Raw genomic sequence first — 71,422 nt, forward strand, 5'->3', positions numbered from 1 at the left:
CCTGGCAAAGAGACATTAGGAAAACCCTCAGGGGAGACGAGCTCAGGCATCCCGTTAGAACCCACGCGCTGCCGACCGTTGGTGGAACCTCCCCACGCTCAGGATTCCGGAACCATTGTCAGTGCGTGGGGGAGCACGAGAGACAACTCCACGCAGCTCTCTTCAGTCACAGGTGTTAACTGTTCAGGGAATTACGAGAAATACATTCCCTGAACTTGGGGAGGCAGCCTCTGTCACAGGGATTTCCGGCAAACTCCCCGTAGCATTCCATGGCACAGAGACATTACGAAAACCCTCAGGGGAGACGAGCTCAGGCATCCCGTTAGAACCCACGCGCTGCCGACCGTTGGTGGAACCTCCCCACCCTCAGGATTCCGGAACCTTTGTCAGTGCGTGGGGGAGCTCGAGAGACAACTCCACGCAGCTCTCTTCAGTCACAGGTGTTCCCTGTTCTGGGAAGTCCGAGAAATACCTTCCCTGAACTTGGGGAGGCAGCCTCTGTCACTGGGATTTCCTGCAAACCCCCCCTAGCATTCCCTGGCACAGAGACATTAGGAAAACCCTCAGGGGAGACGAGCTCAGGCATCCCGTTCGAACCCACTCGCTGCCGAACGTTGGTGGAACCTCCCCACGCTCAGGATTCCGGAACCATTGTCAGTGCGTGGGGGAGCTCGAGAGACAACTCCACGCAGCTCTCTTCAGTCACAGGTGTTCCCTGTTCGGGGAAGTCCGAGAAATACCTTCCCTGACCTTGGGGAGGCAGCCTCTGTCACTGGGATTTCCTGCAAACCCCCCCTAGCATTCCCTGGCACAGAGACATTAGGAAAACCCTCAGGGGAGACCAGCTCAGGCATCCCGTTAGAACCCACGCGCTGCCGACCGTTGGTGAAACCTCCCCACGCTCAAGATTCCGGAACCATTGTCAGTGCGAGGGGGAGCTCGAGAGACAACTCCACGCAGCTCTCTTCAGTCACAGGTGTTCCCTGTTCGGGGAAGTCCGAGAAATACTTTCCCTGACCTTGGGGAGGCAGCCTCTGACACTGGGATTTACTGAAAACCACCCCTAGCATTCCCTGGCACAGAGACATTAGGAAAACCCTCAGGGGAGTCGAGCTCAGACATCCCGTTAGAACCCACGCGCTGCCGACCGTTGGTGGAACCTCCCAACGCTCAGGATTCCGGAACAATTTTCAGTGCGTGGGGGAGCTCGAGAGAAAAGTCCACGCAGCTCTCTTCAATCACAGGTGTTCCCTGTTCGGGGAAGTCCGAGAAATACCTTCCCTGACCTTGGGGAGGCAGCCTCTTTCACTGGGATTTCCTGCAAACCTCCCCTGGCATTCCCTAGCACAGAGACATTAGCAAAACCCTCAGGGGAGACGAGCTCAGGCATCCCGTTAGAACCCACGCGCTGCCGACCGTTGGTGGAACCTCCCCACGCTCAGGATTCCGGAACCATTGTCAGTGCGTGGGGGAGCTCGAGAGAAAACTCCACGTAGCTCTCTTCAGTCACAGGTGTTCCCTGTTCGGGGAAGTCCGAGAAATACCTTCCCTGACCTTGGGGAGGCAGCCTCTGTCACTGGGATTTCCTGCAAAACCCCCCTAGCATTCCCCGGCACAGAGATATTAGGAAAACCCTCAGGGGAGACGAGCTCAGCCATCCCGTTAGAACCCACGCGCTGCCGACCGTTGGTGGAAGCTCCCAACGCTCAGGATTCCATAACCATTGTCAGTGCGAGGGGGAGCTCGAGAGACAAGTCCACGCAGCTCTCTTCAGTCACAGGTGTTCCCTGTTCAGGGAAGTCCGAGAAATACCTTCCCTGACCTTGGGGAGGCAGCCTCTGTCACTGGGAATTCCTGCAAACCCCCCTAGCATTACCTGGCACAGAGACATTAGGAAAACACTCAGGGGAGACGAGCTCAGGCATCCCGTTAGAACCCACGCGCTGCCGACCGTTGGTGGAACCTCCCCACGCTCAGGATTCCGGAACCATTGTCAGTGCGTGGGGGAGCTTGAGAGAAAACTCCACGTAGCTCTCTTCGGTCACAGGTGTTCCCTGTTCGGGGAAGTCCGAGAAATAACTTCCCTGACCTTGGGGCGGCAGCCTCTGTCACTGGGATTTCCTGCAAAACCCCCCTAGCATTCCCTGGCACAGAGACATTAGGAAAACCCTCAGGGGAGACGAGCTCAGGCATCCCGTTAGAACCCACGCGCTGCCGACCGTTGGTGGAACCTCCCCACGCTCAGGATTCCGGAACCATTTTCAGTGCGTGGGGGAGCTCGAGAGACAACTCCACGCAGCTCTCTTCAGTCACAGGGGTTCCCTGTTCGTGGAAATCCGAGAAATACCTTCCCTGACCTTGGGGAGGCAGCCTCTGTCACTGGGAATTCCTGCAAACCCCCCCTAGCATTCCCTGGCACAGAGACATTAGGAAAACCCTCAGGGGAGACGAGCTCAGGCATCCCGTTAGAAACCACGCGCTGCCGACCGTTGGTGGAACCTCCCCACGCTCAGAATTCCGGAACCATTATCAGTGCGTGGGGGAGCTCGAGAGACAACTCCACGCAGCTCTCTTCAGTCACAGGTGTTCCCTGTTCAGGGAAGTCCGAGAAATACTTTCCCTGACCTTGGGGAGGCAGCCTCTGACACTGGGATTTCCTGCAAACCACCCCTAGCATTCCCTGGCACAGAGATATTAGGAAAACCCTCAGGGGAGACGAGCTCAGGCATCCCGTTAGAACCCACGCGCTGCCGACCGTTGGTGGAACCTCCCAACGCTCAGGATTCCATAACCATTGTCAGTGCGTGGGGGAGCTCGAGAGACAAGTCCACGCAGCTCTCTTCAGTCACAGGTGTTCCCTGTTCAGGGAAGTCCGAGAAATACCTTCCCTGACCTTGGGGAGGCAGCCTCTGTCACTGGGAATTCCTGCAAACCCCCCTAGCATTCCCTGGCACAGAGACATTTGGAAAACCCTCAGGGGAGACGAGCTCAGACATCCCGTTAGAACCCACGCCCTGTCGACGGTTGGTGGAACCTCCCAACGCTCAGGATTCCGGAACAATTGTCAGTGCGTGGGGGAGCTCGAGAGACAACTCCACGCAGCTCTCTTCATTCACAGGTGTTCCCTGTTCGGGGAAGTCCGGGAAATACCTTCCCTGACCTTGCGGAGGCAGCCTCTGTCACTGGGATTTCCTGCAAACCCCCCCTGGCATTCCCTGGCACAGAGAAATTAGGAAAACCCTCAGGGGAGACGAGCTCAGGCATCCCGTTAGAACCCACGCGCTGCCGACGGTTGGTGGAACCTCCCCACGCTCAGGATTCCGGAACCATTGTCAGTGAGTGGGGGAGCTCGAGAGACAACTCCACGCAGCTCTCTTCAGTCACAGGGGTTCCCTGTTCGTGGAAGTCCGAGAAATACCTTCCCTGACCTTGGGGAGGCAGCCTCTGTCACTGGGATTTCCTGCAAACCCCCCCTAGCATTCCCTGGCACAGAGACATTAGGAAAACCCTCAGGGGAGACGAGCTCAGGCATCCCGTTAGAAACCACGCGCTGCCGACCGTTGGTGGAACCTCCCCACGCTCAGAATTCCGGAACCATTATCAGTGCGTGGGGGAGCTCGAGAGACAACTCCACGCAGCTCTCTTCAGTCACAGGTGTTCCCTGTTCAGGGAAGTCCGAGAAATACTTTCCCTGACCTTGGGGAGGCAGCCTCTGACACTGGGATTTCCTGCAAACCACCCCTAGCATTCCCTGGCACAGAGATATTAGGAAAACCCTCAGGGGAGACGAGCTCAGGCATCCCGTTAGAACCCACGCGCTGCCGACCGTTGGTGGAACCTCCCAACGCTCAGGATTCCGGAACCATTGTCAGTGCGTGGGGGAGCTCGAGAGACAACTCCACGCAGCTCTCTTCAGTCACAGGGGTTCCCTGTTCGTGGAAGTCCGAGAAATACCTTCCCTGACCTTGGGGAGGCAGCCTCTGTCACTGGGATTTCCTGCAAACCCCCCCTAGCATTCCCTGGCACAGAGACATTAGGAAAACCCTCAGGGGAGACGAGCTCAGGCTTCCCGTTAGAAACCACGCGCTGCCGACCGTTGGTGGATCCTCCCCACGCTCAGAATTCCGGAACCATTATCAGTGCGTGGGGGAGCTCGAAAGACAACTCCACGCAGCTCTCTTCAGTCACAGGTGTTCCCTGTTCAGGGAAGTCCGAGAAATACTTTCCCTGACCTTGGGGAGGCAGCCTCTGACACTGGGATTTCCTGCAAACCACCCCTAGCATTCCCTGGCACAGAGATATTAGGAAAACCCTCAGGGGAGACGAGCTCAGGCATCCCGTTAGAACCCACGCGCTGCCGACCGTTGGTGGAACCTCCCAACGCTCAGGATTCCATAACCTTTGTCAGTGCGTGGGGGAGCTCGAGAGACAAGTCCACGCAGCTCTCTTCAGTCACAGGTGTTCCCTGTTCAGGGAAGTCCGAGAAATACCTTCCCTGACCTTGGGGAGGCAGCCTCTGTCACTGGGAATTCCTGCAAACCCCCCTAGCATTCCCTGGCACAGAGACATTTGGAAAACCCTCAGGGGAGACGAGCTCAGACATCCCGTTAGAACCCACGCGCTGTCGACGGTTGGTGGAACCTCCCAACGCTCAGGATTCCGGAACCATTGTCAGTGCGTGGGGGAGCTCGAGAGACAACTCCACGCAGCTCTCTACATTCACAGGTGTTCCCTGTTCGGGGAAGTCCGGGAAATACCTTCCCTGACCTTGCGGAGGCAGCCTCTGTCACTGGGATTTCCTGCAAACCCCCCCTGGCATACCCTGGCTCAGAGACATTAGGAAAACCCTCAGGGGAGACGAGCTCAGGCATCCCGTTAGAACCCACGCGCTGCCGACCGTTGGTGGAACCTCCCCACGCTCAGGATTCCGGAACCATTGTCAGTGCGTGAGGGAGCTCGAGAGACAACTCCATGCAGCTCTCTTCAGTCACAGGAGTTCCCTGTCCGGGGAAGTCCGAGAAATACCTTCCCTGATCTTGGGGAGGCAGCCTCTGTCACTGGGATTTCCTGCAACCCCCCCCTAGCATTCCCTGGCACAGAGACATTAGGAAAACACTCAGGGGAGACGAGTTCAGGCATCCAGTTAGAACCCACACGCTGCCGACCGTTGGTGGAACCTCCCTACGCTCAGGATTCCGGAACCATTGTGAGAGCGTTGGGGAGCTCGAGAGACAACTCCACGCAGCTCTCTTCAGTCACAGGTGTTCCCTGTACGGGGAAGTCCGAGAAATACCTTCCCTGACCTTGGGGAGGCAGCCTCTGTCACTGGGATTTCCTGCAAACCCCCCCTAGCATTCCCTGGCACAGAGACATTAGGAAAACCCTCAGGGGAGACGAGCTCATTCATCCCGTTAGAACCCACGCGCTGCCGACCGTTGGTGGAACCTCCCCACGCTCAGAATTCCGGAACCATTATCAGTGCGTGGGGGAGCTCGAGAGACAACTCCACGCAGCTCTCTTCAGTCACAGGTGTTCTCTGTTCGGGGAAGTCCGAGAAATACATTCCCTGACCTTGGGGAGGCAGCCTCTGACACTGGGATTACCTGCAAACACCCCCTAGCATTCCCTGGCAGAGAGACATTAGGAAAACCATCAGGGAAGACGAGCTCAGGCATCCCGTTAGAACCCACGCGCTGCCGACCGTTGGTGGAACCTCCCCACGCTCAGGATTCCGGAACCATTGTCAGTGCGTGGGGGAGCTCGAGAGACAACTCCACGCAGCTCTCTTCAGTCACAGGTGTTCCCTGTTCGGGGAAGTCCGAGAAATACCTTCCCTGACCTTGGGGAGGCAGCCTCTGTCACTGGGATTTCCTGCAAACCACCCCTAGCATTCCCTGGCACAGAGAAATTAGGATAACCCTCAGGGGATACGAGCTCAGGTATCCCGTTAGAACCCACGCGCTGCCGACCGTTGGTGGAACCTCCCCACGCTCAGGATTCCGGAACCATTGTCAGTGCGAGGGGGAGCTCGAGAGACAAGTCCACGCAGCTCTCTTCAGTCACAGGTGTTCCCTGTTCAGTGAAGTCCGAGAAATAATTTCCCTGATCATGGGGAGGCAGCCTCTGACACTGGGATTTCCTGCAAACCACCCCTAGCATTCCCTGGCACAGAGACATTAGGAAAACCCTCAGGGGAGACGAGCTCAGCCATCCCGTTAGAACCCACGCGCTGCCGACTGTTGGTGGAACCTCCCAACGCTCAGGATTCCATAACCATTGTCAGTGCGTGGGGGAGCTCGAGAGACAAGTCCACGCAGCTCTCTTCAGTCACAGGTGTTCCCTGTTTGGGGAAGTCCGAGAAATACCTTCCCTGACCTTGGGGAGGCAGCCTCTGTCACTGGGAATTCCTGCAAACCCCCATAGAATTCCCTGGCACAGAGACATTAGGAAAACACTCAGGGGAGACGAGCTCAGGCATCCCGTTAGAACCCACGCGCTGCCGACCGTTGGTGGAACCTCCCCACGCTCAGCATTCCCGAACCATTGTCAGTGCGTGGGGGAGCTCGAGAGACAACTCCACGCAACTCTCTTCATTCACAGGTGTTCCCTGTTCGGGGAAGTCCGAGAAATATATTCGCTGACCTTGGGGAGGCAGCCTCTGTCACTGGGAATTCCTGCAAACCCCCATAGCATTCCCTGGCACAGAAACATTAGGAAAACCCTCAGGGGAGACGAGCTCAGGCATCCCGTTAGAACCCACGCGCGGCCGACCGTTGGTGCAACCTCCCCACGCTCAGGATTCCGGAAACATTGTCAGTGCGTGGGGGAGCCCGAGAGAAATCTCCACGCAGCTCTCTTCATTCACAGGTGTTCCCTCTTCGGGGAAGTCCGAGAAATACATTCCCTGACCTTGGGGAGGCAGCCTCTTTCACTGGGATATCCTGCAAAATGCCCCTAGCATTCCCTGGCACAGAGACATTAGGAAAACCCTCAGGGGAGACGAGCTCAGGCATCCCGTTCGAACCCACGCGCTGCCGACCGTTGGTGGATCCTCCCCACGCTCAGGATTCCGGAACCATTGTCAGTGCGTGGGGGAGCTCGAGAGACAACTCCACGAAGCTCTCTTCAGTCACAGGAGTTCCCTGTCCGGGAAAGTCCGAGAAATACCATCCCTGACCTTGGGGAGGCAGCCTCTGTCCCTGGGATTTCCTGCAAAACCCCCCTAGCATTCCCTGGCACAGAGACATAAGGAAAACCCTCAGGGGAGACGAGCTCAGGCATCCCGTTAGAACCCACGCGCTGCCGACCGTTGGTGGAACCTCCCCACACTCAGGATTCTGGAACCATTGTCAGTGCGTGGCGGGGCTCGAGAGAAAACTCCTCGCAACTCTCTTCAGTCACAGGTGTTCCCTGTTCTGGGAAATCCGAGAAATACCTTCCCTGACCTTGGGGAGGCCGCCTCTGTCACTGGGATTTCCTGCAAACACCCCCTAGCATTCCCTGGCACAGAGACATTAGGAAAACCCTCAGGGGAGACGAGCTCAGGCATCCCGTTAGAACCCACGTGCTGCCGACCGTTGGAGGAACCTCCCCAAGCTCAGGATTCCGGAACCATTGTCAGTGCGTGTGGCAGCTCAAGAGACAACTCTAGGCAGCTTCTTCAGTCACAGGTGTTCCCTGTTCGGGGAAGTCCGAGAAATATCTTCCCTGACCTTGGGAAGGCAGCCTCTGTCACTGGGATTTCCTGCAAAAACCCCTAGCATTCCCTGGCACAGAGACATTAGGAAAACCCTCTGGGGAAACGAGCTCAGGCATCCCGTTCGAACCCACGCGCTGCCGACCGTTGGTGGAACCTCCCCACGCTCAGGATTCCGGAAACTTTGTCAGTGCGTGGGGGAGCTCGAGAGAAAACTCCACGCAGCTCTCTTCAATCACAGGTGTTCCCTGTTCGGGGAAGTCCGAGAAATACCTTCCCTGACCTTGGGGAGGCAGCCTCTGTCACTGGGATTTCCTGCAAACCCCCCCTAGCATTCCCTGGCACAGAGACATTAGGAAAACCCTCAGGGGAGACGAGCTCAGGCTTCCCGTTAGAAACCACGCGCTGCCGACCGTTGGTGGATCCTCCCCACGCTCAGAATTCCGGAACCATTATCAGTGCGTGGGGGACCTCGAAAGACAACTCCACGCAGCTCTCTTCAGTCACAGGTGTTCCCTGTTCAGGGAAGTCCGAGAAATACTTTCCCTGACCTTGGGGAGGCAGCCTCTGACACTGGGATTTCCTGCAAACCACCCCTAGCATTCCCTGGCACAGAGATATTAGGAAAACCCTCAGGGGAGACGAGCTCAGGCATCCCGTTAGAACCCACGCGCTGCCGACCGTTGGTGGAACCTCCCAACGCTCAGGATTCCATAACCTTTGTCAGTGCGTGGGGGAGCTCGAGAGACAAGTCCACGCAGCTCTCTTCAGTCACAGGTGTTCCCTGTTCAGGGAAGTCCGAGAAATACCTTCCCTGACCTTGGGGAGGCAGCCTCTGTCACTGGGAATTCCTGCAAACCCCCCTAGCATTCCCTGGCACAGAGACATTTGGAAAACCCTCAGGGGAGACGAGCTCAGACATCCCGTTAGAACCCACGCGCTGTCGACGGTTGGTGGAACCTCCCAACGCTCAGGATTCCGGAACCATTGTCAGTGCGTGGGGGAGCTCGAGAGACAACTCCACGCAGCTCTCTACATTCACAGGTGTTCCCTGTTCGGGGAAGTCCGGGAAATACCTTCCCTGACCTTGCGGAGGCAGCCTCTGTCACTGGGATTTCCTGCAAACCCCCCCTGGCATACCCTGGCACAGAGACATTAGGAAAACCCTCAGGGGAGACGAGCTCAGGCATCCCGTTAGAACCCACGCGCTGCCGACCGTTGGTGGAACCTCCCCACGCTCAGGATTCCGGAACCATTGTCAGTGCGTGAGGGAGCTCGAGAGACAACTCCACGCAGCTCTCTTCAGTCACAGGAGTTCCCTGTCCGGGGAAGTCCGAGAAATACCTTCCCTGATCTTGGGGAGGCAGCCTCTGTCACTGGGATTTCCTGCAACCCCCCCCTAGCATTCCCTGGCACAGAGACATTAGGAAAACACTCAGGGGAGACGAGTTCAGGCATCCAGTTAGAACCCACACGCTGCCGACCGTTGGTGGAACCTCCCTACGCTCAGGATTCCGGAACCATTGTGAGAGCGTTGGGGAGCTCGAGAGACAACTCCACGCAGCTCTCTTCAGTCACAGGTGTTCCCTGTACGGGGAAGTCCGAGAAATACCTTCCCTGACCTTGGGGAGGCAGCCTCTGTCACTGGGATTTCCTGCAAACCCCCCCTAGCATTCCCTGGCACAGAGACATTAGGAAAACCCTCAGGGGAGACGAGCTCATTCATCCCGTTAGAACCCACGCGCTGCCGACCGTTGGTGGAACCTCCCCACGCTCAGAATTCCGGAACCATTATCAGTGCGTGGGGGAGCTCGAGAGACAACTCCACGCAGCTCTCTTCAGTCACAGGTGTTCTCTGTTCGGGGAAGTCCGAGAAATACATTCCCTGACCTTGGGGAGGCAGCCTCTGACACTGGGATTACCTGCAAACACCCCCTAGCATTCCCTGGCAGAGAGACATTAGGAAAACCATCAGGGAAGACGAGCTCAGGCATCCCGTTAGAACCCACGCGCTGCCGACCGTTGGTGGAACCTCCCCACGCTCAGGATTCCGGAACCATTGTCAGTGCGTGGGGGAGCTCGAGAGACAACTCCACGCAGCTCTCTTCAGTCACAGGTGTTCCCTGTTCGGGGAAGTCCGAGAAACACCTTCCCTGACCTTGGGGAGGCAGCCTCTGTCACTGGGATTTCCTGCAAACCACCCCTAGCATTCCCTGGCACAGAGAAATTAGGATAACCCTCAGGGGATACGAGCTCAGGTATCCCGTTAGAACCCACGCGCTGCCGACCGTTGGTGGAACCTCCCCACGCTCAGGATTCCGGAACCATTGTCAGTGCGAGGGGGAGCTCGAGAGACAAGTCCACGCAGCTCTCTTCAGTCACAGGTGTTCCCTGTTCAGGGAAGTCCGAGAAATAATTTCCCTGATCTTGGGGAGGCAGCCTCTGACACTGGGATTTCCTGCAAACCACCCCTAGCATTCCCTGGCACAGAGACATTAGGAAAACCCTCAGGGGAGACGAGCTCAGCCATCCCGTTAGAACCCACGCGCTGCCGACTGTTGGTGGAACCTCCCAACGCTCAGGATTCCATAACCATTGTCAGTGCGTGGGGGAGCTCGAGAGACAAGTCCACGCAGCTCTCTTCAGTCACAGGTGTTCCCTGTTTGGGGAAGTCCGAGAAATACCTTCCCTGACCTTGGGGAGGCAGCCTCTGTCACTGGGAATTCCTGCAAACCCCATTGAATTCCCTGGCACAGAGACATTAGGAAAACCCTCAGGGGAGACGAGCTCAGGCATCCCGTTAGAACCCACGCGCTGCCGACCGTTGGTGGAACCTCCCCACGCTCAGCATTCCCGAACCATTGTCAGTGCGTGGGGGAGCTCGAGAGACAACTCCACGCAACTCTCTTCATTCACAGGTGTTCCCTGTTCGGGGAAGTCCGAGAAATATATTCGCTGACCTTGGGGAGGCAGCCTCTGTCACTGGGAATTCCTGCAAACCCCCATAGCATTCCCTGGCACAGAAACATTAGGAAAACCCTCAGGGGAGACGAGCTCAGGCATCCCGTTAGAACCCACGCGCGGCCGACCGTTGGTGCAACCTCCCCACGCTCAGGATTCCGGAAACATTGTCAGTGCGTGGGGGAGCCCGAGAGAAATCTCCACGCAGCTCTCTTCATTCACAGGTGTTCCCTCTTCGGGGAAGTCCGAGAAATACTTTCCCTGACCTTGGGGAGGCAGCCTCTGTCCCTGGGATTTCCTGCAAAACCCCCCTAGCATTCCCTGGCACAGAGACATAAGGAAAACCCTCAGGGGAGACGAGCTCAGGCATCCCGTTAGAACCCACGCGCTGCCGACCGTTGGTGGAACCTCCCCACACTCAGGATTCTGGAACCATTGTCAGTGCGTGGCGGGGCTCGAGAGAAAACTCCTCGCAACTCTCTTCAGTCACAGGTGTTCCCTGTTCTGGGAAATCCGAGAAATACCTTCCCTGACCTTGGGGAGGCCGCCTCTGTCACTGGGATTTCCTGCAAACACCCCCTAGCATTCCCTGGCACAGAGACATTAGGAAAACCCTCAGGGGAGACGAGCTCAGGCATCCCGTTAGAACCCACGTGCTGCCGACCGTTGGAGGAACCTCCCCAAGCTCAGGATTCCGGAACCATTGTCAGTGCGTGTGGCAGCTCAAGAGACAACTCTAGGCAGCTTCTTCAGTCACAGGTGTTCCCTGTTCGGGGAAGTCCGAGAAATATCTTCCCTGACCTTGGGAAGGCAGCCTCTGTCACTGGGATTTCCTGCAAAAACCCCTAGCATTCCCTGGCACAGAGACATTAGGAAAACCCTCTGGGGAAACGAGCTCAGGCATCCCGTTCGAACCCACGCGCTGCCGACCGTTGGTGGAACCTCCCCACGCTCAGGATTCCGGAAACTTTGTCAGTGCGTGGGGGAGCTCGAGAGAAAACTCCACGCAGCTCTCTTCAATCACAGGTGTTCCCTGTTCGGGGAAGTCCGAGAAATACCTTCCCTGAACTTGGGGAGGCAGCCTCTGTCACTGGGATTTCCTGCAACCCGCCCCCTAGCATTATCCGGAACAGAGATATTAGGAAAACACTCAGGGGAGACGAGCTCAGGCTTCCCGTTAGAACCCACGCGCTGCCGACCGTTGGTGGAACCTCCCCAAGCTCAGGATTCCGAAACCATTGTCAGTGCGTGGGGGATCTCGAGAGACAACTCCACGCAGCTCTCTTCAGTCACAGGTGTTCCCTGTCCGGGGAAGTCCGAGAAATACCTTCCCTGACCTTGGGGAGGCAGCCTCTGTCACTGGGAATTCCTGCAAACCCCCCTAGCATTCCCTGGCACAGAGACATTTGGAAAACCCTCAGGGGAGACGAGCTCAGACATCCCGTTAGAACCCACGCGCTGTCGACGGTTGGTGGAACCTCCCAACGCTCAGGATTCCGGAACCATTGTCAGTGCGTGGGGGAGCTCGAGAGACAACTCCACGCAGCTCTCTACATTCACAGGTGTTCCCTGTTCGGGGAAGTCCGGGAAATACCTTCCCTGACCTTGCGGAGGCAGCCTCTGTCACTGGGATTTCCTGCAAACCCCCCCTGGCATACCCTGGCACAGAGACATTAGGAAAACCCTCAGGGGAGACGAGCTCAGGCATCCCGTTAGAACCCACGCGCTGCCGACCGTTGGTGGAACCTCCCCACGCTCAGGATTCCGGAACCATTGTCAGTGCGTGAGGGAGCTCGAGAGACAACTCCACGCAGCTCTCTTCAGTCACAGGAGTTCCCTGTCCGGGGAAGTCCGAGAAATACCTTCCCTGATCTTGGGGAGGCAGCCTCTGTCACTGGGATTTCCTGCAACCCCCCCCTAGCATTCCCTGGCACAGAGACATTAGGAAAACACTCAGGGGAGACGAGTTCAGGCATCCAGTTAGAACCCACACGCTGCCGACCGTTGGTGGAACCTCCCTACGCTCAGGATTCCGGAACCATTGTGAGAGCGTTGGGGAGCTCGAGAGACAACTCCACGCAGCTCTCTTCAGTCACAGGTGTTCCCTGTACGGGGAAGTCCGAGAAATACCTTCCCTGACCTTGGGGAGGCAGCCTCTGTCACTGGGATTTCCTGCAAACCCCCCCTAGCATTCCCTGGCACAGAGACATTAGGAAAACCCTCAGGGGAGACGAGCTCATTCATCCCGTTAGAACCCACGCGCTGCCGACCGTTGGTGGAACCTCCCCACGCTCAGAATTCCGGAACCATTATCAGTGCGTGGGGGAGCTCGAGAGACAACTCCACGCAGCTCTCTTCAGTCACAGGTGTTCTCTGTTCGGGGAAGTCCGAGAAATACATTCCCTGACCTTGGGGAGGCAGCCTCTGACACTGGGATTACCTGCAAACACCCCCTAGCATTCCCTGGCAGAGAGACATTAGGAAAACCATCAGGGAAGACGAGCTCAGGCATCCCGTTAGAACCCACGCGCTGCCGACCGTTGGTGGAACCTCCCCACGCTCAGGATTCCGGAACCATTGTCAGTGCGTGGGGGAGCTCGAGAGACAACTCCACGCAGCTCTCTTCAGTCACAGGTGTTCCCTGTTCGGGGAAGTCCGAGAAACACCTTCCCTGACCTTGGGGAGGCAGCCTCTGTCACTGGGATTTCCTGCAAACCACCCCTAGCATTCCCTGGCACAGAGAAATTAGGATAACCCTCAGGGGATACGAGCTCAGGTATCCCGTTAGAACCCACGCGCTGCCGACCGTTGGTGGAACCTCCCCACGCTCAGGATTCCGGAACCATTGTCAGTGCGAGGGGGAGCTCGAGAGACAAGTCCACGCAGCTCTCTTCAGTCACAGGTGTTCCCTGTTCAGGGAAGTCCGAGAAATAATTTCCCTGATCTTGGGGAGGCAGCCTCTGACACTGGGATTTCCTGCAAACCACCCCTAGCATTCCCTGGCACAGAGACATTAGGAAAACCCTCAGGGGAGACGAGCTCAGCCATCCCGTTAGAACCCACGCGCTGCCGACTGTTGGTGGAACCTCCCAACGCTCAGGATTCCATAACCATTGTCAGTGCGTGGGGGAGCTCGAGAGACAAGTCCACGCAGCTCTCTTCAGTCACAGGTGTTCCCTGTTTGGGGAAGTCCGAGAAATACCTTCCCTGACCTTGGGGAGGCAGCCTCTGTCACTGGGAATTCCTGCAAACCCCATTGAATTCCCTGGCACAGAGACATTAGGAAAACCCTCAGGGGAGACGAGCTCAGGCATCCCGTTAGAACCCACGCGCTGCCGACCGTTGGTGGAACCTCCCCACGCTCAGCATTCCCGAACCATTGTCAGTGCGTGGGGGAGCTCGAGAGACAACTCCACGCAACTCTCTTCATTCACAGGTGTTCCCTGTTCGGGGAAGTCCGAGAAATATATTCGCTGACCTTGGGGAGGCAGCCTCTGTCACTGGGAATTCCTGCAAACCCCCATAGCATTCCCTGGCACAGAAACATTAGGAAAACCCTCAGGGGAGACGAGCTCAGGCATCCCGTTAGAACCCACGCGCGGCCGACCGTTGGTGCAACCTCCCCACGCTCAGGATTCCGGAAACATTGTCAGTGCGTGGGGGAGCCCGAGAGAAATCTCCACGCAGCTCTCTTCATTCACAGGTGTTCCCTCTTCGGGGAAGTCCGAGAAATACTTTCCCTGACCTTGGGGAGGCAGCCTCTGTCCCTGGGATTTCCTGCAAAACCCCCCTAGCATTCCCTGGCACAGAGACATAAGGAAAACCCTCAGGGGAGACGAGCTCAGGCATCCCGTTAGAACCCACGCGCTGCCGACCGTTGGTGGAACCTCCCCACACTCAGGATTCTGGAACCATTGTCAGTGCGTGGCGGGGCTCGAGAGAAAACTCCTCGCAACTCTCTTCAGTCACAGGTGTTCCCTGTTCTGGGAAATCCGAGAAATACCTTCCCTGACCTTGGGGAGGCCGCCTCTGTCACTGGGATTTCCTGCAAACACCCCCTAGCATTCCCTGGCACAGAGACATTAGGAAAACCCTCAGGGGAGACGAGCTCAGGCATCCCGTTAGAACCCACGTGCTGCCGACCGTTGGAGGAACCTCCCCAAGCTCAGGATTCCGGAACCATTGTCAGTGCGTGTGGCAGCTCAAGAGACAACTCTAGGCAGCTTCTTCAGTCACAGGTGTTCCCTGTTCGGGGAAGTCCGAGAAATATCTTCCCTGACCTTGGGAAGGCAGCCTCTGTCACTGGGATTTCCTGCAAAAACCCCTAGCATTCCCTGGCACAGAGACATTAGGAAAACCCTCTGGGGAAACGAGCTCAGGCATCCCGTTCGAACCCACGCGCTGCCGACCGTTGGTGGAACCTCCCCACGCTCAGGATTCCGGAAACTTTGTCAGTGCGTGGGGGAGCTCGAGAGAAAACTCCACGCAGCTCTCTTCAATCACAGGTGTTCCCTGTTCGGGGAAGTCCGAGAAATACCTTCCCTGAACTTGGGGAGGCAGCCTCTGTCACTGGGATTTCCTGCAACCCGCCCCCTAGCATTATCCGGAACAGAGATATTAGGAAAACACTCAGGGGAGACGAGCTCAGGCTTCCCGTTAGAACCCACGCGCTGCCGACCGTTGGTGGAACCTCCCCAAGCTCAGGATTCCGAAACCATTGTCAGTGCGTGGGGGATCTCGAGAGACAACTCCACGCAGCTCTCTTCAGTCACAGGTGTTCCCTGTCCGGGGAAGTCCGAGAAATACCTTCCCTGACCTTGGGGAGGCAGCCTCTGTCACTGGGATTTCCTGCAAACACCCCCAAGCATTCCCTGGCACAGAGACATTAGGAAAACCCTCAGGGGAGTCGAGCTCAGGCATCCCGTTAGAACCCACGCGCTGCCGACCGTTGGTGGAACCTCCCCACGCTCAGGATTCCGGAACAATTGTCAGCGCGTGGGGGACATCGAGAGACAACTCCTCGTAGCTCTCTTCAATCACAGGAGTTCCCTGTTCGGGGAATTCCGAGAAATAACTTCCCTGACCTTGGGGAGGCAGCCTCTGTCACTGGGATATCCTGCAAAAGCCCCCTAGCATTCCCTGGCACAGAGACATTAGGAAAACCCTCAGGGGAGACGAGCTCAGGCTTCCCGTTAGAACCCACGGGCTGCCGACCGTTGGTGGAACCTCCCCACGCTCAGGATTCCGGAACCATTGTCACTGCGTAGGGGAGCCCGAGAGACAACTCCACGCAGCTCTCTTCAGTCACAGGTGTTCCCTATTTTGGGAAGTCCGAGAAATACCTTCCCTGACCTTGGGGAGGCAGCCTCTGTCACTGTGATTTCCTGCAAAACCCCCCTAGCCTTCCCTGGCAAAGAGAGATTAGGAAAACCATCAGCGGAGACGAGCTCAGGCATTCCGTTAGAACCCTTGCGCTGACGACCGTTGGTGGAACCTCACAACGCTCAGGATTCCGGAAAAATTGTCAGTGCGTGGGGGAGCTCGAGAGACAAGTCCACGCAGCTCTCTTCACTCACAGGTGTTCCCGGTTCGGGGAAGACCGAGAAATAACTTCCCTGACCTTGGGGAGGCAGCCTCTGTCACTGGGATTTCCTGCAAACGACCCCTAGCATTCCCTGGCAAGAGACATTAGGAAAACCCTCAGAGGAGACGAGCTCAGGCATCCCGTTAGAACCAACGCGCTGCCGACCGTTGGTGGAACCTCCCCACGCTCAGAATTCCGGAAACATTGTCAGTGCGTGGGGGAGCTCGAGAGACAACTCCACGCAGCTCTCTTCGGTCACAGGATTTCCCTGTTCGGGGAAGTCCGAGAAATACCTTCCCTTACCTTGGGGAGGCAGCCTCTGTCACTGGGATTTCCTGCAAACCCCGCCTAGCATTCCCTGGCACAGAGACATTAGGAAAACCCTCAGGGGAGACGAGCTCAGGCATCCCGTTAGAACCCAAGCGCTACCGACCGTTGGTGGAACCTCCCCACGCTCAGGATTCCCGAACCATTGTCAGTGCGTGGGGGAGCTCGAGAGACATCTCTACGCAGCTCTCTTCAGTCACAGGTGTTCCCTGTTCCGGGAAGTCCGAGAAATACCTTCCCTGACCGTGGGGAGACAGCCTCTGTCACTGGGATTTCCTGCAAACCCCCCCTAGCATTCCCTGGCACAGAGACATTAGGAAAACCCTCAGGGGAGACGAGCTCAGGCATCCCGTTAGAACCCACGCGCTGCCGACCGTTGGTGGAACCTCCCCACGCTCAGGATTCCGGAACCATTGTCAGTGCGTGGGGGAGCTCGAGAGACAACTCCACGCAGCTGTCTTCAGTCACAGGTGTTCCCTGTTCGGGGAAGTCCGAGAAATACATTCCCTGACCTTGGGGAGGCAGCCTCTGTCACTGGGATTTCCTGCAAACCCCCCCTAGCATTCCCTGGCACAGAGACATTAGGAAAACCCTCAAGGGAGACGAGCTCAGGCATCCCGTTAGAACCCACGCGCTGCCGACCGTTGGTGGATCCTCACCACGCTCAGGATTCCGGAACCATTGTCAGTGCGTGGGGGAGCTCGAGAGACAACTCCACGCAGCTCTCTTCAGTCACAGCTGTTCCCTGTTCGGGGAAGTCCGAGAAAAACCTTCCCTGACCTTGGGGAGGCAGGCTCTGGACCTGGGATTTCCTGCAAACCCCCCCTAGCATTCCCTGGCATAGAGACATTTGGAAAACCCTCAGGGGAGATTAGCTCAAGCATCCCGTTAGAACCCACGCGCTGCCGACCGTTGGTGGAACTTCCCCACGCTCAGGATTCCGGAACCATTGTCAGTGCGTGGGGGAGCTCGAGAGACAACTCCACGCAGCTCTCTTCAGTCACAGGTGTTCCCTGTTCGGGGAAGTCCGAGAAATACCTTCCCTGACCTTGGGGAGGCAGCCTCTGTCACTGGGATTTCCTGCAAAACCCCCCTAGCATTCCCTGGCACAGAGACATTAGGAAAACCCTCAGGGGAGACGAGCTCAGGCATCCCGTTAGATCCCAAGCGCTGCCGACCGTTGGTGGAACCTCCCAACGCTCAGGATTCCCGAACCATTGTCAGTGCGTGGGGGAGGTCGAGAGACAAGTCCACGCAGCTCTCTTCAGTCACAGGTGTTCCCTGTTCGGGGAAGTCCGAGAAATACCTTCCCTGACCTTGGGGAGGCAGCCTCTGTCACTGGGATTTCCTGCAAACGCCCCCTAGCATTCCCTGGCACAGAGACATTAGGAAAATCCTCAGGGGAGACGAGCTCAGGCATCCCGTTAGAACACACGCGCTGCTGACCGTTGGTGGAACCTCCCTACGCTCAGGATTCCGGAACCATTGTCAGTGCGTGGGGGAGCTCGAGAGACAACTCCATGCAGCTCTATTCAGTCACAGGTGTTCCCTGTTCGGGGAAGTCCGCGAAATACCTTCCCTGACCTAGGGGAGGCAGCCTCTGTCCCTGGGATTTCCTGCAAACCCCCCCTAGCATTCCCTGTCACAGAGACATAAGGAAAACAATCAGGGGAGACGAGCTCAGGCATCCCGTTAGAACCCACGCGCTGCCGACCGTTGGTGGAACCTCCCCACGCTCACGATTCCCGAACCATTGTCAGTGCGTGGGGGAGCTCGAGAGACAACTCCACGCAGCTCTCTTCAGTCACAGGTGTTCCCTGTTCGGGGAAGTCCGAAAAAAACCTTCCCTGACCTTGGGGAGGCAGGCTCTGGACCTGGGATTTCCTGCAAACCCCCCCTAGCATTCCCTGGCATAGAGACATTTGGAAAACCCTCAGGGGAGATTAGCTCAAGCATCCCGTTAGAACCCACGCGCTGCCGACCGTTGGTGGAACTTCCCCACGCTCAGGATTCCGGAACCATTGTCAGTGCGTGGGGGAGCTCGAGAGACAAGTCCACGCAGCTCTCTTCAGTCACAGGTGTTCCCTGTTCGGGGAAGTCCGAGAAAAACCTTCCCTGACCTTGGGGAGGCAGCCTCTGTCACTGGGATTTCCTGCAAAACCCCCCTAGCATTCCCTGGCACAGAGACATTAGGAAAACCCTCAGGGGAGACGAGCTCAGGCATCCCGTTAGATCCCAAGCGCTGCCGACCGTTGGTGGAACCTCCCAACGCTCAGGATTCCCGAAACATTGTCAGTGCGTGGGGGAGGTCGAGAGACAAGTCCACGCAGCTCTCTTCAGTCACAGGTGTTCCCTGTTCGGGAAGTCCGAGAAAAACCTTCCCTGACCTTGGGGAGGCAGCCTCTGTCACTGGGATTTCCTGCAAACACCGCCTAGCATTCCCTGGCACAGAGACATTAGGAAAACCCTCAGGGGAGACGAGCTCAGGCATCCCGTTAGATCCCAAGCGCTGCCGATCGTTGGTGGAACCTCCCCACGCTCAGGATTCCCGAACCATTGTCAGTGCGTGGGGGGGCTCGACAGACAACTCCAGGCAGCTCTCTTCAGTCACAGGTGTTCCCTGTTCGGGGAAGTCCGAGAAATACCTTCCCTGACCTTGGGGAGGCAGCCTCTGTCACTGGGATTTCCTGCAAACACCGCCTAGCATTCCCTGGCATAGAGACATTTGGAAAACACTCAGGGGAGATTAGCTCAGGCATCCCGTTAGAAACAACGCGCTGCCGACCGTTGGTGGAACCTCCCCACGCTCAGGATTCCGGAACCATTGTCAGTGCGTGGGGGAACTCGAGAGACAACTCCACGCAGCTCTCTTCAGTCACAGGTGTTCCCTGTTCGGGGAATTACGAGAAATACATTCCCTGACCTTGGGGAGGCAGCCTCTGTCACTGGGATTTCCTGCAAAAGCCCCTACCATTCCCTGGCACAGAGACATTAGGAAAACCCTCAGTGGAGACGAGCTCAGGCATCCCGTTCGAACCCACGCGCTGCCGACCGTTGGTGGAACCTCCCCACGCTCAGGATTCCGGAACCATTGTCAGTGCGTGGGGGAGCTCGAGAGACAACTCCACGCAGCTCTCTTCAGTCACAGGTGTTCCCTGTTCGGGGAAGTCCGGGAAATACCTTCCCTGACTTTGGGAAGGCAGCCTCTGTCACTGGGAATTCCTGCAAACCCCCCTTAGCGTTCCCTGGCACAGAGACATTAGGAAAACCCTCAGGGGAGACGAGCTCAAGCATCCCTTTAGAACCCACGTGCAGCCGACCGTTGGTGGAACCTCCCCACGCTCAGGATTCCGGAAACATTGTCAGTGCGTGGGGGAGCTCGAGAGACAACTCCACGCAGCTCTCTTAAGTCACAGGTGTTACCTGTTCAGGGAAGTCCGAGAAATACATTCCCTGACCTTGGGGAGGCAGCCTCTGTCACTGGGATTTCCTGCAAACCACCCCTAGCATTCCCTGGCACAGAGACATTAGGAAAACCCTCAGGGGAGACGAGCTCAGGCATCCCGTTAGAACCCACGCGCTGCCGACCGTTGGTGGAACCTCCCGACGCTCAGGATTCCGGAACCATTGTCAGTGCTTGGGGGAGCACGAGAGACAACTCCACGCAGCTCTCTTCAGTCACAGGTGTTAACTGTTCAGGGAATTACGAGAAATACATTCCCTGAACTTGGGGAGGCAGCCTCTGTCACTGGGATTTCCGGCAAACTCCCCGTAGCATTCCATGGCACAGAGACATTACGAAAACCCTCAGGGGAGACGAGCTCAGGCATCCCGTTAGAACCCACGCGCTGCCGACCGTTGGTGGAACCTCCCCACCCTCAGGATTCCGGAACCTTTGTCAGTGCGTGGGGGAGCTCGAGAGACAACTCCACGCAGCTCTCTTCAGTCACAGGTGTTCCCTGTTCTGGGAAGTCCGAGAAATACCTTCCCTGAACTTGGGGAGGCAGCCTCTGTCACTGGGATTTCCTGCAAACCCCCCCTAGCATTCCCTGGCACAGAGACATTAGGAAAACCCTCAGGGGAGACGAGCTCAGGCATCCCGTTCGAACCCACGCGCTGCCGAACGTTGGTGGAACCTCCCCACGCTCAGGATTCCGGAACCATTGTCAGTGCGTGGGGGAGCTCGAGAGACAACTCCACGCAGCTCTCTTCAGTCACAGGTGTTCCCTGTTCGGGGAAGTCCGAGAAATACCTTCCCTGAACTTGGGGAGGCAGCCTCTGACACTGGGATTTCCTGCAAACCCCCCCTAGCATTCCCTGGCACAGAGACATTAGGAAAACCCTCAGGGGAGACCAGCTCAGGCATCCCGTTAGAACCCACGCGCTGCCGACCGTTGGTGGAACCTCCCCACGCTCAAGATTCCGGAACCATTGTCAGTGCGAGGGGGAGCTCGAGAGACAACTCCACGCAGCTCTCTTCAGTCACAGGTGTTCCCTGTTCGGGGAAGTCCGAGAAATACTTTCCCTGACCTTGGGGAGGCAGCCTCTGACACTGGGATTTACTGCAAACCACCCCTAGCATTCCCTGGCACAGAGACATTAGTAAAACCCTCAGGGGAGTCGAGCTCAGACATCCCGTTAGAACCCACGTGCTGCCGACCGTTGGTGGAACCTCCCAACGCTTAGGATTCCGGAACCATTTTCAGTGCGTGGGGGAGCTCGAGAGAAAAGTCCACGCAGCTCTCTTCAGTCACAGGTGTTCCCTGTTCGGGGAAGTCCGAGAAATACCTTCCCTGACCTTGGGGAGGCAGCCTCTGTCACTGGGATTTCCTGCAAACCACCCTTGGCATTCCCTGGCACAGAGACATTAGCAAAACCCTCAGGGGAGACGAGCTCAGGCATCCCGTTAGAACCCACGCGCTGCCGACCGTTGGTGGAACCTCCCCACCCTCAGGATTCCGGAACCATTGTCAGTGCGTGTGGGAGCTCGAGAGACAACTCCACGCAGCTCTCTTCAGTCACAGGAGTTCCCTGTCCGGGGAAGTCCGAGAAATACCTTCCCTGACCTTGGGGAGGCAGCCACTGTCACTGGGATTTCCTGCAAACCCCCCCTAGCATTCCCTGGCACAGAGACATTAGGAAAACCCTCAGGGGAGACGAGTTCAGGCATCCAGTTAAAACCCACACGCTGCCGACCGTTGGTGGAACCTCCCCACGCTCAGGATTCCGGAACCATTGTCAGTGCGTGGGGGAGCTCGAGAGAAAACTCCACGCAGCTCTCTTCATTCACAGGTGTTCCCTGTACGGGGAAGTCCGAGAAATAACTTCCCTGACCTTGGGGAGTCAGCCTCTGTCACTGGGATTTCCTGCAAACCCCCCCTATCATTCCCTGGCACAGAGACATTAGGAAAACCCTCAGGGGAGACGAGCTCAGGCATCCCGTTAGAACCCACGCGCTGCCGACCGTTGGTGGAACCTCCCCACGCTCAGAATTCCGGAACCATTTTCAGTGCGTGGGGTAGCTCGAGAGAAAACTCCACGCAGCTCTCTTCAGTCACAGGTGTTCCCTGTTCGGGGAAGTCCGAGAAATACTTTCCCTGACCTTGGGGAATCAGCCTCTGACACTGGGATTTCCTGCAAACCACACCTAGCATTCCCTGGCACAGAGACATTAGGAAAACCCTCAGGGGACACGAGCTCAGACATCCCGTTAGAACCCACGCGCTGCCGACCGTTGGTGGAACCTCCCCACGCTCAGGATTCCGGAACCATTGTCAGTGCGTGGGGGAGCTCGAGAGACAACTCCACGCAGCTCTCTTCATTCACAGTTGTTCCCTGTTCGGGGAAGTCCGAGAATTACCTTCCCTGACCATGGGGAGTCAGCCTCTGTCACTGGGATTTCCTGCAAAAACCCCTAGCATTCCCTGGCACAGAGACATTAGGAAAACCCTCAGGGGAGACGAGCTCAGGCATCCCGTTTGAACCCACGCGCTGCCGACCGTTGGTGGAACCTCCCCACGCTCAGGATTCCGGAACCATTTTCAGTGCGTGGGGGAGCTCGAGAGACAACTCCATGCAGCTCTATTCAGTCACAGGTGTTCCCTGTTCGGGGAAGTCCGAGAAATACCTTCCCTGACCTTGGGGAGGCAGCCTCTGTCCCTGGGATTTCCTGCAAACCCCCCCTAGCATTCCCTGTCACAGAGACATAAGGAAAACAATCAGGGGAGACGAGCTCAGGCATCCCGTTAGAACCCACGCGCTGCCGACCGTTGGTGGAACCTCCCCACGCTCACGATTCCCGAACCATTGTCAGTGCGTGGGGGAGCTCGAGAGACAACTCCACGCAGCTCTCTTCAGTCACAGGTGTTCCCTGTTCGGGGAAGTCCGAGAAAAACCTTCCCTGACCTTGGGGAGGCAGGCTCTGGCCCTGGGATTTCCTGCAAACCCAACTTGCATTCCCTGGCATAGAGACATTTGGAAAAACCTCAGGGGAGATTAGCTCAGGCATCCCGTTAGAACCCACGCGCTGCCGACCGTCGGTGGAACTTCCCCACGCTCAGGATTCCGGAACCATTGTCAGTGCGTGGGGGAGCTCGAGAGACAACTCCACGCAGCTCTCTTCAGTCACAGGTGTTCCCTGTTCGGGGAAGTCCGAGAAATATCTTCCCTGACTTGGGGAGGCAGCCTCTGTCACTGGGATTTCCTGCAAAACCCCCCTTGCATTCCCTGGCACAGATACATTATGAAAACCCTCAGGGGAGACGAGCTCAGGCATCCCGTAAGAACCCACGCGCTGCCGACAGTTGGTGGAACCTCCCCACGCTCAGGATTCCGGAACCATTGTCAGTGCGTGGGGGAGTTCGAGAGACAACTCCACGCAGCTCTCTTCAGTCACAGGTGTTCCCTGTTCGGGGAAGTCCGAGAAATACATTCCCTGACCTTGGGGAGGCAGCCTCTGTCACTGAGTTTTCCTGCAAACCCCCCCTAGCATTCCCTGGCACAGAGACATTAGGAAAACCCTCAGGGGAGACGAGCTCAGGCATCCCGTTAGAACCCACGCGCTGCCGACCGTTGGTGGAACCTCCTCACGCTCAGGATTCCGGAACCATTGTCAGTGCGTGGGGGAGCTCGAGAGACAAGTCCACGCAGCTCTCTTCAGTCACAGGTGTTCCCTGTTCAGGGAAGTCCGAGAAATACCTTCCCTGACCTTGGGGAGGCAGCCTCTGGCCCTGGGATTTCCTGAAAACCTCCCCTAGCATTCCCTGGCATAGAGACATTTGGAAAACCCTCAGGGGAGATTAGCTCAAGCATCCCATTAGAACCCACGCGCTGCCGACCGTTGGTGGAACTTCCCCAGGCTCAGGATTCCGGAACCATTGTCAGTGCGTGGGGGAGCTCGAGAGACAACTCCACGCAGCTCTCTTCAGTCACAGGTGTTCCCTGTTCGGGGAAGTCCGAGAAATACCTTCCCTGACCTTGGGGAGGCATCCTCTGTCACTGGGATTTCCTGCAAAACCCCCCTAGCATTCCCTGGCACAGAGACATTAGGAAAACCCTCAGGGGAGACGAGCTCAGGCATCCCGTTAGATCCCAAGCGCTGCCGACCGTTGGTGGAACCTCCCCACGCTTAGGATTCCCGAACCATTGTCAGTGCGTGGGGGAGTTCGAGAGACAAGTCCACGCAGCTCTCTTCAGTCACAGGTGTTCCCTGTTCGGGGAAGTCCGAGAAATACCTTCCCTGACCTTGGGGAGGCAGCCTCTGTCACTGGGATTTCCTGCAAACGCCCCCTAGCATTCCCTGGCACAGAGACATTAGGAAAATCCTCAGGGGAGTCGAGCTCAGGCATCCCGTTAGAACCCACGCGCTGCCGACCGTTGGTGGAACCTCCCCACGCTCAGGATTCCGGAACCATTGTCAGTGCGTGGGGGAGCTCGAGAGACAACTCCACGGAGCTCTCTTCAGTCACAGGTGTTCCCTGTTCGAGGAAGTCCGAGAAATACATTCCCTGACCTTGGGGAGGCAGCCTCTGTCACTGGGATTTCCTGCAAACACCGCCTTGCATTCACTGGCACAGAGACTTTAGGAAAACGCTCAGGGGAGACGAGCTCAGGCATCCCGTTAGATCCCAAGCGCTGCCGATCGTTGGTGGAACCTCCCCACGCTCAGGATTCCCGAACCATTGTCAGTGCGTGGGGGAGCTCGAGAGACAACTCCAGGCAGCTCTCTTCAGTCACAGGTGTTCCCTGTTCGGGGAAGTCCGAGAAATACCTTCCCTGACCTTGGGGAGGCAGCCTCTCGCCCTGGGATTTCCTGCAAACCCCCCTAGCATTCCCTGGCACAGAGACATTAGGAAAACCCCCAGCGGAGACAAGCTCAGGCATCCCGTTAGAACCCACGTGCTCCCGACCGTTGGTGGAACCTCCGCACGCTCAGGATTCCGGAACCATTGTCAGTACGTGGGGGAGCTCGAGAGACAACTCCACGCAGCTCTCTTCATTCACAGGACTTCCCTGTTCGGGGAAGTCTGAGAAATAACTTCCCTGACCTTGGGGAGGCAGCCTCTGTCACTGGGAATTCCTGCAAACACCAACTAGTATTCCCTGGCAAAGAGAAATTAGGAAAACCCTCAGGGGAGACGAGGCCAGGCATCCCATTTGAACCCACGCACTGCCACCCGTTGGTGGAACCTCCCCACGCTCAGGATTCCGGAAACATTGTCAGTGCGTTGGGGAGCTCGAGAGACAACTCCACGCAGCTCTCTCAAGTCACAGGTGTTCCCGGTTCGGGGAAGACCGAGAAATACCTTCCCTGACCTTGGGGAGGCAGCCTCTGTCACTGGGATTTCCTGCAAACCACCCCTAGCATTCCCTGGCAAGGGACATTAGGAAAACCCTCAGCGGAGACGAGCTCAGGCATCCCGTTAGAACCAACGCGCTGCCGACCGTTGGTGGAACCTCCCCACGCTCAGGATTCCGGAACCATTGTCAGTGCGTGGGGGAGCTCGAGAGACAAGTCCACGCAGCTCTCTTCAGTCACAGGTGTTCCCTGTTCGGGGAAGTCCGAGAAATACCTTCCCTGACCTTGGGGAGGCAGCCTCTGTCACTGGGATTTCCTGCAAAACCCCCCTAGCATTCCCTGGCACAGAGACATTAGGAAAACCCTCAGGGGAGACGAGCTCAGGCATCCCGTTAGATCCCAAGCGCTGCCGACCGTTGGTGGAACCTCCCAACGCTCAGGATTCCCGAACCATTGTCAGTGCGTGGGGGAGGTCGAGAGACAAGTCCACGCAGCTCTCTTCAGTCACAGGTGTTCCCTGTTCGGGAAGTCCGAGAAAAACCTTCCCTGACCTTGGGGAGGCAGCCTCTGTCACTGGGATTTCCTGCAAACACCGCCTAGCATTCCCTGGCACAGAGACATTAGGAAAACCCTCAGGGGAGACGAGCTCAGGCATCCCGTTAGATCCCAAGCGCTGCCGATCGTTGGTGGAACCTCCCCACGCTCAGGATTCCAGAACCATTGTCAGTGCGTGGGGGGGCTCGACAGACAACTCCAGGCAGCTCTCTTCAGTCACAGGTGTTCCCTGTTCGGGGAAGTCCGAGAAATACCTTCCCTGAACTTGGGGAGGCAGCCTCTGTCACTGGGATTTCCTGCAAACCCCCCTAGCATTCCCTGGCATAGAGACATTTGGAAAACACTCAGGGGAGATTAGCTCAGGCATCCCGTTAGAAACAACGCGCTGCCGACCGTTGGTGGAACCTCCCCACGCTCAGGATTCCGGAACCATTGTCAGTGCGTGGGGGAACTCGAGAGACAACTCCACGCAGCTCTCTTCAGTCACAGGTGTTCCCTGTTCGGGGAATTACGAGAAATACATTCCCTGACCTTGGGGAGGCAGCCTCTGTCACTGGGATTTCCTGCAAAAGCCCCTACCATTCCCTGGCACAGAGACATTAGGAAAACCCTCAGTGGAGACGAGCTCAGGCATCCCGTTCGAACCCACGCGCTGCCGACCGTTGGTGGAACCTCCCCACGCTCAGGATTCCGGAACCATTGTCAGTGCGTGGGGGAGCTCGAGAGACAACTCCACGCAGCTCTCTTCAGTCACAGGTGTTCCCTGTTCGGGGAAGTCCGGGAAATACCTTCCCTGAATTTGGGAAGGCAGCCTCTGTCACTGGGAATTCCTGCAAACCCCCCTTAGCGTTCCCTGGCACAGAGACATTAGGAAAACCCTCAGGGGAGACGAGCTCAAGCATCCCTTTAGAACCCACGTGCAGCCGACCGTTGGTGGAACCTCCCCACGCTCAGGATTCCGGAAACATTTTCAGTGCGTGGGGGAGCTCGAGAGACAACTCCACGCAGCTCTCTTCAGTCACAGGTGTTACCTGTTCAGGGAAGTCCGAGAAATACATTCCCTGACCTTGGGGAGGCAGCCTCTGTCACTGGGATTTCCTGCAAACCACCCCTAGCATTCCCTGGCACAGAGACATTAGGAAAACCCTCAGGGGAGACGAGCTCAGGCATCCCGTTAGAACCCACGCGCTGCCGACCGTTGGTGGAACCTCCCCACGCTCAGGATTCCGGAACCATTGTCAGTGCGTGGGGGAGCACGAGAGACAACTCCACGCAGCTCTCTTCAGTCACAGGTGTTAACTGTTCAGGGAATTACGAGAAATACATTCCCTGAACTTGGGGAGGCAGCCTCTGTCACTGGGATTTCCGGCAAACTCCCCGTAGCATTCCATGGCACAGAGACATTACGAAAACCCTCAGGGGAGACGAGCTCAGGCATCCCGTTAGAACCCACGCGCTGCCGACCGTTGGTGGAACCTCCCCACCCTCAGGATTCCGGAACATTTGTCAGTGCGTGGGGGAGCTCGAGAGACAACTCCACGCAGCTCTCTTCAGTCACAGGTGTTCCCTGTTCTGGGAAGTCCGAGAAATACCTTCCCTGAACTTGGGGAGGCAGCCTCTGTCACTGGGATTTCCTGCAAACCCCCCCTAGCATTCCCTGGCACAGAGACATTAGGAAAACCCTCAGGGGAGACGAGCTCAGGCATCCCGTTCGAACCCACGCGCTGCCGAACGTTGGTGGAACCTCCCCACGCTCAGGATTCCGGAACCATTGTCAGTGCGTGGGGGAGCTCGAGAGACAACTCCACGCAGCTCTCTTCAGTCACAGGTGTTCCCTGTTCGGGGAAGTCCGAGAAATACCTTCCCTGAACTTGGGGAGGCAGCCTCTGTCACTGGGATTTCCTGCAAACCCCCCCTAGCATTCCCTGGCACAGAGACATTAGGAAAACCCTCAGGGGAGACCAGCTCAGGCATCCCGTTAGAACCCACGCGCTGCCGACCGTTGGTGGAACCTCCCCACGCTCAAGATTCCGGAACCATTGTCAGTGCGAGGGGGAGCTCGAGAGACAACTCCACGCAGCTCTCTTCAGTCACAGGTGTTCCCTGTTCGGGGAAGTCCGAGAAATACTTTCCCTGACCTTGGGGAGGCAGCCTCTGACACTGGGATTTACTGCAAACCACCCCTAGCATTCCCTGGCACAGAGACATTAGGAAAACCCTCAGGGGAGTCGAGCTCAGACATCCCGTTAGAACCCACGCGCTGCCGACCGTTGGTGGAACCTCCCAACGCTCAGGATTCCGGAACCATTTTCAGTGCGTGGGGGAGCTCGAGAGAAAAGTCCACGCAGCTCTCTTCAGTCACAGGTGTTCCCTGTTCGGGGAAGTCCGAGAAATACCTTCCCTGACCTTGGGGAGGCAGCCTCTGACACTGGGATTTCCTGCAAACCACCCTTGGCATTCCCTGGCACAGAGACATTAGCAAAACCCTCAGGGGAGACGAGCTCAGGCATCCCGTTAGAACCCACGCGCTGCCGACCGTTGGTGGAACCTCCCCACCCTCAGGATTCCGGAACCATTGTCAGTGCGTGTGGGAGCTCGAGAGACAACTCCACACAGCTCTCTTCAGTCACAGGAGTTCCCTGTTCAGGGAAGTCCGAGAAACACCTTCCCTGACCTTGGGGAGGCAGCCTCTGGCCCTGGGATTTCCTGAAAACCTCCCCTAGCATTCCCTGGCATAGAGACATTTGGAAAACCCTCAGGGGAGATTAGCTCAAGCATCCCATTAGAACCCACGCGCTGCCGACCGTTGGTGGAACTTCCCCAGGCTCAGGATTCCGGAACCATTGTCAGTGCGTGGGGGAGCTCGAGAGACAACTCCACGCAGCTCTCTTCAGTCACAGGTGTTCCCTGTTCGGGGAAGTCCGAGAAATACCTTCCCTGACCTTGGGGAGGCATCCTCTGTCACTGGGATTTCCTGCAAAACCCCCCTAGCATTCCCTGGCACAGAGACATTAGGAAAACACTCAGGGGAGACGAGCTCAGGCATCCCGTTAGATCCCAAGCGCTGCCGACCGTTGGTGGAACCTCCCCACGCTTAGGATTCCCGAACCATTGTCAGTGCGTGGGGGAGTTCGAGAGACAAGTCCACGCAGCTCTCTTCAGTCACAGGTGTTCCCTGTTCGGGGAAGTCCGAGAAATACCTTCCCTGACCTTGGGGAGGCAGCCTCTGTCACTGGGATTTCCTGCAAACGCCCCCTAGCATTCCCTGGCACAGAGACATTAGGAAAATCCTCAGGGGAGTCGAGCTCAGGCATCCCGTTAGAACCCACGCGCTGCCGACCGTTGGTGGAACCTCCCCACGCTCAGGATTCCGGAACCATTGTCAGTGCGTGGGGGAGCTCGAGAGACAACTCCACGGAGCTCTCTTCAGTCACAGGTGTTCCCTGTTCGAGGAAGTCCGAGAAATACCTTCCCTGACCTTGGGGAGGCAGCCTCTGTCACTGGGATTTCCTGCAAACACCGCCTTGCATTCACTGGCACAGAGACTTTAGGAAAACGCTCAGGGGAGACGAGCTCAGGCATCCCGTTAGATCCCAAGCGCTGCCGATCGTTGGTGGAACCTCCCCACGCTCAGGATTCCCGAACCATTGTCAGTGCGTGGGGGAGCTCGAGAGACAACTCCAGGCAGCTCTCTTCAGTCACAGGTGTTCCCTGTTCGGGGAAGTCCGAGAAATACCTTCCCTGACCTTGGGGAGGCAGCCTCTCGCCCTGGGATTTCCTGCAAACCCCCCTAGCATTCCCTGGCACAGAGACATTAGGAAAACCCCCAGCGGAGACAAGCTCAGGCATCCCGTTAGAACCCACGTGCTCCCGACCGTTGGTGGAACCTCCGCACGCTCAGGATTCCGGAACCATTGTCAGTACGTGGGGGAGCTCGAGAGACAACTCCACGCAGCTCTCTTCATTCACAGGACTTCCCTGTTCGGGGAAGTCTGAGAAATACCTTCCATGACCTTGGGGAGGAAGCCTCTGTCACTGGGAATTCCTGCAAACACCAACTAGTATTCCCTGGCAAAGAGAAATTAGGAAAACCCTCAGGGGAGACGAGGCCAGGCTTCCCATTTGAACCCACGCACTGCCACCCGTTGGTGGAACCTCCCCACGCTCAGGATTCCGGAAACATTGTCAGTGCGTGGGGGAGCTCGAGAGACAACTCCACGCAGCTCTCTCAAGTCACAGGTGTTCCCGGTTCGGGGAAGACCGAGAAATACCTTCCCTGACCTTGGGGAGGCAGCCTCTGTCACTGGGATTCCCTGCAAACCACCCCTAGCATTCCCTGGCAAGAGACATTAGGAAAACCCTCAGCGGAGACGAGCTCAGGCATCCCGTTAGAACCAACGCGCTGCCGACCGTTGGTGGAACCTCCCCACGCTCAGGATTCCGGAACCATTGTCAGTGCGTGTGGGAGCTCGAGAGACAACTCCACGCATCTCTCTTCATTCACAGGTGTTCCCTGTTCGGGGAAGTCCGAGAAATACTTCCCTGACCTTGGGGAGGCATCCTCTGTCACTGGGATTTCCGGCAAATCCCCCCTAACAATCCCTGGCACAGAGAAATTAGGAAAACCCTCAGGGGAGACGAGCTCAGGCATCCCGTTAGAACCCACGCGCTGCCGACCGTTGGTGGAACCTCCCCACGCTCAGGATTCCGGAACCATTGTCAGTGCGTGGGGGAGCTCGAGAGACAACTCCACGCAGCTCTCTTCAGTCACAGGTGTTCCCTGTTGGGGAAGTCCGAGAAACACCTTCTCTGACCTCGGGGAGGCAGCCTCTGTCACTGGGATTTCCTGCAAACCCCCCCTAGAATTCCCTGGCACAGAGATATTAGGAAAACCCTCAGCGGAGACGAACTCAGGCATCCCGTTAGAACCCACGCGCTGCCGAACTTTGGTGGAACCTCCCAACGCTCAGGATTCCGGAAACATTGTCAGTGCGTGGGGGAGCTCGAGAGACAACTCCACGCATCTCTCTTCATTCACAGTTGTTCCCTGTTCGGGGAAGTCCGAGAATTATCTTCCCTGACCATGGGGAGTCAGCCTCTGTCACTGGGATTTCCTGCAAAACCCCCTAGCATTCCCTGGCACAGAGACATTAGGAAAACCCTCAGGGGAGACGAGCTCAGGCATCCCGTTAGAACCCACGTGCTGCCGACCGTTGGTGGAACCTCCCCACGCTCAGGATTCCGGAACCATTTTCAGTGCGTGGGGGAGCTCGAGAGACAACTCCATGCAGCTCTATTCAGTCACAGGTGTTCCCTGTTCGGGGAAGTCCGCGAAATACCTTCCCTGACCTTGGGGAGGCAGCCTCTGTCACTGGGATTTCCTGCAAACCCCCCCTAGCATTCCCTGTCACAGAGACATAAGGAAAACAATCAGGGGAGACGAGCTCAGGCATCCCGTTAGAACCCACGCGCTGCCGACCGTTGGTGGAACCTCCCCACGCTCACGATTCCCGAACCATTGTCAGTGCGTCGGGGAGCTCGAGAGACAACTCCACGCAGCTCTCTTCAGTCACAGGTGTTCCCTGTTCGGGGAAGTCCGAGAAAAACCTTCCCTGACCTTGGGGAGGCAGGCTCTGGACCTGGGATTTCCTGCAAACCCCCCCTAGCATTCCCTGGCATAGAGACATTTGGAAAACCCTCAGGGGAGATTAGCTCAAGCATCCCGTTAGAACCCACGCGCTGCCGACCGTTGGTGGAACTTCCCCACGCTCAGGATTCCGGAACCATTGTCAGTGCGTGGGGGAGCTCGAGAGACAACTCCACGCAGCTCTCTTCAGTCACAGGTGTTCCCTGTTCGGGGAAGTCCGAGAAATACCTTCCCTGACCTTGGGGAGGCAGCCTCTGTCACTGGGATTTCCTGCAAAACCCCCCTAGCATTCCCTGGCACAGAGACATTAGGAAAACCTTCAGGGGAGACGAGCTCAGGCATCCCGTTAGATCCGAAGCGCTGCCGACCGTTGGTGGAACCTCCCAACGCTCAGGATTCCCGAACCATTGTCAGTGCGTGGGGGAGCTCGAGAGACAAGTCCACGCAGCTCTCTTCAGTCACAGGTGTTCCCTGTTCGGGGAAGTCCGAGAAATACCTTCCCTGACCTTGGGGAGGCAGCCTCTGTCACTGGGATTTCCTGCAAACGCCCCCTAGCATTCCCTGGCACAGAGACATTAGGAAAATCCTCAGGGGAGACGAGCTCAGGCATCCCGTTAGAACCCACGCGCTGCCGACCGTTGGTGGAACCTCCCCACGCTCAGGATTCCGGAACCATTGTCAGTGCGTGGGGGAGCTCGAGAGACAACTCCACGGAGCTCTCTTCAGTCACAGGTGTTCCCTGTTCGGGGAAGTCCGAGAAATACCTTCCCTGACCTTGGGGAGGCAGCCTCTGTCACTGGGATTTCCTGCAAACCCCCCCTAGCATTCCCTGGCACAGAGACATTAGGAAAACCCTCAGGGGAGACAAGCTCAGGCATCCCGTTAGAACCCACGCGCTGCCGACCGTTGGTGGAACCTCCTCACGCTCAGGATTCCGGAACCATTGTCAGTGCGTGGGGGAGCTCGAGAGACAAGTACACGCAGCTCTCTTCAGTCACAGGTGTTCCCTGTTCGGGAAGTCCGAGAAAAACCTTCCCTGACCTTGGGGAGGCAGCCTCTGTCACTGGGATTTCCTGCAAACACCGCCTAGCATTCCCTGGCACAGAGACATTAGGAAAACCCTCAGGAGAGACGAGCTCAGGCATCCCGTTAGATCCCAAGCGCTGCCGATCGTTGGTGGAACCTCCCCACGCTCAGGATTCCCGAACCATTGTCAGTGCGTGGGGGGGCTCGACAGACAACTCCAGGCAGCTCTCTTCAGTCACAGGTGTTCCCTGTTCGGGGAAGTCCAAGAAATACCTTCCCTGACCTTGGGGATGCAGCCTCTGTCACTGGGATTTCCTGCAAACCCCGCCTAGCATTCCCTGGCATAGAGACATTTGGAAAACACTCAGGGGAGATTAGCTCAGGCATCCCGTTAGAAACAACGCGCTGCCGACCGTTGGTGGAACCTCCCCACGCTCAGGATTCCGGAACCATTGTCAGTGCGTGGGGGAACTCGAGAGACAACTCCACGCAGCTCTCTTCAGTCACAGGTGTTCCCTGTTCGGGGAATTACGAGAAATACATTCCCTGACCTTGGGGAGGCAGCCTCTGTCACTGGGATTTCCTGCAAAACCCCCTAGCATTCCCTGGCAGAGAGACATTAGGAAAACCCTCAGTGGAGACGAGCTCAGGCATCCCGTTCGAACCCACGCGCTGCCGACCGTTGGTGGAACCTCCCCACGCTCAGGATTCCGGAAACATTGTCAGTGCGTGGGGGAGCTCGAGAGACAACTCCACGCAGCTCTCTTCAGTCACAGGTGTTCCCTGTTCGGGGAAGTCCGGGAAATACCTTCCCTGACTTTGGGAAGGCAGCCTCTGTCACTGGGAATTCCTGCAAACCCCCCTTAGCGTTCCCTGGCACAGAGACATTAGGAAAACCCTCAGGGGAGACGAGCTCAAGCATCCCTTTAGAACCCACGTGCAGCCGACCGTTGGTGGAACCTCCCCACGCTCAGGATTCCGGAAACATTGTCAGTGCGTGGGGGAGCTCGAGAGACAACTCCACGCAGCTCTCTTCAGTCACAGGTGTTACCTGTTCAGGGAAGTCCGAGAAATACATTCCCTGACCTTGGGGAGGCATCCTCTGTCACTGGGATTTCCGGCAAATCCCCCCTAACAATCCCTGGCACAGAGAAATTAGGAAAACCCTCAGGGGAGGCGAGCTCAGGCATCCCGCTAGATCCAACGCGCTGCCGACCGTTGGTGGAACCTCCCCACGCTCCGGATTCCGGAACCATTGTCAGTGCGTGGGGGATCTCGAGAGACAACTCCACGCTGCTCTCTTCGGTCACAGGTTTTCCCTGTTCGGGGAAGTCCGAGAAATACCTTCCCTGACCTTGGGGAGGCAGCCTCTGACACTGGGATTTCCTGCAAACCCCGCCTAGCATTCCCTGGCACAGAGACATTAGGAAAACCCACAGGGGAGACGAGCTCAGGCATCCCGTTAGAACCCAAGCGCTGCCGACCGTTGGTGGAACTTCCCCACGCTCAGGATTCCCGAACCATTGTCAGTGCGTGGGGGAGCTCGAGAGACAACTCCACGCAGCTCTCTTCATTCACAGTTGTTCCCTGTTCGGGGAAGTCCGAGAATTATCTTCCCTGACCATGGGGAGTCAGCCTCTGTCACTGGGATTTCCTGCAAAACCCCCTAGCATTCCCTGGCACAGAGACATTAGGAAAACCCTCAGGGGAGACGAGCTCAGGCATCCCGTTAGAACCTACGTGCTGCCGACCGTTGGTGGAACCTCCCCACGCTCAGGATTCCGGAACCATTTTCAGTGCGTGGGGGAGCTCGAGAGACAACTCCATGCAGCTCTATTCAGTCACAGGTGTTCCCTGTTCGGGGAAGTCCGCGAAATACCTTCCCTGACCTTGGGGAGGCAGCCTCTGTCACTGGGATTTCCTGCAAACCCCCCCTAGCATTCCCTGTCACAGAGACATAAGGAAAACAATCAGGGGAGACGAGCTCAGGCATCCCGTTAGAACCCACGCGCTGCCGACCGTTGGTGGAACCTCCCCACGCTCACGATTCCCGAACCATTGTCAGTGCGTCGGGGAGCTCGAGAGACAACTCCACGCAGCTCTCTTCAGTCACAGGTGTTCCCTGTTCGGGGAAGTCCGAGAAAAACCTTCCCTGACCTTGTGGAGGCAGGCTCTGGACCTGGGATTTCCTGCAAACCCCCCCTAGCATTCCCTGGCATAGAGACATTTGGAAAACCCTCAGGGGAGATTAGCTCAAGCATCCCGTTAGAACCCACGCGCTGCCGACCGTTGGTGGAACTTCCCCACGCTCAGGATTCCGGAACCATTGTCAGTGCGTGGGGGAGCTCGAGAGACAACTCCACGCAGCTCTCTTCAGTCACAGGTGTTCCCTGTTCGGGGAAGTCCGAGAAATACCTTCCCTGACCTTGGGGAGGCAGCCTCTGTCACTGGGATTTCCTGCAAAACCCCCCTAGCATTCCCTGGCACAGAGACATTAGGAAAACCTTCAGGGGAGACGAGCTCAGGCATCCCGTTAGATCCGAAGCGCTGCCGACCGTTGGTGGAACCTCCCAACGCTCAGGATTCCCGAACCATTGTCAGTGCGTGGGGGAGCTCGAGAGACAAGTCCACGCAGCTCTCTTCAGTCACAGGTGTTCCCTGTTCGGGGAAGTCCGAGAAATACCTTCCCTGACCTTGGGGAGGCAGCCTCTGTCACTGGGATTTCCTGCAAACGCCCCCTAGCATTCCCTGGCACAGAGACATTAGGAAAATCCTCAGGGGAGACGAGCTCAGGCATCCCGTTAGAACCCACGCGCTGCCGACCGTTGGTGGAACCTCCCCACGCTCAGGATTCCGGAACCATTGTCAGTGCGTGGGGGAGCTCGAGAGACAACTCCACGGAGCTCTCTTCAGTCACAGGTGTTCCCTGTTCGGGGAAGTCCGAGAAATACCTTCCCTGACCTTGGGGAGGCAGCCTCTGTCACTGGGATTTCCTGCAAACCCCCCCTAGCATTCCCTGGCACAGAGACATTAGGAAAACCCTCAGGGGAGACAAGCTCAGGCATCCCGTTAGAACCCACGCGCTGCCGACCGTTGGTGGAACCTCCTCACGCTCAGGATTCCGGAACCATTGTCAGTGCGTGGGGGAGCTCGAGAGACAAGTACACGCAGCTCTCTTCAGTCACAGGTGTTCCCTGTTCGGGAAGTCCGAGAAAAACCTTCCCTGACCTTGGGGAGGCAGCCTCTGTCACTGGGATTTCCTGCAAACACCGCCTAGCATTCCCTGGCACAGAGACATTAGGAAAACCCTCAGGAGAGACGAGCTCAGGCATCCCGTTAGATCCCAAGCGCTGCCGATCGTTGGTGGAACCTCCCCACGCTCAGGATTCCCGAACCATTGTCAGTGCGTGGGGGGGCTCGACAGACAACTCCAGGCAGCTCTCTTCAGTCACAGGTGTTCCCTGTTCGGGGAAGTCCGAGAAATACCTTCCCTGACCTTGGGGATGCAGCCTCTGTCACTGGGATTTCCTGCAAACCCCCCTAGCATTCCCTGGCATAGAGACATTTGGAAAACACTCAGGGGAGATTAGCTCAGGCATCCCGTTAGAAACAACGCGCTGCCGAACGTTGGTGGAACCTCTCCACGCTCAGGATTCCGGAACCATTGTCAGTGCGTGGGGGAACTCGAGAGACAACTCCACGCAGCTCTCTTCAGTCACAGGTGTTCCCTGTTCGGGGAATTACGAGAAATACATTCCCTGACCTTGGGGAGGCAGCCTCTGTCACTGGGATTTCCTGCAAAACCCCCTAGCATTCCCTGGCAGAGAGACATTAGGAAAACCCTCAGTGGAGACGAGCTCAGGCATCCCGTTCGAACCCACGCGCTGCCGACCGTTGGTGGAACATCCCCACGCTCAGGATTCCGGAAACATTGTCAGTGCGTGGGGGAGCTCGAGAGACAACTCCACGCAGCTCTCTTCAGTCACAGGTGTTCCCTGTTCGGGGAAGTCCGGGAAATACCTTCCCTGACTTTGGGAAGGCAGCCTCTGTCACTGGGAATTCCTGCAAACCCCCCTTAGCGTTCCCTGGCACAGAGACATTAGGAAAACCCTCAGGGGAGACGAGCTCAAGCATCCCTTTAGAACCCACGTGCAGCCGACCGTTGGTGGAACCTCCCCATGCTCAGGATTCCGGAAACATTGTCAGTGCGTGGGGGAGCTCGAGAGACAACTCCACGCAGCTCTCTTCAGTCACAGGTGTTACCTGTTCAGGGAAGTCCGAGAAATACATTCCCTGACCTTGGGGAGGCATCCTCTGTCACTGGGATTTCCGGCAAATCCCCCCTAACAATCCCTGGCACAGAGAAATTAGGAAAACCCTCAGGGGAGACGAGCTCAGGCATCCCGTTAGATCCAACGCGCTGCCGACCGTTGGTGGAACCTCCCCACGCTCAGGATTCCGGAACCATTGTCAGTGCGTGGGGGATCTCGAGAGACAACTCCACGCAGCTCTCTTCGGTCACAGGTTTTCCCTGTTCGGGGAAGTCCGAGAAATACCTTCCCTGACCTTGGGGAGGCAGCCTCTGTCACTGGGATTTCCTGCAAACCCCGCCTAGCATTCCCTGGCACAGAGACATTAGGAAAACCCACAGGGGAGACGAGCTCAGGCATCCCGTTAGAACCCAAGCGCTGCCGACCGTTGGTGGAACTTCCCCACGCTCAGGATTCCTGAACCATTGTCAGTGCGTGGGGGAGCTCGAGAGACAACTCCACGCAGCTCTCTTCAGTCACAGGTGTTCCCTGTTCCGGGAAGTCCGAGAAATACCTTCCCTGACCTTGGGGATGCAGCCTCTGTCACTGGGATTTCCTGCAAACCCCCCCTAGCAGTCCCTGGCACAGAGACATTAGGAAAACCCTCAGGGGAGACGAGCTCAGGCATCCCGTAAGAACCCACGCGCGGCCGACCGTTGGTGGAACCTCCCCACGCTCAGCATTCCGGAACCATTGTCAGTGCGTGGGGGAGCTCGAGAGACATCTCCATGCAGCTCTCTTCAGTCACAGCTGTTCCCTGTTCGGGGAAGTCCGAGAAATACCTTCCCTGACATTGGGGAGGCAGCCTCTGTCACTGGGATTTCCTGCAAACCCCCCCTAGCATTCCGTGGCACAGAGAAATTAGGAAAACCCTCAGGGGAGACGAGCTCAGGCATCCCGTTAGAACCCACGCGCTGCCGACCGTTGGTGGAACATCCCCACGCTCATGATTCTGGAACCATTGTCAGTGCGTGGGGGAGCTCGAGAGAAAAGTCCACGGAGCTCTCTTCAGTCACAGGTGTTCCCTGTTCGGGGAAGTCCGAGAAATACCTTCCCTGACCTTGGGGAGGCAGCCTCTGTCACTGGGATTTCCTACAAACCCCCCCTAGCATTCCCTGGCACAGTGACTTTAGGAAAAGCCTCAGGGGAGACGAGCTCAGGCATCCCGTTACAACGCACGCGCTGCCGACCGTTGGTGGAACCTCCCCACGCTCAAAATTCCGGAACCATTGTCAGTGCGTGGGGGAGCTCGAGAGACAACTCCACGCAGCTCTCTTCAGTCACAGGTGTTCCCTGTTGGGGAAGTCCGAGAAACACCTTCTCTGACCTCGGGGAGGCAGCCTCTGTCACTGGGATTTCCTGCAAACCCCCCCTAGAATTCCCTGGCACAGAGATATTAGGAAAACCCTCAGCGGAGACGAGCTCAGGCATCCCGTTAGAACCCACGCGCTGCCGACCTTTGGTGGAACCTCCCAACGCTCAGGATTCCGGAAACATTGTCAGTGCGTGGGGGAGCTCGAGAGACAACTCCACGCATCTCTCTTCATTCACAGTTGTTCCCTGTTCGGGGAAGTCCGAGAATTACCTTCCCTGACCATGGGGAGTCAGCCTCTGTCACTGGGATTTCCTGCAAAATCCCCTAGCATTCCCTGGCACAGAGACATTAGGAAAACCCTCAGGGGAGACGAGCTCAGGCATCCCGTTAGAACCCACGCGCTGCCGACCGTTGGTGGAACCTCCCCACGCTCAGGATTCCGGAACCATTTTCAGTGCGTGGGGGAGCTCGAAAGACAACTCCATGCAGCTCTATTCAGTCACAGGTGTTCCCTGTTCGGGGAAGTCCGCGAAATACCTTCCCTGACCTTGGGGAGGCAGCCTCTGTCACTGGGATTTCCTGCAAACCCCCCCTAGCATTCCCTGTCACAGAGACATAAGGAAAACAATCAGGGGAGACGAGCTCAGGCATCCCGTTAGAACCCACGCGCTGCCGACCGTTGGTGGAACCTCCCCACGCTCACGATTCCCGAACCATTTTCAGTGCGTGGGGGAGCTCGAGAGACAACTCCACGCAGCTCTCTTCAGTCACAGGTGTTCCCTGTTCGGGGAAGTCCGAGAAAAACCTTCCCTGACCTTGGGGAGGCAGGCTCTGGAACTGGGATTTCCTGCAAACCCCCCCTAGCATTCCCTGGCATAGAGACATTTGGAAAACCCTCAGGGGAGATTAGCTCAAGCATCCCGTTAGAACCCACGCGCTGCCGACCGTTGGTGGAACTTCCCCACGCTCAGGATTCCGGAACCATTGTCAGTGCGTGGGGGAGCTCGAGAGACAACTCCACGCAGCTCTCTTCAGTCACAGGTGTTCCCTGTTCGGGGAAGTCCGAGAAATACATTCCCTGACCTTGGGTAGGCAGCCTCTGTCACTGGGATTTCCTGCAAAACCCCCCTAGCATTCCCTGGCACAGAGACATTAGGAAAACCCTCAGGGGAGACGAGCTCAGGCATCCCGTTAGATCCCAAGCGCTGCCGACCGTTGGTGGAACCTCCCAACGCTCAGGATTCCCGAACCATTGTCAGTGCGTGGGGGAGGTCGAGAGACAAGTCCACCCAGCTCTCTTCAGTCACAGGTGTTCCCTGTTCGGGGAAGTCCGAGAAATACCTTCCCTGACCTTGGGGAGGCAGCCTCTGTCACTGGGATTTCCTGCAAACGCCCCCTAGCATTCCCTGGCACAGAGACATTAGGAAAATCCTCAGGGGAGACTAGCTCAGGCATCCCGTTAGAACCCACGCGCTGCCGACCGTTGGTGGAACCTCCCCACGCTCAGGATTCCGGAACCATTGTCAGTGCGTGGGGGAGCTCGAGAGACAACTCCACGGAGCTCTCTTCACTCACAGGTGTTCCCTGTTCGGGGAAGTCCGAGAAATACCTTCCCTGACCTTGGGGATGCAGCCTCTGTCACTGGGATTTCCTGCAAACCCCCCCTAGCATTCCCTGGCACAGAGACATTAGGAAAACCCTCAGGGGAGACAAGCTCAGGCATCCCGTTAGAACCCACGCGCTGACGACCGTTGGTGGAACCTCCTCACGCTCAGGATTCCGGAACAATTGTCAGTGCGTGGGGGAGCTCGAGAGACAAGTACACGCAGCTCTCTTCAGTCACAGGTGTTCCCTGTTCGGGAAGTACGAGAAAAACCTTCCCTGACCTTGGGGAGGCAGCCTCTGTCACTGGGATTTCCTGCAAACACCGCCTAGCATTCCCTGGCACAGAGACATTAGGAAAACACTCAGGGGAGACGAGCTCAGGCATCCCGTTAGATCCCAAGCGCTGCCGATCGTTGGTGGAACCTCCCCACGCTCAGGATTCCCGAACCATTGTCAGTGCGTGGGGGGGCTCGACAGACAACTCCAGGCAGCTCTCTTCAGTCACAGGTGTTCCCTGTTCGGGGAAGTCCGAGAAATACCTTCCCTGACCTTGGGGATGCAGCCTCTGTCACTGGGATTTCCTGCAAACCCCCCTAGCATTCCCTGGCATAGAGACATTTGGAAAACACTCAGGGGAGATTAGCTCAGGCATCCCGTTAGAAACAACGCGCTGCCGACAGTTGGTGGAACATCCCCACGCTCAGGATCCCGGAACCATTGTCAGTGCGTGGGGGAACTCGAGAGACAACTCCACGCAGCTCTCTTCAGTCACAGGTGTTCCCTGTTCGGGGAATTACGAGAAATACATTCCTTAACCTTGGGGAGGCAGCCTCTGTCACTGGGATTTCCTGCAAAACCCCCTAGCATTCCCTGGCACAGAGACATTAGGAAAACCCTCAGTGGAGACGAGCTCAGGCATCCCGTTCGAACCCACGCGCTGCCGACCGTTGGTGGAACCTCCCCACGCTCAGGATTCCGGAACCATTGTCAGTGCGTGGGGGAGCTCGAGAGACAACTCCACGCAGCTCTCTTCAGTCACAGGTGTTCCCTGTTCGGGGAAGTCCGGGAAATACCTTCCCTGACTTTGGGAAGGCAGCCTCTGTCACTGGGAATTCCTGCAAACCCCCCTTAGCGTTCCCTGGCACAGAAACATTAGGAAAACCCTCAGGGGAGACGAGCTCAAGCATCCCTTTAGAACCCACGTGCAGCCGACCGTTGGTGGAACCTCCCCACGCTCAGGATTCCGGAAACATTGTCAGTGCGTGGGGGAGCTCGAGAGACAACTCCACGCAGCTCTCTTCAGTCACAGGTGTTACCTGTTCAGGGAAGTCCGAGAAATACATTCCCTGACCTTGGGGAGGCAGCCTCTGTCACTGGGATTTCCTGCAAACCACCCCTAGCATTCCCTGGCACAGAGACATTAGGAAAACCCTCAGGGGAGACGAGCTCAGGCATCCCGTTAGAACCCACGCGCTGCCGACCGTTGGTGGAACCTCCCCACGCTCAGGATTCCGGAACCATTGTTAGTGCGTGGGGGAGCACGAGAGACAACTCCACGCAGCTCTCTTCAGTCACAGGTGTTAACTGTTCAGGGAATTACGAGAAATACATTCCCTGAACTTGGGGAGGCAGCCTCTGTCACTGTGATTTCCGGCAAACCCCCCCTAGCATTCCCTGGCACAGAGACATTAGGAAAACACTCAGGGGAGACGAGCTCAGGCATCCCGTTAGAACCCACGCGCTGCCGACCGTTGGTGGAACCTCCCCACGCTCAGGATTCCAGAACCATTGTCAGTGCGTGGGGGAGATCGAGAGAAAACTCCACGTAGCTCTCTTCAGTCACAGGTGTTCCCTGTTCGGGGAAGTCCGAGAAATACCTTCCCTGACCTTGGGGAGGCAGCCTCTGTCACTGGGATTTCCTGCAAAACCCCCCTAGCATTCCCTGGCACAGAGATATTAGGAAAACACTCAGGGGAGACGAGTTCAGGCATCCAGTTAGAACCCACGCGCTGCCGACCGTTGGTGGAACCTCCCCACGCTCAGGATTCCGGAACCATTGTCAGTGCGTGGGGGAGCTCGAGAGACAACTCCACGCAGCTCTCTTCAGTCACAGGTGTTCCCTGTTCGGGGAAGTCCGAGAAATACCTTCCCTGAACTTGGGGAGGCAGCCTCTGTCACTGGGATTTCCTGCAAACCCCCCCTTGCATTCCCTGACACAGAGACATTAGGAAAACACTCAGGGGAGACGAGCTCAGGCATCCCGTTACAACCCACGCGCTGCCGACCGTTGGTGGAACCTCCCCACGCTCAGGATTCCGGAACCATTGTCAGTGCGTGGGGGAGCTCGAGAGACAACTCCACGCAGCTCTCTTCAGTCACAGGTGTTCCCTGTTCGGGGAAGTCCGAGAAATACATTCCCTGACCTTGGGGAGGCAGCCTCTGACACTGGGATTACCTGCAAACACCCCCTAGCATTCCCTGGCAGAGAGACATTAGGAAAACCCTCAGGGGAGACGAGCTCAGGCATCCCGTTAGAACCCACGCGCTGCCGACCGTTGGTGGAACCTCCCCACGCTCAGGATTCCGGAACTTTTGTCAGTGCATGTGGGAGCTCGAGAGAAAACTCCACGCAGCTCTCTTCAGTCACAGGTGTTCCCTGTTCGGGGAAGTCCGAGAAATAATTTCCCTGACCTTGGGGATGCAACCTCTTCACTGGGATTTCCTGCAAACCACCCCTAGCATTCCCTGGCACAGAGACATTAGGAAAACCCTCAGGGGAGACGAGCTCAGGCATCCCGTTAGAACCCACGCGCTGCCGACCGTTGGTGAAACCTCCCCACGCTCAGAATTCCGGAACCATTGTCAGTGCGTGGGGGAGCTCGAGAGACAACTCCACGCAGCTCTCTTCAGTAACAGGTGTTCCCTGTTCGGGGAAGTCCGAGAAATACATTCCCTGACCTTGGGGAGGCAGCCTCTGACACTGGGATTACCTGCAAACACCCCCTAGCATTCCCTGGCAGAGAGACATTAGGAAAACCCTCAGGAGAGACGAGCTGAGGCATCCCGTTAGAACCCACGGGCTGCCGACGGTTGGTGGAACCTCCCCACGCTCAGGATTCCGGAACCTTTGTCAGTGCGTGGGGGAGCTCGAGAGACAACTCCACGCAGCTCTCTTCAGTCACAGGTGTTCCCTGTTCGGGGAAGTCCGAGAAATAACTTCCCTGACCTTGGGGAGGCAGCCTCTGTCACTGGGATTACCTGCAAACACCCCCTAGCATTCCCTTTCACAGAGAAATTAGGAAAACCCTCAGTGGATACGAGCTCAGGTATCCCGTTAGAACCCACGCGCTGCCGACCGTTGGTGGAACCTCCCCACTCTCAGGATTCCGGAACAATTGTCATTGCGAGGGGGAGCTCGAGAGACAACTCCACGCAGCTCTCTTCAGTCACAGGTGTTCCCTGTTCAGGGAAGTCCGAGAAATACTTTCCCTGACCTTGGGGAGGCAGCCTCTGACACTGGGATTTCCTGCAAACCACCCCTAGCATTCCCTGGCACAGAGATATTAGGAAAACCCTCAGGGGAGACGAGCTCAGGCATCCCGTTAGAACCCACGCGCTGCCGACCGTTGGTGGAACCTCCCAACGCTCAGGATTCCATAGCCATTGTCAGTGCGTGGGGGAGCTCGAGAGACAAGTCCACGCAGCTCTCTTCAGTCACAGGTGTTCCCTGTTCAGGGAAGTCCGAGAAATACATTCCCTGACCTTGGGGAGGCAGCCTCTGTCACTGGGAATTCCTGCAAACCCCCATAGCATTCCCTGGCACAGAGACATTAGGAAAACCCTCAGGGGAGACGAGCTCAGGCATCCCGTTAGAACCCACGCGCTGCCGACCGTTGGTGGAACCTCCCCACGCTCAGGATTCCGGAACCATTGTCAGTGCGTGGGGGAGCTCGAGAGAAAACACTACGTAGCTCTCTTCAGTCACAGGTGTTCCCTGTTCGGGGAAGTCCGAGAAATAACTTCCCTGACCTTGGGGAGGCAGCCTCTGTCACTGGGATTTCCTGCAAAACCCCCCTAGCATTCCCTGGCAGAGAGACATTAGGAAAACCATCAGGGGAGACGAGCTCAGGCATCCCGTTAGAACCCACGCTCTGCCGACCGTTGGTGGAACCTCCCCACGCTCAGGATTCCGGAACCATTGTCAGTGCGTGGGGGAGCTCGAGAGACAACTCCACGCAGCTCTCTTCAGTCACAGGTGTTCCCTGTTCGGGGAAGTCCGAGAAATACCTTCCCTGACCTTGGGGAGGCAGCCTCTGTCACTGGGATTTCCTGCAAACCACCCCTAGCATTCCCTGGCACAGAGAAATTAGGATAACCCTCAGGGGATACGAGCTCAGGTATCCCGTTAGAACCCACGCGCTGCCGACCGTTGGTGGAACCTCCCCACGCTCAGGATTCCGGAACCATTGTCAGTGCGAGGGGGAGCTCGAGAGACAAGTCCACGCAGCTCTCTTCAGTCACAGGTGTTCCCTGTTCAGGGAAGTCCGAGAAATAATTTCCCTGACCTTGGGGAGGCAGCCTCTGACACTGGGATTTCCTGCAAACCACCCCTAGCATTCCCTGGCACAGAGACATTAGGAAAACCCTCAGGGGAGACGAGCTCAGCCATCCCGTTAGAACCCACGCGCTGCCGACTGTTGGTGGAACCTCCCAACGCTCAGGATTCCATAACCATTGTCAGTGCGTGGGGGAGCTCTAGAGACAAGTCCACGCAGCTCTCTTCAGTCACAGGTGTTCCCTGTTCGGGGAAGTCCGAGAAATACCTTCCCTGACCTTGGGGAGGCAGCCTCTGTCACTGGGAATTCCTGCAAACCCCCATAGCATTCCCTGGCACAGAGACATTAGGAAAACCCTCAGGGGAGACGAGCTCAGGCATCCCGTTAGAACCCACGCGCTGCCGACCGTTGGTGGAACCTCCCCACGCTCAGCATTCCCGAAACATTGTCAGTGCGTGGGGGAGCTCGAGAGACAACTCCACGCAACTCTCTTCAGTCACAGATGTTCCCTGTTCGGGGAAGTCCGAGAAATATATTCGCTGACCTTGGGGAGGCAGCCTCTGTCACTGGGAATTCCTGCAAACCCCCATAGCATTCCCTGGCACAGAAACATTAGGAAAACCCTCAGGGGAGACGAGCTCAGGCATCCCGTTAGAACCCACGCGCGGCCGACCGTTGGTGCAACCTCCCCACGCTCAGGATTCCGGAAACATTGTCAGTGCGTGGGGGAGCCCGAGAGAAATCTCCACGCAGCTCTCTTCATTCACAGGTGTTCCCTCTTCGGGGAAGTCCGAGAAATACTTTCCCTGACCTTGGGGAGGCAGCCTCTTTCACTGGGATATCCTGCAAAATGCCCCTAGCATTCCCTGGCACAGAGACATTAGGAAAACCCTCAGGGGAGACGAGCTCAGGCATCCCGTTCGAACCCACGCGCTGCCGACCGTTGGTGGATCCTCCCCACGCTCAGGATTCCGGAACCATTGTCAGTGCGTGGGGGAGCTCGAGAGACAACTCCACGAAGCTCTCTTCAGTCACAGGAGTTCCCTGTCCGGGGAAGTCCGAGAAATACCATCCCTGACCTTGGGGAGGCAGCCTCTGTCCCTGGGATTTCCTGCAAAACCCCCCTAGCATTCCCTGGCACAGAGACATAAGGAAAACCCTCAGGGGAGACGAGCTCAGGCATCCCGTTAGAACCCACGCGCTGCCGACCGTTGGTGGAACCTCCCCACACTCAGGATTCTGGAACCATTGTCAGTGAGTGGCGGAGCTCGAGAGAAAACTCCTCGCAGCTCTCTTCAGTCACAGGTGTTCCCTGTTCTGGGAAATCCGAGAAATACCTTCCCTGACCTTGGGGAGGCAGCCTCTGTCACTGGGATTTCCTGCAAAAACCCCCTAGCATTCCCTGGCACAGAGACATTAGGAAAACCCTCAGGGGAGACGAGCTCAGGCATCCCGTTAGAACCCACGTGCTGCCGACCGTTGGAGGAACCTCCCCAAGCTCAGGATTCCGGAACCATTGTCAGTGCGTGTGGCAGCTCAAGAGACAACTCTAGGCAGCTTCTTCAGTCACAGGTGTTCCCTGTTCGGGGAAGTCCGAGAAATATCTTCCCTGACCTTGGGGAGGCAGCCTCTGACACTGGGATTACCTGCAAACACCCCCTAGCATTCCCTGGCAGAGAGACATTAGGAAAACCATCAGGGGAGACGAGCTCAGGCATCCCGTTAGAACCCACGCTCTGCCGACCGTTGGTGGAACCTCCCCACGCTCAGGATTCCGGAACCATTGTCAGTGCGTGGGGGAGCTCGAGAGACAACTCCACGCAGCTCTCTTCAGTCACAGGTGTTCCCTGTTCGGGGAAGTCCGAGAAATACCTTCCCTGACCGTGGGGAGGCAGCCTCTGTCACTGGGATTTCCTGCAAACCACCCCTAGCATTCCCTGGCACAGAGAAATTAGGATAACCCTCAGGGGATACGAGCTCAGGTATCCCGTTAGAACCCACGCGCTGCCGACCGTTGGTGGAACCTCCCCACGCTCAGGATTCCGGAACCATTGTCAGTGCGAGGGGGAGCTCGAGAGACAAGTCCACGCAGCTCTCTTCAGTCACAGGTGTTCCCTGTTCAGGGAAGTCCGAGAAATAATTTCCCTGACCTTGGGGAGGCAGCCTCTGACACTGGGATTTCCTGCAAACCACCCCTAGCATTCCCTGGCACAGAGACATTAGGAAAACCCTCAAGGGAGACGAGCTCAGGCATCCCGTTAGAACCCACGCGCTGCCGACCGTTGGTGGATCCTCACCACGCTCAGGATTCCGGAACCATTGTCAGTGCGTGGGGGAGCTCGAGAGAAAACTCCACGTAGCTCTCTTCAGTCACAGGTGTTCCCTGTCCGGGGAAGTCCGAGAAATACCTTCCCTGACCTTGGGGAGGCAGCCTCTGTCACTGGGATTTCCTGCAAACATCCCCTAGCATTCCCTGGCACAGAGACATTAGGAAAACCCTCAAGGGAGACGAGCTCAGGCATCCCGTTAGAACCCACGCGCTGCCGACCGTTGGTGGATCCTCACCACGCTCAGGATTCCGGAACCATTGTCAGTGCGTGGGGGCGCTCGAGAGAAAACTCCACGCAGCTCTCTTCAGTCACAGGAGTTCCCTGTTCTGGGAAATCCGAGAAATACCTTCCCTGACCTTGGGGAGGCAGCCTCTGTCACTGGGATTTCCTGCAAACACCCCCTAGCATTCCCTGGCACAGAGACATTAGGAAAACCCTCAGGGGAGACGAGCTCAGGCATCCCGTTCGAACCCACGCGCTGCCGACCGTTGGTGGAACCTCCCCACGCTCAGGATTCCGGAAACTTTGTCAGTGCGTGGGGGAGCTCGATAGAAAACTCCACGCAGCTCTTTTCAATCAAGGTGTTCCCTTTTCGGGGAAGTCCGAGAAATACATTCCCTGAACTTGGGGAGGCAGCCTCTGTCACTGGGATTTCCTGCAACCCGCCCCCTAGCATTTTCCGGCACAGAGACATTAGGAAAACCCTCAGGGGAGACGAGCTCAGGCTTCCCGTTAGAACCCACACGCTGCCGACCGTTGGTTGAACCTCCACACGCTCAGGATTCCGGAACCATTGTCAGTGCGTGGGGGAGCTCGAGAGACAACTCCACGCAGCTCTCTTCAGTCACAGGTGTTCCCTGTCCGGGGAAGTCCGAGAAATACCTTCCCTGAACTTGGGGAGGCAGCCTCTGTCACTGGGATTTCCTGCAATCCCCCCCTAGCATTCCCTGGCAAAGAGACATTAGGAAAACCATCAGGGGAGACGAGCTCAGGCATCCCGTTAGATCCCACGCGCTGCCGACCTTTGGTGGAACCTCCCAACGCTCAGGATTCCGGAACCATTGTCAGTGCGTGGGGGAGCTCGAGAGACAACTCCACGCAGCTCTCTTCAGTCACAGGTGTTCCCTGTTCGGGGAAGTCCGAGAAATACCTTCCCTGACCTTGGGGAGGCAGCCTCTGTCACTGGGATTTCCTGCAAACCCCCCCTAGCATTCCCTGGCACAGAGACATTATTAAAACCCTCAGGGGAGACGAGCTCAGGCATCCTGTTAGAACCCACGCGCTGTCGACCGTTGGTGGAACCTCCCCACGCACACGATTCCGGAATCATTGTCAGTGCGTGGGGGAGCTCAAGAGACAAATCCACGCAGCTCTCTTCAGTCACAGGTGTTCCCTATTTGTGGAAGTCCGAGAAATACCTTCCCTGACCTTGGGGAGGCAGCCTCTGTCACTGTGATTTCTTGCAAAACCCCCCTAGCCTTCCCTGGCAAAGAGAGATTAGGAAAACCATCAGCGGAGACAAGCTCAGGCATTCCGTTAGAACCCTTGCGCTGACGACCGTTGATGGAACCTCACAACGCTCAGGATTCCGGAAAAATTGTCAGTGCGTGGGGGAGCTCGAGAGACAACTCCACGAAGCTCTCTTAAGTCACAGGTGTTCCCTGTCCGGGGAAGTCCGAGAAATACCTTCCCTGACCTTGGGGAGGCAGCCTCTGTCACTGGGAATTCCTGCAAACATCCCCTAGCATTCCCTGGCACAGAGACATTAGGAAAACCCTCAAGGGAGACGAGCTCAGGCATCCCGTTAGAACCCACGCGCTGCCGACCGTTGGTGGATCCTCACCACGCTCAGGATTCCGGAACCATTGTCAGTGCGTGGGGGCGCTCGAGAGAAAACTCCACGCAGCTCTCTTCAGTCACAGGAGTTCCCTGTCCGGGGAAGTCCGAGATATACCATCCCTGACCTTGGGGAGGCAGCCTCTGTCCCTGGGATTTCCTGCAAAACCCCCCTAGCATTCCCTGGCACAGAGACATAAGGAAAACCCTCAGGGGAGACGAGCTCAGGCATCCCGTTAGAACCCACGCGCTGCCGACCGTTGGTGGAACCTCCCCACGCTCAGGATTCTGGAACCAATATCAGTGCGTGGCGGAGCTCGAGAGAAAACTCCTCGCAGCTCTCTTCAGTCACAGGTGTTCCCTGTTCTGGGAAATCCGAGAAATACCTTCCCTGACCTTGGGGAGGCAGCCTCTGTCACTGGGATTTCCTGCAAACACCCCCTAGCATTCCCTGGCACAGAGACATTAGGAAAACCCTCAGGGGAGACGAGCTCAGGCATCCCGTTAGAACCCACGTGCTGCCGACCGTTGGAGGAACCTCCCCAAGCTCAGGATTCCGGAACCATTGTCAGTGCGTGGGGCAGCTCAAGAGACAACTCTAGGCAGCTCTCTTCAGTCACAGGTGTTCCCTGTTCGGGGAAGTCCGAGAAATATCTTCCCTGACCTTGGGGAGGCAGCCTCTATCACTGGGATTTCCTGCAAAACCCCCTAGCATTCCCTGGCACAGAGACATTAGGAAAACCCTCAGGGGAGACGAGCTCAGGCTTCCCGTTCGAACCCACGCGCTGCCGACCGTTGGTGGAACCTCCCCACGCTCAGGATTCCGGAAACTTTGTCAGTGCGTGGGGGAGCTCGATAGAAAACTCCACGCAGCTCTTTTCAATCAAGGTGTTCCCTTTTCGGGGAAGTCCGAGAAATACATTCCCTGAACTTGGGGAGGCAGCCTCTGTCACTGGGATTTCCTGCAACCCGCCCCCTAGCATTTTCCGGCACAGAGACATTAGGAAAACCCTCAGGGGAGACGAGCTCAGGCTTCCCGTTAGAACCCACACGCTGCCGACCGTTGGTTGAACCTCCACACGCTCAGGATTCCGGAACCATTGTCAGTGCGTGGGGGAGCTCGAGAGACAACTCCACGCAGCTCTCTTCAGTCACAGGTGTTCCCTGTCCGGGGAAGTCCGAGAAATACCTTCCCTGAACTTGGGGAGGCAGCCTCTGTCACTGGGATTTCCTGCAATCCCCCCCTAGCATTCCCTGGCAAAGAGACATTAGGAAAACCATCAGGGGAGACGAGCTCAGGCATCCCGTTAGATCCCACGCGCTGCCGACCTTTGGTGGAACCTCCCAACGCTCAGGATTCCGGAACCATTGTCAGTGCGTGGGGGAGCTCGAGAGACAACTCCACGCAGCTCTCTTCAGTCACAGGTGTTCCCTGTTCGGGGAAGTCCGAGAAATACCTTCCCTGACCTTGGGGAGGCAGCCTCTGTCACTGGGATTTCCTGCAAACCCCCCCTAGCATTCCCTGGCACAGAGACATTATTAAAACCCTCAGGGGAGACGAGCTCAGGCATCCTGTTAGAACCCACGCGCTGTCGACCGTTGGTGGAACCTCCCCACGCACACGATTCCGGAATCATTGTCAGTGCGTGGGGGAGCTCAAGAGACAAATCCACGCAGCTCTCTTCAGTCACAGGTGTTCCCTATTTGTGGAAGTCCGAGAAATACCTTCCCTGACCTTGGGGAGGCAGCCTCTGTCACTGTGATTTCTTGCAAAACCCCCCTAGCCTTCCCTGGCAAAGAGAGATTAGGAAAACCATCAGCGGAGACAAGCTCAGGCATTCCGTTAGAACCCTTGCGCTGACGACCGTTGATGGAACCTCACAACGCTCAGGATTCCGGAAAAATTGTCAGTGCGTGGGGGAGCTCGAGAGACAACTCCACGAAGCTCTCTTAAGTCACAGGTGTTCCCTGTTCGGGGAAGTCCGATAAATACCTTCCCTGACCTTGGGGAGGCAGCCTCTGTCACTGGGATTTCCTGCAAACCCCCCCTAGCATTCCCTGGAAGAGAGACATAAGGAAAAACCTCAGGGGAGACGAGCTCAGGCATCCCGTTAGAACCCACGCGCTGCCGACAATTGGTGAAACCTCCCCACGCTCAGGAGTCCGGAACCATTGTCAGTGCGTGGGGGAGCTCGAGAGACAAGTCCACGCAGCTCTCTTCAGTCACAGGTGTTCCCTGTTCGGGGAAGTCCGAGAAATACCTTCCCTGACCTTGGGGAGGCAGCCTCTGTCACTGGGATTTCCTGCAAACCCCCACTAGCATTCCCTGGCACAGAGACATTAGGAAAACGCTCAGGGGAGACGAGCTCAGGCATCCCGTTAGAACCCACGCGCTGCCGACCGTTGGTGGAACCTCCCCACGCTCAGGATTCCGGAACAATTGTCAGTGCGTGGGGGAGCTCGAGAGATATCTCCACGTAGCTCTCTTCAGTCACAGGTGTTCCCTGTTCGGGTAAGTTCGAGAAATACCTTCCCTGACCTTGGGGAGGCAGTCTCTGTCACTGGGATTTCCTGCAAACCACCCGTAGCATTCCCTGGCACAGAGACATTAGGAAAACCCTCAGGGGAGACGAGCTCAGGCATCCCGTAAGAACCCACGCGCTGCCGACTGTTGGTGGAACCTCCCCACGCTCAGGATTCTGGAACCATTGTCAGTGCGTGGGGGAGATCGAGAGACAACTCCACGCAGCTCTCTTCAGTCACAGGTGTTCCCTGTCCAGGGAAGTCCGAGAAACACCTTCCCTGACCTTGGGGAGGCAGCCTCTGTCACTGGGATTTCCTGCAAACCCCCCCTAGCATTCACTGGCACAGAGATATTAGGAAAACCCTCAGCGGAGACGAGCACAGGCATCCCGTTAGAACCCACGCGCTGCCGACCTTTGGTGGAACCACCCCACGCTCAGGATTCCGGAACCATTGTCAGCGCATGGGGGAGCTCGAGAGACAACTCCACGCAGCTCTCTAAAGTCACAGGTGTTCCCGGTTCGGGAAGACCGAGAAATACCTTCCCTGACCTTGGGGAGGCAGCCTCTGTCACTGGGATTTCCTGCAAAACACCCCTAGCATTCCCTGGCAAGAGACATTAGGAAAACCCTCAGCGGAGACGAGCTCAGGCATCCCGTTAGAACCAACGCGCTGCCGACCGTTGGTGGAACCTCCCCACGCTCAGGATTCCGGAACCATTGTCAGTGCGTGGGGGAGCTCGAGAGACAACTCCACGCAGCTCTCTTGGGTCACAGGTTTTCCCTGTTCGGGGAAGTCCGAGAAATACCTTCCCTGACCTTGGGGAGGCAGCCTCTGTCACTGGGATTTCCTGCAAACCCCGCCTAGCACTCCCTGGCACAGAGACATTAGGAAAACCCTCAGGGGAGACAAGCTCAGGCATCCCGTTAGAACCCAAGCGCTACCGACCGTTGGTGGAACCTCCCCACGCTCAGGATTCCCGAACCATTGTCAGTGCGTGGGGGAGCTCGAGAGACATCTCCACGCAGCTCTCTTCAGTCACAGGTGTTCCCTGTTCCGGGAAGTCCGAGAAATACCTTCCCTGACCGTGGGGAGACAGCCTCTGTCACTGGGAATTCCTGCAAACCCCCCCTAGCATTCCCTGGCACAGAGACATTAGGAAAACCCTCAGGGGAGACGAGCTCAGGCATCCCGTTAGAACCCACGCGCTGCCGACCGTTGGTGGAACCTCCCCACGCTCAGGATTCCGGAAACATTGTCAGTGCGTGGGGGAGCTCGAGAGACAACTCCACGCAGCTCTCTTCAGTCACAGGTGTTCCCTGTTCGGGGAAGTCCGAGAAATACATTCCCTGACCTTGGGGAGGCAGCCTCTGTCACTGGGATTTCCTGCAAACCACCCCTAGCATTCCCTGGCACAGAGACATTATGAAAACCCTCAAGGGAGACGAGCTCAGGCATCCCGTTAGAACCCACACGCTGCCGACCGTTGGTGGATCCTCACCACGCTCAGGATTCCGGAACCATTGTCAGTGCGTGGGGGAGCTCGAGAGAAAACTCCACGTAGCTCTCTTCAGTCACAGGTGTTCCCTGTCCGGGGAAGTCCGAGAAATACCTTCCCTGACCTTGGGGAGGCAGCCTCTGTCACTGGGATTTCCTGCAAACATCCCCTAGCATTCCCTGGCACAGAGACATTAGGAAAACCCTCAAGGGAGACGAGCTCAGGCATCCCGTTAGAACCCACGCGCTGCCGACCGTTGGTGGATCCTCACCACGCTCAGGATTCCGGAACCATTGTCAGTGCGTGGGGGAGCTCGAGAGAAAACTCCACGTAGCTCTCTTCAGTCACAGGAGTTCCCTGTCCGGGGAAGTCCGAGAAATACCATCCCTGACCTTGGGGAGACAGCCTCTGTCCCTGGGATTTCCTGCAAAACCCCCCTAGCATTCCCTGGCACAGAGACATAAGGAAAACCCTCAGGGGAGACGAGCTCAGGCATCCCGTTAGAACCCACGCGCTGCCGACCGTTGGTGGAACCTCCCCACGCTCAGGATTCTGGAACCATTGTCAGTGCGTGGCGGAGCTCGAGAGAAAACTCCTCGCAGCTCTCTTCAGTCACAGGTGTTCCCTGTTCTGGGAAATCCGAGAAATACCTTCCCTGACCTTGGGGAGGCAGCCTCTGTCACTGGGATTTCCTGCAAACACCCCCTAGCATTCCCTGGCACAGAGACATTAGGAAAACCCTCAGGGGAGACGAGCTCAGGCATCCCGTTAGAACCCACGTGCTGCCGACCGTTGGAGGAACCTCCCCAAGCTCAGGATTCCGGAACCATTGTCAGTGCGTGGGGCAGCTCAAGAGACAACTCTAGGCAGCTTCTTCAGTCACAGGTGTTCCCTGTTCGGGGAAGTCCGAGAAATATCTTCCCTGACCTTGGGGAGGCAGCCTCTGTCACTGGGATTTCCTGCAAAAACCCCTAGCATTCCCTGGCACAGAGACATTAGGAAAACCCTCTGGGGAAACGAGCTCAGGCATCCCGTTCGAACCCACGCGCTGCCGACCGTTGGTGGATCCTCACCACGCTCAGGATTCCGGAACCATTGTCAGTGCGTGGGGGAGCTCGAGAGAAAACTCCACGTAGCTCTCTTCAGTCACAGGAGTTCCCTGTCCGGGGAAGTCCGAGAAATACCATCCCTGACCTTGGGGAGACAGCCTCTGTCCCTGGGATTTCCTGCAAAACCCCCCTAGCATTCCCTGGCACAGAGACATAAGGAAAACCCTCAGGGGAGACGAGCTCAGGCATCCCGTTAGAACCCACGCGCTGCCGACCGTTGGTGGAACCTCCCCACGCTCAGGATTCTGGAACCATTGTCAGTGCGTGGCGGAGCTCGAGAGAAAACTCCTCGCAGCTCTCTTCAGTCACAGGTGTTCCCTGTTCTGGGAAATCCGAGAAATACCTTCCCTGACCTTGGGGAGGCAGCCTCTGTCACTGGGATTTCCTGCAACCCGCCCCCTAGCATTTTCCGGAACAGAGATATTAGGAAAATCCTCAGGTTAGACGAGCTCAGGCTTCCCGTTAGAACCCACGCGCTGCCGACCTTTGGTGGAACCACCCCACGCTCAGGATTCCGGAACCATTGTCAGCGCATGGGGGAGCTCGAGAGACAACTCCACGCAGCTCTCTCAAGTCACAGGTGTTCCCTGTCCGGGGAAGTCCGAGAAATACCTTCCCTGACCTTGGGGAGGGAGCCTCTGTCACTGGGATTTCCTGCAAACACCCCCTAGCATTCCCTGGCACAGAGACATTAGGAAAACCCTCAGGGGAGTCGAGCTCAGGCATCCCGTTAGAACCAACGCGCTGCCGACCGTTGGTGGAACCTCCCCACGCTCAGGATTCCGGAACAATTGTCAGCGCGTGGGGGACATCGAGAGACAACTCCTCGTAGCTCTCTTCAATCACAGGAGTTCCCTGTTCGGGGAAGTCCGAGAAATAACTTCCCTGACCTTGGGGAGGCAGCCTCTGTCACTGGGATTTCCTGCAAAAGCCCCCTAGCATTCCCTGGCACAGAGACATTAGGAAAACCCTCAGGGGAGACGAGCTCAGGCTTCCCGTTAAAACCCACGGGCTGCCGACCGTTGGTGGAACCTCCCCACGCTCAGGATTCCGGAACCATTGTCACTGCGTAGGGGAGCCCGAGAGACAACTCCACGCAGCTCTCTTCAGTCACAGGTGTTCCCTGTCCGGGGAAGTCCGAGAAATACCTTCCCTGACCTTGGGGAGGCAGCCTCTGTCACTGGGAATTCCTGCAAACCCCCCCTAGCATTCCCTGCACAGAGACATTAGGAAAACCCTCAGGGGAGACGAGATCAGGCATCCCGTTAGAACCCACGCGCTGCCGACCTTTGGTGGAACCTCCCCACGCTCAGGATTCCGGAAACATTGTCAGCGCGTGGGGGAGATCGAGAGACAACTCCTCGCAGCTCTCTTCAATCACAGGAGTTCCCTGTTCGGGGAAGTCCGATAAATAATTCCCTGACCTTGGGGAGGCAGCCTCTGTCACTGGGATTTCCTGCAAAACCCCCCTAGCCTTCCCTGGCAAAGAGAGATTAGGAAAACCCTCAGCGGAGACGAGCTCAGGCATTCCGTTAGAACCCTTGCGCTGACGACCGTTGGTGGAACCTCACAACGCTCAGGATTCCGGAAAAATTGTCAGTGCGAGGGGGAGCTCGAGAGACAAGTCCACGCAGCTCTCTTCACTCACAAGTGTTCCCTGTTCGGGGAAGTCCGAGAAATACCTTCCCTGACCTTGGGGAGGCAGTCTCTGTCCCTGGGATATTCTGCAAACCCCCCCTAGCATTCCCTGGCACAGAGACATTAGGAAAACCCTCAGGGGAGACGAGCTCAGGCATCCCGTAAGAACCCACGCGCTGCCGACCGTTGGTGGAACCTCCCCACGCTCAGAATTCCGGAACCATTGTCAGTGCGTGGGGGAGCTCGAGAGACAACTCCACGAAGCTCTCTTAAGTTACAGGTGTTCCCTGTTCGGGGAAGTCCGAGAAATACCTTCCCTGACCTTGGGGAGGCAGCCTCTGTCACTGGGATTTCCTGCAAACCCCCCCTAGCATTCCCTGGCACAGAGACATAAGGAAAAACCTCAGGGGAGACGAGCTCAGGCATCCCGTAAGAACCCACGCGCTGCCGACAATTGGTGAAACCTCCCCACGCTCAGGAGTCCGGAACCATTGTCAGTGCGTGGGGGAGCTCGAGAGACAAGTCCACGCAGCTCTCTTCAGTCACAGGTGTTCCCTGTTCGGGGAAGTCCGAGAAATACCTTCCCTGACCTTGGGGAGGCAGCCTCTGTCACTGGGATTTCCTGCAAACCCCCACTAGCATTCCCTGGCACAGAGACATTAGGAAAACGCTCAGGGGAGACGAGCTCAGGCATCACGTTAGAACCCACGCGCTGCCGACCGTTGGTGGAACCTCCCCACGCTCAGGATTCCGGAACAATTGTCAGTGCGTGGGGGAGCTCGAGAGAAATCTCCACGCAGCTCTCTTCAGTCACAGGTGTTCCCTGTTCGGGGAAGTCCGAGAAATACCTTCCCTGACCTTGGGGAGGCAGTCTCTGTCACTGGGATTTCCTGCAAACCACCCCTAGCATTCCCTGGCACAGAGACATTAGGAAAACCCTCAGGGGAGACGAGCTCAGGAATCCCGTAAGAACCCACGCGCTGCCGACTGTTGGTGGAACCTCCCCACGCTCAGGATTCCGGAACCATTGTCAGTGCGCGGGGGAGATCGAGAGACAACTCCACGCAGCTCTCTTCAGTCACAGGTGTTCCCTGTCCAGGGAAGTCCGAGAAACACCTTCCCTGACCTTGGGGAGGCAGCCTCTGTCACTGGGATTTCCTGCAAACCCCCCCTAGCATTCACTGGCACAGAGATATTAGGAAAACCCTCAGCGGAGACGAGCACAGGCATCCCGTTAGAACCCACGCGCTGCCGACCTTTGGTGGAACCACCCCACGCTCAGGATTCCGGAACCATTGTCAGTGCGTGGGGGAGCTCGAGAGACAACTCCACGCAGCTCTCTCAAGTCACAGGTGTTCCCGGTTCGGGGAAGACCGAGAAATACTTTCCCTGACCTTGGGGAGGCAGCCTCTGTCACTGGGATTTCCTGCAAACCACCCCTAGCATTCCCTGGCAAGAGACATTAGGAAAACCCTTAGCGGAGACGAGCTCAGGCATCCCGTTAGAACCAACGCGCTGCCGACCGTTGGTGGAACCTCCCCACGCTCAGGATTCCGGAACCATTGTCAGTGCGTGGGGGAGCTCGAGAGACAACTCCACGCAGCTCTCTTCGGTCACAGGTTTTCCCTGTTCGGGGAAGTCCTTGAAATACCTTCCCTGACCTTGGGGAGGCAGCCTCTGTCACTGGGATTTCCTGCAAACCCCGCCTAGCATTCCCTGGCACAGAGACTTTAGGAAAACACTCAGGGGAGACGAGCTCAGGCATCCCGTTAGAACCCAAGCGCTACCGAACGTTGGTGGAACCTCCCCACGCTCAGGATTCCCGAACCATTGTCAGTGCGTGGGGGAGCTCGAGAGACAACTCCATGCAGCTCTCTTCAGTCACAGGTGTTCCCTGTTCCGGGAAGTCCGAGAAATACCTTCCCTGACATTGGGGATGCAGCCTCTGTCACTGGGATTTCCTGCAAACCCCCCCTAGCAGTCCCTGGCACAGAGACATTAGGAAAACCCTCAGGGGAGACGAGCTCAGGCATCCCGTAAGAACCCACGCGCTGCCGACCGTTGGTGGAACCTCCCCACGCTCAGGATTCCGGAACCATAGTCAGTGCGTGGGGGAGCTCGAGAGACATCTCCACGCAGCTCTCTTCAGTCACAGCTGTTCCCTGTTCGGGGAAGTCCGAGAAATACCTTCCCTGACATTGGGGAGGCAGCCTCTGTCACTGGGATTTCCTGCAAACCCCCCCTAGCATTCCCTGGCACAGAGACATTAGGAAAACCCTCAGGGGAGACGAGCTCAGGCATCCCGTTACAACGCACGCGCTGCCGACCGTTGGTGGAACCTCCCCACGCTCAGAATTCCGGAACCATTGTCAGTGCGTGGGGGAGCTCGAGAGACAACTCCACGCAGCTCTCTTCAGTCACAGGTGTTCCCTGTTGGGGAAGTCCGAGGAACACCTTCTCTGAACTTGGGGAGGCAGCCTCTGTCACTGGGATTTCCTGCAAACCCCCCCTAGAATTCCCTGGCACAGAGATATTAGGAAAACCCTCAGCGGAGACGAGTTCAGGCATCCCGTTAGAACCCACGCGCTGCCGACCGTTGGTGGATCCTCACCACGCTCAGGATTCCGGAACCATTGTCAGTGCGTGGGGGAGCTCTAGAGAAAACTCCACGTAGCTCTCTTCAGTCACAGGTGTTCCCTGTCCGGGGAAGTCCGAGAAATACCTTCCCTGACCTTGGGGAGGCAGCCTCTGTCACTGGGATTTCCTGCAAACATCCCCTAGCATTCCCTGGCACAGAGACATTAGGAAAACCCTCAAGGGAGACGAGCTCAGGCATCCCGTTAGAACCCACGCGCTGCCGACCGTTGGTGGATCCTCACCACGCTCAGGATTTGGGAACCATTGTCAGTGCATGGGGGAGCTCGAGAGAAAACTCCACGTAGCTCTCTTCAGTCACAGGAGTTCCCTGTCCGGGGAAGTCCGAGAAATACCATCCCTGACCTTGGGGAGGCAGCCTCTGTCCCTGGGATTTCCTGCAAAACCCCCCTAGCATTCCCTGGCACAGAGACATAAGGAAAACCCTCAGGGGAGACGAGCTCAGGCATCCCGTTAGAACCCACGCGCTGCCGACCGTTGGTGGATCCTCCCCACGCTCAGGATTCTGGAACCATTGTCAGTGCGTGGCGGAGCTCGAGAGAAAACTCCTCGCAGCTCTCTTCAGTCACAGGTGTTCCCTGTTCTGGGAAATCCGAGAAATACTTTCCCTGACCTTGGGGAGGCAGTCTCTGTCACTGGGATTTCCTGCAAACACCCCCTAGCATTCCCTGGCACAGAGACATTAGGAAAACCCTCAGGGGAGACGAGCTCAGGCATCCCGTTAGAACCCACGTGCTGCCGACCGTTGGAGGAACCTCCCCAAGCTCAGGATTCCGGAACCATTGTCAGTGCGTGGGGCAGCTCAAGAGACAACTCTAGGCAGCTTCTTCAGTCACAGGTGTTCCCTGTTCGGGGAAGTCCGAGAAATATCTTCCCTGACCTTGGGGAGGCAGCCTCTGTCACTGGGAATTCCTGCAAAAACCCCTAGCATTCCCTGGCACAGAGACATTAGGAAAACCCTCTGGGGAAACGAGCTCAGGCATCCCGTTCGAACCCACGCGCTGCCGACCGTTGGTGGAACCTCACCACGCTCAGGATGCCGGAAATTTTGTCAGTGCGTGGGGGAGCTCGAGAGAAAACTCCACGCAGCTCTCTTCAATCACAGGTGTTCCCTGTTCGGGGAAGTCCGAGAAATACCTTCCCTGAAATTGGGGAGGCAGCCTCTGTCACTGGGATTTCCTGCAACCCGCCCCCTAGCATTTTCCGGAACAGAGATATTAGGAAAATCCTCAGGGGAGACGAGCTCAGGCTTCCCGTTAGAACCCACGCGCTGCCGACCGTTGGTGGAACCTCCCCACGCTCAGGATTCCGGAACCATTGTCAGTGCGTGGGGGAGCTCGAGAGACAACTCCACGCAGCTCTCTTCAGTCACAGGTGTTCCCTGTCCGGGGAAGTCCGAGAAATACCTTCCCTGACCTTGGGGAGGGAGCCTCTGTCACTGGGATTTCCTGCAAACACCCCCTAGCATTCCCTGGCACAGAGACATTAGGAAAACCCTCAGGGGAGTCGAGCTCAGGCATCCCGTTAGAACCCACGCGCTGCCGACCGTTGGTGGAACCTCCCCAAGCTCAGGATTCCGGAACAATTGTCAGCGCGTGGGGGACATCGAGAGACAACTCCTCGTAGCTCTCTTCAATCACAGGAGTTCCCTGTTCGGGGAAGTCCGAGAAATAACTTCCCTGACCTTGGGGAGGCAGCCTCTGTCACTGGGATTTCCTGCAAAAGCCCCCTAGCATTCCCTGGCACAGAGACATTAGGAAAACCCTCAGGGGACACGAGCTCAGGCTTCCCGTTAGAACCCACGGGCTGCCGACCGTTGGTGGAACCTCCCCACGCTCAGGATTCCGGAACCATTGTCACTGCGTAGGGGAGCCCGAGAGACAACTCCACGCAGCTCTCTTCAGTCACAGGTGTTCCCTGTCCGGGGAAGTCCGAGAAATACCTTCCCTGACCTTGGGGAGGCAGCCTCTGTCACTGGGAATTCCTGCAAACCCCCCCTAGCATTCCCTGCACAGAGACATTAGGAAAACCCTCAGGGGAGACGAGATCAGGCATCCCGTTAGAACCCACGCGCTGCCGACCTTTGGTGGAACCTCCCCACGCTCAGGATTCCGGAAACATTGTCAGCGCGTGGGGGAGATCGAGAGACAACTCCTCGCATCTCTCTTCAATCACAGGAGTTCCCTGTTCGGGGAAGTCCGATAAATAATTCCCTGACCTTGGGGAGGCAGCCTCTGTCACTGGGATTTCCTGCAAAACCCCCCTAGCATTCCTTGGCACAGAGACATTAGGAAAACCATCAGGGGAGACGAGCTCAGGCACCCCGTTAGAACCCACGCGCTGCCGACCGCTGGTGGACCCTCCCCACGCTCAGGATTCCGGAACCATTGTCAGTGCGTGGGGGAGCTCGAGAGATATCTCCACGCAGCTCTCTTCAGTCACAGGAGTTCCCTGTCCGGGGAAGTCCGAGAAATACCTTCCCTGACTTTGGGGAGGCAGCCTCTGTCACTGGGATTTCCTGCAATCCCCCCCTAGCATTCCCTGGCACAGAGACATTAGGAAAACCTCAGGGGAGACGAGCTCAGGCATCCCGTTAGAACCCACGCGCTGCCGACCGTTGGTGGAACCTTCCAACGCTCAGGATTCCGGAACCATTGTCAGTGCGTGGGGGAGCTCGAGAGACAACTCCACGCAGCTCTCTTCATTCACAGGTGTTCCCTGTTCGGGGAAGTCCGAGAAATACCTTCCCTGACCTTGGGGAGGCAGCCTCTGTCACTGGGATTTCCTGCAAACCCCCCCTAGCATTCCCTGGCACAGAGACATTATTAAAACACTCAGGGGAGACGAGCTCAGGCATCCCGTTTGAACCCACGCGCTGTCGACCGTTGGTGGAACCTCCCCACGCACACGATTCCGGAATCATTGTCAGTGCGTGGGGGAGCTCAAGAGACAACTCCACGCAGCTCTCTTCAGTCACAGGTGTTCCCTATTTGGGGAAGTCCGAGAAATACCTTCCCTGACCTTGGGGAGGCAGCCTCTGTCACTGTGATTTCCTGCAAAACCCCCCTAGCCTTCCCTGGCAAAGAGAGATTAGGAAAACCCTCAGCGGAGACGAGCTCAGGCATTCCGTTAGAACCCTTGCGCTGACGACCGTTGGTGGAACCTCACAACGCTCAGGATTCCGGAAAAATTGTCAGTGCGTGGGGGAGCTCGAGAGACAAGTCCACGCAGCTCTCTTAACTCACAAGTGTTCCCTGTTCGGGGAAGTCCGAGAAATACCTTCCCTGAACTTGGGGAGGCAGTCTCTGTCCCTGGGATATTCTGCAAACCCCCCCTAGCATTCCCTGGCACAGAGACATTAGGAAAACCCTCAGGGGAGACGAGCTCAGGCATCCCGTAAAAACCCACGCGCTGCCGACCGTTGGTGGAACCTCCCCACGCTCAGAATTCCGGAACCATTGTCAGTGCGTGGGGGAGCTCGAGAGACAACTCCACGAAGCTCTCTTAAGTCACAGGTGTTCCCTGTTCGGGGAAGTCCGAGAAATACATTCCCTGACCTTGGGGAGGCAGCCTCTGTCACTGGGATTTCCTGCAAAAACCCCCTAGCATTCCCTGGCACAGAGACATAAGGAAAATACTCAGGGGAGACGAGCTCAGGCATCCCGTTAGAACCCACGCGCTGCCGACAATTGGTGAAACCTCCCCACGCTCAGGAGTCCGGAACCATTGTCAGTGCGTGGGGGAGCTCGAGAGACAAGTCCACGCAGCTCTCTTCAGTCACAGGTGTTCCCTGTTCGGGGAAGTCCGAGAAATACCTTCCCTGACCTTGGGGAGGCAGCCTCTGTCACTGGGATTTCCTGCAAACCCCCACTAGCATTCCCTGGCACAGAGACATTAGGAAAACGCTCAGGGGAGACGAGCTCAGGCATCACGTTAGAACCCACGCGCTGCCGACCGTTGGTGGAACCTCCCCACGCTCAGGATTCCGGAACAATTGTCAGTGCGTGGGGGAGCTCGAGAGAAATCTCCACGCAGCTCTCTTCAGTCACAGGTGTTCCCTGTTCGGGGAAGTCCGAGAAATACCTTCCCTGACCTTGGGGAGGCAGCCTCTGTCAATTGGGATTTCCTGCAAACGCCCCCTAGCATACCCTGGCACAGAGACATTAGGAAAACCCCTCAGGGGAGACGAGCTCAGGCATCCCGTTAGAACCCACGCGCTGCCGACCGTTGGTGGAACCTCCCCACGCTCAGGATTCCGGAACCATTGTCAGTGCGTGGGGGAGCTCGAGAGACAACTCCACAAAGCTCTCTTCAGTCACAGGTGTTCCCTGTTCGGGGAAGTCCGAGAAATACCTTCCCTGACCTTGGGGAGGCAGCCTCTGTCACTGGAATTTCCTGCAAACCCCCCCTAGCATTCCCTGGCACAGAGACATTAGGAAAACCCTCAGGGGAGACGAGCTCAGGCATCCCGTTAGAACCCACGCGCTGCCGACCGTTGGTGGAACCTCCTCACGCTCAGGATTCCGGAACCATTGTCAGTGCGTGGGGGAGCTCGAGAGACAAGTACACGCAGCTCTCTTCAGTCACAGGTGTTTCCTGTTCGGGGAAGTCCGAGAAAAACCTTTCCTGACCTTGGGGAGGCAGCCTCTGTCACTGGGATTTCCTGCAACCCCCGCCTAGTATTCCCTGGCACAGATATATTAGGAAAACCATCAGGGGAGACGAGCTCAGGCATCCCGTTAGAACCCACGCGCTGCCGACCGTTGGTGGAACCTCCCAACGCTCAGGATTCCGGAACCATTGTCAGTGCGTGGGGGAGCTCGAGAGACAACTCCACGCAGCTCTCTTCAGTCACAGGTGTTCCCTGTTCGGGGAAGTCCGAGAAATACCTTCCCTGACCTTGGGGAGGCAGCCTCTGTCACTGGGATTTCCTGCAAACCCCCCCTAGCATTCCCTGGCACAGAGACATTAGGAAAACCCTCAGGGGAGACGAGCTCAGGCATCCCGTTAGAACCCAAGCGCTGCCGACCGTTGGTGGAACCTCCTCACGCTCAGGATTCCGGAACCATTGTCAGTGCGTGGGGGAGCTCGAGAGACAAGTACACGCAGCTCTCTTCAGTCACAGGTGTTCCCTGTTCGGGAAGTCCGATAAAAACCTTCCCTGACCTTGGGGAGGCAGCCTCTGTCACTGGGATTTCCTGCAAACACCGCCTAGCATTCCCTGGCACAGAGACATTAGGAAAACCCTCAGGGGAGACGAGCTCAGGCATCCCGTTAGATCCCAAGCGCTGCCGAACGTTGGTGGAACCTCCCCACGCTCAGGATTCCCGAATCATTGTCAGTGCGTGGGGGAGCTCGAGAGACAACTCCAGGCAGCTCTCTTCAGTCACAGGTGTTCCCTGTTCGGGGAAGTCCGAGAAATAACTTCCATGACCTTGGGGAGGCAGCCTCTGGCCCTGGGATTTCCTGCAAACCCCCCCTTGCATTCCCTGGCATAGAGACATTTGGAAAACCCTCAGGGGAGATTAGCTCAGGCATCCCGTTAGAAACCACGCGCTGCCGACCGTTAGTGGAACTTCCCCACGCTTAGGATTCCGGAACCATTGTCAGTGCGTGGGGGAGCTCGAGAGACAACTCCACGCAGCTCTCTTCAGTCACAGGTGTTCCCTGTTCGGGGAAGTCCGAGAAATAACTTCCCTGACCTTGGGGAGGCAGCCTCTGTCACTGGGATTTCCTGCAAATCCCCCCTAGCATTCCCTGGCACAGAGACATTAGGAAAACAATCAGGGGAGACGAGCTCAGGCATCCCGTTAGAACCCACGCGCTGCCGACCGTTGGTGGAACCTCCCCACGCTCAGGATTCCCGAACCACTGTCAGTGCCTGGGGGAGCACGAGAGAAAACTCCACGCAGCTCTCTTCAGTCACAGGTGTTCCCTGTTCGGGGAAGTCCGAGAAATACCTTCCCTGACCTTGGGGAGGCAGCCTCTGTCACTGGGATTTCCTGCAAAACCCCCTAGCATTCCCTGGCACAGAGACATTAGGAAAACCCTCAGGGGAGACGAGCTCAGGCATCCTGTTAGAACCCACGCGCTGCCGACCGTTGGTGGAACCTCCCCACGCTCAGGATTCCGGAACCATTGTCAGTGCGTGGGGGAGCTCGAGAGACAATTCCACGCAGCTCTCTTCATTCACAGGTTTTCCCTGTTCGGGGAAGTCCGATAAATACTTTCCTTGACCTTGGGGAGGCAGCCTCTGTCACTGGGATTTCCTGCAAACCCCCCCTAGCATTCCCTGGCACAGAGACATTAGGAAAACCCTCAGGGGAGACGAGCTCAGGCATCCCGTTAGAACCGACGCGCTGCCGACCGTTGGTGGAACCTCCCCACGCTCAGGATTCCGGAAACATTGTCAGTGCGTGGGGGAGCTCGAGAGAAAACTCCACGCAGCTCTCTTCAGTCACAGGTGTTCCCTAATCAGGGAAGTCCGTGAAATACCTTCCCTGACCTTGGGGAGGCAGCCTCTGTACCTGGGATTTCCTGCAAACCCCCCCTAGCATTCCCTGGCACAGAGACATTAGGAAAACCCTCAGCGGAGACGAGCTCACGCATCCCGTTAGAACCCACGCGCTGCCGACCGTTGGTGGAACTTCCCCACGCTCAGGATTCCGGAACCATTGTCAGTGCGTGCGGGAGCTCGAGAGACAACTCCACGCAGCTCTCTTTTCAATCACAGGTGTTCCCTGTTCGGGGAAGTCCGAGAAACACCTTCCCTGACATTGGGGAGGCATCCTCTGTCACTGGGATTTCCTGCAAAACCCCCCTAGCATTCCCTGGCACAGAGAATTTAGGAAAACCCTCAGGGGAGACGAGCTCAGGCATCCCGTTAGATCCCAATCGCTGCCGACCGTTGGTGAAACCTCCCCACCCTCAGGCTCCCGAACCATTGTCAGTGCTTGGGGGAGCTCGAGAGACAACTCCACGCAGCTCTCTTCAGTCACAGGTGTTCCCTGTTCGGGGAAGTCCGAGAAATACCTTCCCTGACCTTGGGGAGGCAGCCTCTGTCACTGGGATTTCCTGCAAACCCCCCCTAGCATTCCCTGGCACAGAGACATTAATGAAAACCTCAGGGGAGACGAGCTCAGGCATCCCGTTAGAACCCACGCGCTGCCGACCGTTGGTGGAACCTCCCCACGCTCAGGATTCCGGAACCATTGTCAGTGCGTGGGGGAGCTCGAGAGACAACTCCACGCAGCTCTCTTCAGTCACAGGTGTTCCCTGTTCGGGGAAGTCCGAGAAATACATTCCCTGACCTTGGGGAGGCAGCCTCTGTCACTGGGAATTCCTGCAAACCCCCAATAGCATTCCCTGGCACAGAGACATTAGGAAAACCCTCAGCGGTGACGAGCTCAGGCATACAGTTAGAACCCACTCGCTGCCGACCGTTGGTGGAACCACCCCACGCTCAGGATTCCTCAACCATTGTCAGTGCGTGGGGGAGCTCGAGAGAAAACTCCACGCAGCTCTCTTCAGTCACAGGTGTTTCCTGTTCGGGGAAGTCCGAGAAAAACCTTCCCTGACCTTGGGGAGGCAGCCTCTGTCACTGGGATTTCCTGCAAACCCCGCCTAGCATTCCCTGGCACAGATACATTAGGAAAACCCTCAGGGGAGACGAGCTCAGGCATCCCGTTAGAACCCAAGCGCTGCCGACCTTTGGTGGAACCTCCACACGCTCAGGATTCCGGAACCATTGTCAGTGCGTGGGGGAGCTCGAGAGACAACTCTACGAAGCTCTCTTCAGTCACAGGTGTTCCCTGTTCGGGGAAGTCCGAGAAATACTTTCCCTGACCTTGGGGAGGCAGCCTCTGGCCCTGGGATTTCCTGAAAACCTCCCCTAGCATTCCCTGGCTTAGAGACATTTGGAAAACCCTCAGGGGAGATTAGCTCATGCATCCCGTTAGAACCCACGCGCTGCCGACTGTTGGTGGAACTTCCCCACGCTCAGGATTCCGGAACCATTGTCAGTGCGTGGGGGAGCTCGAGGGACAACTCCACGCAGCTCTCTTCAGTCACAGGTGTTCCCTGTTCGGTGAAGTCCGAGAAAAACCTTCCCTGACCTTGGGGAGGCAGCCTCTGTCACTGGGATTTCCTGCAAACACCAAATAGTATTCCCTGGCAAAGAGAAATTAGGAAAACCCTCAGGGGAGACGAGGCCAGGCATCCCATTTGAACCCACGCACTGCCACCCGTTGCTGGAACCTCCCCACGCTCAGGATTCCGGAACCATTGTCAGTGCGTGGGGGAGCTCGAGAGACAACTCCACGCAGCTCTCTTCAGTCACAGGTGTTCCCTGTTCGGGGAAGTCCGAGAAATACCTTCCCTGACCTTGGGGAGGCAGCCTCTGTCACTGGGAATTCCTGCAAACCCCCACTAGCATTCCCTGGCACAGAGACATTAGGAAAACCCTCAGCAGTGACGAGCTCAGGCATACAGTTAGAACCCACACGCTGCCGACCTTTGGTGGAACCACCCCACGCTCAGGATTCCGGAACCATTGTCAGTGCGTGGGGGAGCTCGAGAGAAAACTCCACGCAGCTCTCTTCAGTCACAGGTGTTCCCTGTTCGGGGAATTCCGAGAAATACCTTCCCTGACCTTGGGGAGGCAGCCTCTGTCACTGGGATTTCCTGCAAACCCCCTTTAGCATTCCCTGGCACAGAGACATTAGGAAAACCCTCAGCGGAGACGAGCTCAGGCATCCCGTTAAGACCCACGCGCTGCCGACCGTTGGTGGAACCTCCCAACGCTCAGGATTCCGGAACCATTGTCAGTGCGTGGGGGAGCTCGAGAGACAACTCCACGCAGCTCTCTTCATTCACAGTGGTTCCCTGTTCGGGGAAGTCCGAGAAATACCTTCCCTGACCTTGGGGAGTCGGCCTCTGTCACTGGGATTTCCTGCAAACCCCCCCTAGCATTCCCTGGCACAGAGACATTAGGAAAACCCTCATCGGAGACGAGCTCAGGCATACAGTTAGAACCAACTCGCTGCCGACCGTTGGTGGAACCACCCCACGCTCAGTATTCCGGAACCATTGTCAGTGCGTGGGGGAGCTCGAGAGAAAACTCCACGCAGCTCTCTTCAGTCACAGGTGTTCCCTGTTCGGGGAAGTCCGAGAAATACCTTCCCTGACCTTGGGGAGGCAGCCTCTGTCACTGGGATTTCCTGCAAACGCCCCCTAGCATACCCTGGCACAGAGACATTAGGAAAACCCCTCAGGGGAGACGAGCTCAGGCATCCCGTTAGAACCCACGCGCTGCCGACCGTTGGTGGAACCTCCCCACGCTCAGGATTCCGGAACCATTGTCAGTGCGTGGGGGAGCTCGAGAGACAACTCCACACAGCTCTCTTCAGTCACAGGTGTTCCCTGTTCGGGGAAGTCCGAGAAATACCTTCCCTGACCTTGGGGAGGCAGCCTCTGTCACTGGAATTTCCTGCAAACCCCCCCTAGCATTCCCTGGCACAGAGATATTAGGAAAACCCTCAGGGGAGACGAGCTCAGGCATCCCGTTAGAACCCACGCGCTGCCGACCGTTGGTGGAACCTCCTCACGCTCAGGATTCCGGAATCATTGTCAGTGCGTGGGGGAGCTCGAGAGACAAGTACACGCAGCTCTCTTCAGTCACAGGTTTTTCCTGTTCGGGGAAGTCCGAGAAAAACCTTCCCTGACCTTGGGGAGGCAGCCACTGTCACTGGGATTTCCTGCAAACCCCGCCTAGTATTCCCTGGCACAGATATATTAGGAAAACCCTCAGGGGAGACGAGCTCAGGCATCCCGTTAGAACCCACGCGCTGCCGACCGTTGGTGGAACCTCCCCACGCTCAGGATTCCGAAACCATTGTCAGTGCGTGGGGGAGCTCGAGAGACAACTCCACGCAGCTCTCTTCAGTCACAGGTGTTCCCTGTTCGGGAAGTCCGATAAAAACCTTCCCTGACCTTGGGGAGGCAGCCTCTGTCACTGGGATTTCCTGCAAACACCGCCTAGCATTCCCTGGCACAGAGACATTAGGAAAACCCTCAGGGGAGACGAGCTCAGGCATCCCGTTAGATCCCAAGCCCTGCCGACCGTTGGTGGAACCTCCCCACGCTCAGGATTCCCGAATCATTGTCAGTGCGTGGGGGAGCTCGAGAGACAACTCCAGGCAGCTCTCTTCAGTCACAGGTGTTCCCTGTTCGGGGAAGTCCGAGAAATACCTTCCATGACCTTGGGGAGGCAGCCTCTGGCCCTGGGATTTCCTGCAAACCCCCCCTTGCATTCCCTGGCATAGAGACATTTGGAAAACCCTCAGGGGAGATTAGCTCAGGCATCCCGTTAGAAACCACGCGCTGCCGACCGTTAGTGGAACTTCCCCACGCTTAGGATTCCGGAACCATTGTCAGTGCGTGGGGGAGCTCGAGAGACAACTCCACGCAGCTCTCTTCAGTCACAGGTGTTCCCTGTTCGGGGAAGTCCGAGAAATAACTTCCCTGACCTTGGGGAGGCAGCCTCTGTCACTGGGATTTCCTGCAAATCCCCCCTAGCATTCCCTGGCACAGAGACATTAGGAAAACAATCAGGGGAGACGAGCTCAGGCATCCCGTTAGAACCCACGCGCTGCCGACCGTTGGTGGAACCTCCCCACGCTCAGGATTCCCGAACCACTGTCAGTGCCTGGGGGAGCACGAGAGAAAACTCCACGCAGCTCTCTTCAGTCACAGGTGTTCCCTGTTCGGGGAAGTCCGAGAAATACCTTCCCTGACCTTGGGGAGGCAGCCTCTGTCACTGGGATTTCCTGCAAAACCCCCTAGCATTCCCTGGCACAGAGACATTAGGAAAACCCTCAGGGGAGACGAGCTCAGGCATCCTGTTAGAACCCACGCGCTGCCGACCGTTGGTGGAACCTCCCCACGCTCAGGATTCCGGAACCATTGTCAGTGCGTGGGGGAGCTCGAGAGACAATTCCACGCAGCTCTCTTCATTCACAGGTTTTCCCTGTTCGGGGAAGTCCGATAAATAATTTCCCTGACCTTGGGGAGGCAGCCTCTGTCACTGGGATTTCCTGCAAACCCCCCCTAGCATTCCCTGGCACAGAGACATTAGGAAAACCCTCAGGGGAGACGAGCTCAGGCATCCCGTTAGAACCGACGCGCTGCCGACCGTTGGTGGAACCTCCCCACGCTCAGGATTCCGGAAACATTGTCAGTGCGTGGGGGAGCTCGAGAGACAACTCCACGCAGCTCTCTTCAGTCACAGGTGTTCCCTAATCAGGGAAGTCCGTGAAATACCTTCCCTGACCTTGGGGAGGCAGCCTCTGTACCTGGGATTTCCTGCAAACCCCCCCTAGCATTCCCTGGCACAGAGACATTAGGAAAACCCTCAGCGGAGACGAGCTCACGCATCCCGTTAGAACCCACGCGCTGCCGACCGTTGGTGGAAACTCTCAACGCTCAGGATTCCGGAAGCATTGTCAGTGCGTTGGGGAGCTCGAGAGACAAGTCCACGCAGCTCTCTTCAGTCACAGGTGTTCCCTGTTCGGGGAAGTCCGAGAAATAACTTCCCTGACCTTGGGGAAGAAGCCTCTGTCACTGGGATTTCCTGCAAACCCCCCCTAGCATTCCCTGGCACAGAGACATTAGGAAAACACTCAGGGGAGACGAGCTCAGGCATCCCGTTAGAACCCACGCGCTGCCGACCGTTGGTGGAACCTCCCCAAGCTCAGGATTCCGGAACCTTTGTCAGTGCGTGGGGGAGCTCGAGAGACAAGTCCACGCAGCTCTCTTCAGTCACAGGTGTTCCCTGTTCGGGGAAGTCTGAGAAATACCTTCCCTGACTTTGGGGAGGCAGCCTCTGTCACTGGGATTTTCTGCAAACCCCCCCTAGCATTCCCTGGCACAGAGACATTAGGAAAACACTCAGGGGAGACGAGCTCAGGCATCCCGTTAGAACCCACGTGCTCCCGACCGTTGGTGGAACCTCCCCACGCTCAGGATTCCGGAAACATTGTCAGTGCGTGGGGGAGCTCGAGAGACAACTCCACGCAGCTCTCTTCAGTCACAGGTGTTCCCTGTTCGGGGAAGTCCGATAAACACCTTCCCTGACCTTGGGGAGGCAACCTCTGTCACTGGGATTTCCTGCAAAACCCCCCTAGCATTCCCTGGCACAGAGAAATTAGGAAAACAATCAGGGGAGACGAGCTCAGGCATCCCGTTAGAACCCACGTGCTGCCGACCGTTGGTGGAACCTCCCCACGCTCAGGATTCCGGAAACATTGTCAGTGCGTGGGGGAGCTCGAGAGACAACTCCACGCAGCTCTCTTCAGTCACAGGTGTTCCCTAATCAGGGAAGTCCGTGAAATACCTTCCCTGACTTGGGGAGGCAGCCTCTGTACCTGGGATTTCCTGCAAACCCCCCCTAGCATTCCCTGGCACAGAGACATTAGGAAAACCCTCAGCGGAGACGAGCTCACGCATCCCGTTAGAACCCACGTGCTGCCGACCGTTGGTGGAAACTTTCAACGCTCAGGATTCCGGAAGCATTGTCAGTGCGTTGGGGAGCTCAAGAGACAAGTCCACGCAGCTCTCTTCAGTCACAGGTGTTCCCTGTTCGGGGAAGTCCGAGAAATAACTTCCCTGACCTTGGGGAGGTAGCCTCTGTCACTGGGATTTCCTGCAAACCCCCCCTAGCATTCCCTGGCACAGAGACATTAGGAAAACAATCAGGGGAGACGAGCTCAGGCATCCCGTTAGAACCCACGTGCTCCCGACCGATGGTGGAACCTCCCCACGCTCAGTATTCCGGAAACATTGTCAGTGCGTGGGGGAGCTCGAGAGACAACTCCACGCAGCTCTCTTCAGTCACAGGTGTTCCCTAATCAGGGAAGTCCGTGAAATACCTTCCCTGACCTTGGGGAGGCAGCCTCTGTACCTGGGATTTCCTGCAAACCCCCCCTAGCATTCCCTGGCACAGGGACATTAGGAAAACCCTCAGCGGAGACGAGCTCACGCATCCCGTTAGAACCCACGCGCTGCCGACCGTTGGTGGAAACTCTCAACGCTCAGGATTCCGGAAGCATTTTCAGTGCGTTGGGGAGCTCGAGAGACAAGTCCACGCAGCTCTCTTCAGTCACAGGTGTTCCCTGTTCGGGGAAGTCCGAGAAATAAATTCCCTGACCTTGGGGAGGAAGCCTCTGTCACTGGGATTTCCTGCAAACCCCCCCTAGCATTCCCTGGCACAGAGACATTAGGAAAACCCTCAGGGGAGACGAGCTCAGGCATCCCGTTAGAACCCACGCGCTGCCGACCGTTGGTGGAACCTCCACAAGCTCAGGATTCCGGAACCATTGTCTGTGCGTGGGGGAGCTCGAGAGACAAGTCCACGCAGCTCTCTTCAGTCACAGGTGTTCCCTGTTCGGGGAAGTCTG

The sequence above is a fragment of the Vicugna pacos genome, unplaced genomic scaffold, assembly GCF_048564905.1.
Source record: "Vicugna pacos unplaced genomic scaffold, VicPac4 SAC-SAT, whole genome shotgun sequence".
NCBI lineage: Eukaryota > Metazoa > Chordata > Mammalia > Artiodactyla > Camelidae > Vicugna > Vicugna pacos.